Source organism: Eriocheir sinensis, chromosome 15 (assembly GCF_024679095.1).
Source record: "Eriocheir sinensis breed Jianghai 21 chromosome 15, ASM2467909v1, whole genome shotgun sequence".
NCBI classification, from domain to species: Eukaryota; Metazoa; Arthropoda; class Malacostraca; order Decapoda; family Varunidae; genus Eriocheir; species Eriocheir sinensis.
The window spans coordinates 14170362-14231685 of record NC_066523.1 but is presented as its reverse complement, the minus strand read 5'-3'; the positions used below and the strand labels follow the sequence as shown (position 1 = coordinate 14231685).

Below are 61324 nucleotides of genomic sequence, written 5' to 3'. Positions count from 1 at the left end.
ACCTGTGCAGAACAAAAATCCAGATTTTTAAGTTGCTTGTGCTCCTTGTCTACTCTATAGCTGTGAGGCATAACATTGAACACTGACTTGAAGAAGCAGATTGATGCCTTTGATAAAAAGTGCTCATGCAAAATCATGGGATACTGCTAGAATAGCTTTGTGTCAATCCAACGATTACTCCATGAGACTTGTGGAGGCGGTAGCTGAGTGGTTAGTGTGCCGGTTCCGCATTCGCCTCGCCCTGGATGATGCAGGTTTAAAAAAAAAAAAAAAAAAAAAATCTGTAAGACTGATTCAGGGCCTGTTACTACCTAGTCAATGACAACTCCAGCTATGCAAGGATGTGGAGTGCTTCTCAGAAGTCAACCCTGATCACTGTAAGAGATAATCCTGAGTGGAGGAGACCAAGGGGACACCCACAGAGCTTGTAGCTTGAATAAGTCGATAGTTCCTGCCATTAGGTACTTATAATGGGAAGGGGGCCTATACGGAGACTTGCTAAGAGGAACCTGCAGGGTTGGCATCATATTGTGGGTGAGAGGATCCCTGGTGTATGCCCCATTTGATTGACTGATTGATTGATATCAAATCAGGCACAAATGAATGGATAGGACAGGTAGCAAATAGCACTCTGTAGTGCAGTGGTTGGCACATTCAGCAGCAACAGCTCAAAATCTAGATCCAAGGTCCAATCCTTGGGAGGAGTGGAAATGGTCTCCTTACAGTTGTGCTTCTCTCTACCCAGCAGTGAGTCGGTAAGTACTAGGTATCAGTCAGAGATGGTCCCGCCTCCTTGTGCAGTGAGTAACACAATAATACAAACCCAAGGTCACCAAATGAAGACCACATTGAAAATATACTTGAATACTTTTGTGTTAACTTCAGCAAATAACAAAATAGATATAGAGTATGGAATGTGAGAATGGTAATATAAGTGGTGGCTCATTTCATTAGTTAGTCTCACCTTGTTCAAGTGATTATTACAGTAATCCCTTAACTTTTGTTGATTTGAATATTCACAGATATATCTGCGAACAATTTGATTTTTCGCGGGTTGCCCGCAATTGACAATTTTGGGTGTTCATGTTTTTTCCTGAACCATTGCGTCATCAGTCAGTGCATTCCCACCATTCCACTTGCCTACTCTGCACCATCCCACCACCACTCTGCCTCAGGCCAGGAACACAGTGAAGCAATGCTTTATGGTTTGACACACACACACAGACACACACACACACACACACTCTCTCTCTCTCTCTCTCTCTCTCTCTCTCTCTCTCTCTCTCTCTCTCTCTCTCTCTCTCTCTCTCTCTCTCTCTCTCTCTCTCTCTCTCTCTCTCTCTCTCTCTCTCTCTCTCTCTCTCTCTCTCTCTCTCTCTCTCTCTCTCTCTCTCGAGAGAGAGAGAGAGAGAGAGAGAGAGAGAGAGAGAGAACAAAAACATAAATAGATTGACACAGGGGGAGAGAGAGAGATGGAACAAATACATAAATAGATTGACACAGAGAGAGAGAGAGAGAGAGAGAGAGAGAGAGAGAGAGAGAGAGAGAGAGAGAGAGAGAGAGAGAGATTTTACATAGAAATTCAGACCACACAGACCCTAGGGTTCATCACATGACACCAGAATTTTGTATTTCTACTTTAGTGAATATTAAGTTGAAGGAAGTGTAATTTAAAGGAGTCAATCGTGTTTCACTGGACCACTGAAGGTGGGAGCTTACTCCATTCTTGCATTACAGAATTGGTGAAGAAAAATTTGGTGCAGTCTGAATTTACTTGTTTAAACTTAGTTTTGTGCCATTATTTCTTGTTTGCAAAGTGTTGTCGATTATAAACAATTTCGATTTGTCCACATTCGTAAAGCCATTAAGTATTTTAAAACATTCAATAAGTTTTCCTTAGAGGTGACGTTTCTCAAGAAAATTATGAGCTGAGAGCCTTTTGTCATAAGGTTTGTTGCAAGAGATCGAGGATCATTTTGTTGCCCAACGTTGAACACCTTATAATTTAGCAATGTCCTTTGCACAGTGGGGAGACCAAAACTGTACCTCATATTCCAAGTGAGGTCTGACTAAACTTTTGTAAATTGGGAGTATTACATCTTTGTTTTGAAAAAAAAAAAAAAAAATCATAATGAAGCCCAGCACTCTGCTCATTTTATTTGCTGCGTCAATGCATTGCTGTGAGAATTTGAGGTTTGACGCGATTTTGACACTCAGCAGGTTCTTGATGCATTGAATGCTTTTGGGTTTAATGCCACGCATTTAGTAATCAAACATCTTTTTTCTTGTTCCAACTTGACGAACCTAGCGCTTATATATATTAAATGGCATCTCCCATCTTAGAGAGAGAGAGAGAGAGAGAGAGAGAGAGAGAGAGAGAGAGAGAGAGAGAGAGAGAGAGAGAGAACAAATACATACATAGATTGACACAGGGGGAGAGAGAGAGATGGAACAAATACATAAATAGATTGACACACAGAGAGAGAGAGAGAGAGAGATAGAGAGAGAACAAATACATACATAGATTGACACAGGGAGAGAGAGAGATGGAACAAATACATAAATAGATTGACACACAGAGAGAGAGAGAGAGAGAGAGAGAAATATTATATAATAAATGATGATTACGTTGAGTGTATGGCTTAAAACTTGTTATATTCAGTAGCGACCTTTGAAATTTTGCACGCACGGCCAGACCAGATACAGGGCAGGGCACTGTTTTTGCCCGGCCACAGTGAAGGGGTTAAGTGGTGTGGAAGGGTCTGATTTAATCAATGATGGCCAGCAAAGTGAATTGCAGCAATTTGATTAAATCACAATAGCAACATTTAAGGGTAATCTCCGAGTGATAATACAGATGCAACACTCTCCAGTAAATATATCATGAAGATTGATGGGGAGGCATAGGGGAGCTTATGAGTGGATCCCGCTGGAAAGTGGGAGTTAAAAGGGGAGGAGTAGATAACTGACTACGATGACTATCACTTGAAGCTTCAGAAGGGTTTGGAGACACAGTTGGAGATGGAGTTCTAAATGTTACCTGTAAGGAAAATGGAAAGCAGTTACTATAATCAACATTGAAAAAATGGGATGAAATGTAAACTACAAAAAGTTGGAAAGATAAAACAGATCCACACTGAAAAGGACCATAATCTGATTCACATGACAGTGAATGATTACGTATCCATTTGGTTTTCTAGGAGTTGAAAGTATTAAATGTGCATCTCCACTGAACTGCTTTACTAGACAATAATTCATTTTACATCAAGTTTTTTGGACCACATCCTCACTGTATAAAGTTAGTCAATATATTTGTAAGAATAAAATCATAAGGACCATTCAACAAAATAATAATTTTGACAAGCTAAAATACACGTCTGATTGAAAAATATCTTAGCATTTTTTACAAAATTTGTTCTTCTGCAAAAGAATTGTCTGTATCATCCCTCTAAAAATAACAGGAATAGCCTTTACCTGTTTAGCTTCTTGCATTGCTGAATTTCTCTTCATGATGGCCTGCAATGCCACATTGGTACGTGTTCGAGGTGCACGAGGTTGTCCTGCACCTGTGCCCTGCTGCTGTTGCTGCTCCTGTTGTTGCAGCTGCTGATCCTGAGGTTGTTGTTGCTGTTGTGGCTGTGACTGTTGTTGTGCTTGTGTCGGCAGTTGTAACTGCTGATAGTGCTGCCCTGTGAGTGAATCTCCATGAGAAAATGCCTTATAATCTCACTTATTTGTTTTGTTTACACCAGAGTAGGCAAGCAAGTCTCAGAAAAAAAAATTACACTGATTTCATGTTACTTTTATATTCCAAAGTAACCCTTAAATGACAGGCATTGTTTTCATAGAATGTCCTTGAAACAACGTAAAAAAGAGCTGCTAGCTTTTGATGCTGTTTATTCATATTGTATGAAGTTCCTAAACTCACTGAACACAGAGGTGAAATTCAATTTGCAATATGTGCAATAGTCCAACTAGCAAACGTGAAATATATCTAGGGAATGAGCTGCCAGCACAAAACGGGCATTGAGGCAGTCTGGATAGGGCCTCAGCCAAGGATGCACTGCAGCTAATGCAGGCTGGCAAGAGGGTGGCAGCAAATTGCCACATACTTCAGAGTTTCTCTTTCTTCCCTCTCATGATTGTATATCAATAATATAAATTGTTCTTTACACTGAACTAATTTAGACGACATATACTCTACTCACTTACTGTTACTCCTCCTTAGAGTTGGACAAGGATGGTGGAAGGTCTTGAATGAATTGTGAGATGGAGGTCAGGCAATGGTAATGGTGATGAGGATGAATGATGGGGGGATAAAGGCAGGATGTGCGAGTGGGAGAGATAAATCAGGACATGGGGAAACAGATTAGAGCAGGAAGGATCAGGTGAAAAGGTAGGAAAAGCTGGTGCAGGATGATTGTGGGAAGATGAGGAAGGGTGATGTCGTGAGGAATTAGGTGAAGAAGGGTGCTGTGGTGAGGAAAGGTGTTGTGGTAATAAACTAGGGGAATAAGGGTGTTGTGGTCAGGAATGAGAATGCGAACAGTGTGACCACACGTTTCACCTCCTACACACATGTGACGTGTGCCCATTTTACTTGCACCTGCAATAGAAACCTTTGCTGGGGTAACAGAGTGCAGTGTAGATGGTGAAGTGACATTATCACTCTCTACATCACTCACACTATCACTGTCATTGCTCACACATGTATCATCACTGCTGTCATTATACTAAGAATAATCTTCACTCTTTGTCCCATCCTTTCCTCCTAACTTGTCACTGTGGTTTCCTATATTTTCTCAAGGTGCTTGATGTGGTTTCCATGGTGGCTCAGTTAGGACTAAAGACATTATTTTGAATCCATGAGGGTCAGATATATTGCCATGAAGCGGCTAATTATTTTGGGGGGGTTGTTTGTTTGTTTGTTTATTTGTATTGTATAAAGCCTTATATCAATGAACAAAGTGATGAAATCCAAACTGCATTACATTGCATAATAGTAATGCTACAGGGTGTTAAATGTAGCTAGGGTGTGAATTGCCAGCAAGAAAGGGTCCCTGAGCAGATGAACGCACTGATGGCAAGGGTGGTGGCAAACTGCCATTTTTTTCACACTTTCACTTTCTTCCTTTATTGATTGAGAATTAAAAATATGATTTGTTGTTTAAACTGAAATAGTTTAGACAACATATACTTAACCCATTTACTTTTACTCCTACTCAGAGCTTGATGGGGATGGTGAAAGCTTTTGAATGAAGTGTGAGATGAAGACCCAAGCAATGGTGATAAGGATGAATGATGAGGGGATGAAGGCACGATGGGCAAGAGTAAGAGAGGTTAATTAGTCAGGACACGGGGAAAAAGCTTGGGAACAGTAGGGTCAGGTGAAGAGGTAGAAAAAGCTGGTGCAGGATGATTGTGAGAAGGTGAGGAAGGGTGATGTGGTATAAAACAATGCAATACAGATGGCGAAGTGACATCATCACTCTCTACATCACTCTCACTAATGCTGTCACAAGTCACAAAGCATTGTTACTGCTGTCACTTTACTTAGAATACTTTTCACTTTGTCTTGTCCTTTCCTCCTAGGACATTTCTTTTCCTGTGAGGACATCTACAAGGGCCAGATATGCTGTCATGCTGCAGGGTAAGTCATGCAAACCCATGAAATTTGAGCAGAACATTCAAATTAACCCCTTCAACACGAGGATGCATATACTGCATCCTTGCGTGCCCCATACAATACCCGAGGACGCGCATACTGCGTCCTGGCTTGCTTTAGCCAGCATATGAGTTATTTCTTCCCGGATATTGTACGATTGTATTTAGGATGTAAGTCGTATATGATACTGTGTCTTATTTGACTTTCAATGTAATTATTGAGTAAGAACGTGTGTCTTGTGTGCAATTGTACTTCACAGTAACAATCAATTCTAACAGAAAATAACAAAAATAATGAGAAAGAATTGATATATGTGTATGTGTGTGGAGTTCCACTTCCCTTGGGGGGGGGGGGGGGGGAGAGAGAGAGAGAGAGAGAGAGAGAGAGAGAGAGAGAGAGAGAGAGAGATTTTACATAGAAATTCAGACCACACAGACCCTAGGGTTCATCACATGACACCAGAATTTTGTATTTCTACTTTAGTGAATATTAAGTTGAAGGAAGTGTAATTTAAAGGAGTCAATCGTGTTTCACTGGACCACTGAAGGTGGGAGCTTACTCCATTCTTGCATTACAGAATTGGTGAAGAAAAATTTGGTGCAGTCTGAATTTACTTGTTTAAACTTAGTTTTGTGCCATTATTTCTTGTTTGCAAAGTGTTGTCGATTATAAACAATTTCGATTTGTCCACATTCGTAAAGCCATTAAGTATTTTAAAACATTCAATAAGTTTTCCTTAGAGGTGACGTTTCTCAAGAAAATTATGAGCTGAGAGCCTTTTGTCATAAGGTTTGTTGCGCAAGAGATCGAGGGATCATTTTTGTTGCCCAACGTTGAACACCTTATAATTTAGCAATGTCCTTTGCACAGTGGGGAGACCAAAACTGTACCTCATATTCCAAGTGAGGTCTGACTAAACTTTTGTAAATTGGGAGTATTACATCTTTGTTTTGAAAAAAAAAAAAAAAATCATAATGAAGCCCAGCACTCTGCTCATTTTATTTGCTGCGTCAATGCATTGCTGTGAGAATTTGAGGTTTGACGCGATTTTGACACTCAGCAGGTTCTTGATGCATTGAATGCTTTTGTGTTTAATGCCACGCATTTAGTAATCAAACATCTTTTTTCTTGTTCCAACTTGACGAACCTAGCGCTTATCTATATTAAATGGCATCTCCCATCTTAGAGAGAGAGAGAGAGAGAGAGAGAGAGAGAGAGAGAGAGAGAGAGAGAGAGAGAGAGAGAGAGAGGCAGGCTTCTTACCTTTTTCCTTTGTGTGTGTATTTACCTTTGTATTTGTAGTCTACTGGGCCTGAGCTAAGCTCTAATAGTTCCGTCTCCATATCTACATTTATCCAGCCTTTCCTTCATTTGTTAGACACTGTTCGCCTCCACCATCTCTTCCCGCAAGCTGTTCCATGTGTTAACATTTCTATGGGAAAAACTATACTTTTTTAGTCACTCAAACAGGTTCCTTTATTAAGTTTCTTCCCGTGTCCTCTCACCCCCTGCATTCTTGCAGTTAAGAAGAGATCGTCCTTATCCACCTCATCAAACTTATTTAACCACCAGCTTATACAGCATTATCAGATCTCCTCTCTCCCTTCTTTGTTCCAGTGTCGTCAAGTCCATCTCCTTCAATCTGTCTTCATATGTCATATTCGAGAGTTCTGGGATCGTTTTAGTTGCACTTCTCTGTATCCTTTCCAGCTTTCTGATATCCTTCTTTTTGTGAGGCGACCACACAACTGCAGCATATTCAAACTTTGGTCTTATCTTTGTTGTTATTATTGTCTTCATCATTTCTTTTTCCATAAAATGGAATGATTCCCTTATATTTTGCATCATCTTGTAGGTTTCTCCAAACAGCTCGTTTATGTGCTTTTCTGGGGATAGTGTGTGTGTGTGTGTGTGTAATTCACCATGGCCTGAGCATGAGCTGGACTCATCATCGCCAGCAAGTACCCTCCCGATTAGAGCAAGGGTCATTATAGTTGATCTCTGGGGTCTACTGGGACCCACACCCTATCCCCCTTGCTCAAGGGGGAACAGTAACTGCTGCTTGTCAGCAGAAAAATCACAGCCTGTGCAGGGCTCAAACCTTTGCCTGCCTGTGCAAGACCTGGCAGCACAGAGCTTAAACTACTGAGCTATTGGAGCTGCATGTGTGTCTATTTACTTAGTTGTGGCATATGGGAGAGGAGCTATGCTCGTCCTGTCCTATCTCTATATCCAACTTGGCCTTAAATTCCTGAATCGTCTTTGCATGGGCCACACCTTTATCTAGGCCGTTCTAGGCTTCCACCACTCTTTGTGAAAAGCTGTTCTTATTTATGTCTCTTTTTCCCTTTTCATCTTCCTGCCATGACCTCTTGATTCTCTTGTATCCAATAATATTAGATCTTTGTCCTTTTTTTTAGCATCCCACTCAGCACCCTATATACCGCAATCAGGTCTCCTCTCTCCTTCCTCTGTTCCAGTGTCGGTAGATTCAACAGCTTCAATCTCTCTTTTTATGTTAATTAAGTCTCTTAGTCCTTGAACCAGCTTTGTTGCTGCCCTCTGAATCCTTTCTACTTTCCTTATACAGCAATACATCAGTTTATGAGTGCCTTAGTATATGAATGTTTTGGTTTATGAGCAAAAATATCACAAAATGCCTTGGTTTACGAGCGGTGACTTGGTGTACGAGCATCCTGTTTGTACAAGTCGAAAACGCAAGCGTGGGTTCCCTTTTTTCGTCGCAAGTCCCACAGAGCGCTCAGAGCGGAAAACAATGGGACTGGGGTCTCGACTCTCAAGCTGGTGTCACAGTGGGACTACTCCAACCTCGTTGGTGGTAGGCGCAACCGGCAACTCCTACTGTAATGCCCGGGGTTTTAAGGGGGGTACTTTACTCTTTTATACTGTATTTAGAATTAAATTAAGTGAACACTGAAAAAAATGGACTTATTAAACTCACTCCCGCATGACTGAGCGTGACACAGTACGCTGCCACCACCCCAAAGATCTGTTGATCGAACAACATCTCGATGGGGAGAAAAAGAAGGAAGTAAACTTGACTTTGAGAATAACCTACACTCAATCACGTTGGGTGAGTGATTGAAGAAACGGGTAGTGTGGATACTTCTTATGACAGGGGGAGGGCGTGAAGTTGGTCTCCCAAGTACCGTTCCGGCCATGGAGGTATTAAGGGTGGAGTTGCTGTGAGGCGCGCGGTTAGTAGCTACTGTCTTGGGTGAGCCCACCGCTCTCCCCCGTCCGCCATATTGTTGTAGGGGCTGTCACTTCAGTAGCACTTTTTTTTCCCCCATTTTACACTGTTTATACTTCCTTATAATAATCAGGCTTGTCAAATGAAACTACAGTGTTACTGCTACCCATACATTGCATGCCAACAGGTCCTTCTGACAAGATATTATATATTAAACACAGAATCACATTCCACTAAATAGTACTAATTTATTCATCCTGGCTCTACTTCTGGCGCCTTTAAGGGATATTAGTCGTGCAGTAAACGGTCTGGCTGCATATCTGTACTCATGGCTGGGCACGGTAACATAAAACCTTATTCCCGATAACCGATAACTGATAATGAAAAACCTTAACGGCGATAACCGATATTCGTTAACTAGAGACAAATATAGGCGATAACCGATAACCGATACCCGATATAAATCCACAATTCCGATACTAGCTAGCGATAAGTCCGATAGGCGAAAACGATACTATATTGATATTTCAGATAGAACAGCATTGATGAATTCAAATTTTCATTATCTGTATTTTAGGAAACTTACAAAACCTTAAAACCACACGTTGACACGTACCTATGGACGGTAATACTAGAAATGCCTGAACCGGTGTTGTGTTATTTGGCGTCCCCACCGTCAAAAACTGTTTACAAACACTGGTCTCTCGTGAACGGTGCATGCTCAGACCAGCAAGCGTAGACCTGTACAGTCTCACAAAGCTTTTAAACCGTAATTAAGAGTTGCTGGAAGGCTGAATCAGACATATAGTACCACTACCACCATCCTCGCTGTTTCTAGAACGACACTCTGTACGAGTTGTATTTATATTGTTGTGCTGGAAGCTTCCCCCGGCGTCCATGGGGCTCTAGAAGGCTCCGGGAAGAGCGAGCAAGGGGGCGGGGAGCAAAGCCTCGTCCGCGCCCCGCGGGGCGCGACCAGGCGCCAGGCGGGAAGTGTTGCCAACTCGCACATACTTTTGCTACATGTTCTTGTATGATCGAAAATATACTGTAACATTCTAGACTGTACTGTTCTGGATATATATAGGAGAAGAGGGCGAGAGGAGGGCAGTCCCAGTCATAGTAAGCTAGTGGTAAGTGAAGAGTCAAAGTGAAGTGTACTACTAAGGAAGGATATTAAACTACAGAAGCTGTGCAAAGTGTTTACATATCTCCCTCCCACGGAGTCTCCTGACGGCGACACGGAACCCAAGTAACACGTCCGGCATAACAATATGTACAGAGTGCACGTCGTTCTAGAAACAGCGAGGATGGTGGTACTGTATGTTTGATTCAGCTTTCCAGCAACTCTTAATGTGTTAAAAAAGCATTGTGAGACTGTACAGGTCTACACTTAATGGTCTGAGCATGCGCAGTTCACGAGAGACCAGTGTTTATAAACAAAAGCGCCAGCTTTTGACGATGGGACACCAAATAACACAACACCGGGTGCCTTCAGTATCATGGCATGGTCACAAACGAATATGGAATATCAAATTTGAAGCAGTGGATAATCATTTTTGGGGCAAAGTTAAATGATTTTTCTCTATGATATATATTGATTTTTGAGTAGCATAAAAAAATAACCTACTAGTAGTGTTTTAATTTTCATGATCTAAGTATGAAATCTCATCACCGAAGACATTTCATACCCTGAAGTTTTTTCATACAACACCGGGCCACGCATGCGCAGTAAGGAGACAACGTTTTTTTTTTTTTCTGAGAGGCGGAAAAAGTAGCGATTATCGCTAGTTTGGTAACAAAAGTAACGAAGATACCGATATATATTTAAATAAGTAGCGGATGGCCGATAACCCGATTTTGTTATCAGCGATAAAGTATCGCGATAACGCGATAACCGAGACCTGCAGATAGGTCTCGGTTACAGCCTTGATCAGTCCCCCCTGTTTAAATTTTAGATGTAGAATATGGATAATTCTTTTAATGGGTAACCAAAAGAAATATATGAAAAGAACCTACATTTTTCTGTTTTATTTCAAAATGACAGGTAACGAGTGTTTTTTTTTCTCCATAAACCAATAAAAAGCTAGTAGCTAGAGGATAGAAAAATTCAATAAATTAATAACTTCGTAATGAAGTGTTTTACCACGTGCTACTGCCACTCAGCGAGGATTGATGCCGATTTTTTTACATATATGCCTCGGCCCTAGGGAATCTTAAGATGGCGGCTGCGGGCGGATTCTAACCTAGTACAGAGAAAACCAATTCAGTTATAACAGAGATCAGTGTATATCACCGACTACGTAGGTTGCTGAGTGCCCTGAGACAGTGTCTGATCCTAAGGCTAATAATAATCTCCTGTCACCTTCTTAGGGGACATTCCAACGGCTGGTGACCAAATTATGGTGAAGTATGAGGGAGTAATGGTAGGTTGGCGACACTTGTTGGTGTAGACACAAACTGTCTCTTATTTAATTAAACAGAGCTCACTGGCTGCTGGTTCCCAGCTGGCTGTTAGGGGAAGGTGTGCAGGTCTGACACAAGTGTGTTCAGTTTCAGTGGACGACCCGTATGGCTGTGGAAAGAGAGAGCGTGCGCCGTGCGAGTATTTGAAAAGCGCGGCGCCAATAATGGCATCCAAATCTTTAGGTTGTCGGTATCTACTCTCTATCAAGGGACTCTACTACTACTTCCTCTTATTCACAGCTATGGGTAAGTAAAAAAAAATTGCTAGGGGCCATAAGTAGAAAAGTAGTACCAAAATAAAGGTCACAAGAAGAAAAACAACAAATCACAGGCCAGAGGAACCCAACCCTTAAAACCCGAAGAAAAAGAAGCGGAAGGTAAACAAACAAATCCCTCGGCCGCCAATAGAATGGCCCGCACTTAACTTCATCAGCAGGAGAGACCTAGAGGCACCGGTAAACCCACTTAATAAGCCACGTTCAAATGGGGGCACTGGGCTAAGAAGGACCAAACAACTATAACAAGCAATGATTGAGTCCACCTGGGCGGCGATTAACTCCTTTCTCGACCTTTGTATGATATCAACACTGCTGCCCTATAAGGCTCCCGTTTTTTCAACACACTATGGCTCTATGCCCTGTGAATATTCGGTACTGATGCGTTATTAAGTGCTGCCCTACTATGCCATTAGCTAATCCCAGTTTTCCACCATTTTCCTCATTTCTCCCAAAGTAATAGTTACATTTTATTTCCTTTTCATACTTTTACCAGTGCCAATGTTTGCAGTACAGTGGCTACTATGCTTGTGCCCACTGCAAAGGGATTTGCTTAAATAAAGGGGGAGGTGGAATGCACCCTGCATGGCTCAGTATGTTACTAATTTAATGAATTAATGGGGTATGATGGTAATGCTGCAGCTGTAGGTTGAATTTCCTAAGGTTACATAAGGCAGTTAGGGTTGGCTAGCTCAGAAATGAGATTGTATTACCTTAAGTAGTAGTGAGTAGTTAAACTTAGTTTGTAACCATTTATCCCTTCATAATACAGTTTGTTGGCTCATAAATCAGTTAGCATGAGGTTAGGTTTACCTTGTAACCATTTGTCCCTTCATAGTATAATTTAGTTAGCTCAGAAATGGGTCAACATGGAGTTACACTTAGTTTTCAACCATTTTTCCATTATTTAAGCTGAGCGACATGCATTTTTATTTTTAAATGTAGTATGGAGACAAACTTTTCCAGACACATGGAGGGATTTTATACTCGTTAATTCTTTACAAGAAGTCCGCCTCCCCCTCCGCCACTCAAGCCCCCCCTACCCCCCAACACAAGCCTGGGGACCTGTGGGGAACTGTGGTTTGGGGGGGAAGTCAAAATCACTGAAAAGATTGGCTTCCAAAATTTCCCTAGAAAAATCTCTAAAATAAAGAGAATTCCCTTGTCTCGAAAGTAAGGAAAGTCCCTAACTTTATAACCTAACAGCTAACAGGGGGTTTCGCCCCCCTGGACCCCCCCCTTAAAGTACCTGGGTTAATCTAGCTAACAATTGCTTCTAATATACCAAAAAAATAGCATGCGGGGTGTATAGGATACTTCATTTGCTTCACATTTGTCATGGTTTTACTTACTGGTCATACCAATTTACTGCATAAACAGCTTAATCATGTAGGGATGCCTTGAAAATTTCCAAGTCCAGTGTTGTTGTTTGACACGAGGGCTTCCTGGCCAGACTGAGACTCATTGCTGCCTCACACTAGTGACACTACACCACAGAAACTAGTTCCTAAGTCAGTAATATCAAGAACGCGCATGGATCGTTATGATTTTGGACATAAAACGGTCCTACGTTATTTTCTCTATATTAAAGCAAATAATGGCGCAACTATTTGTATTTATATTAAAGCAAATAATGGCGCAACTATTTGTATTTTATCATTTTCAAGGACTATACATTCAGAAAGTATTCATACGCCTGGGTATACCGTGCTCTGCCACTGCCACGTCAGTCTTCCACCTGGCGCCATGATGCTTGGACCGAGACTCTCACTCCCTCAAAATGTCATTCTACTTCACCTCTCGGTAAGTGTTAACTGAGTATTTAACCTCTTTATTGGTATGCATGTAGTTTGACAAGAGGACCGATTACTATCCCATAACCGAGTCGAATAGTGACACGGGCGTGTGACATCTGTGCCTTGTGAATAGCTGTCGCACGAAGCTTGTCACGTGTCAGAAACCAACCAGATATTGTTCAACGCACTCTACTCATAGTTTAAGTAAAATGGAGGCCAGGGTGACACTGTACGTAGCAATCGGTAGGTCACTTGACTGGGTCAGATGACAGCAGGACGCCAGTGCTGGATGACAGCTGTCACAAATCAGTTTTATTTTGTACCCCAAACTACTCGGTAACACTGATCTACCATCAACTTACAAGAAGTGGATGGGTTAACCATCAGTATAGTACCATATGTTTTTATTGTTGAAAATAGGAGATAATATTCATGAAAGCAGTCTCATCTGGCGGCGGCCATGACGGCGGTGCAGCCGGTGTTGCGAGAAACACCTCGCAGAAATAAGTCGCATATACGTGTGGGGGTCCAGGGGGGGGGCAAAGCTCCCCCGTTAGCAGGTCGTAAAGTTCGGTTGGAGTAGTTTAAATATATTTGACATGTGGTGTGGCCCGTCAGAAATTACGTGACATGGGACGGATTGGGATGGGGGTGGGGGGGTCACTATGCCCACCATCCAATGACACGCCTGACACTCGTCAACAGACCGAATGCTAGGTCATATTAGAATAGACTACAAGAATATGTGTTAAGGACTTACCTTACTTTCGAGACTAGGGAATTTTGCCTAATTTAGGGATTTTTCTAGGGAAATTATGGAAGCCCATTTTTCAGTGATTTTGCCTTCCCCCACTAAAACCCCGGTTCCCCACAAGTCCCCAGGCTTGTGTTGGGGGGTAGGGGGGGGGCTGGAGTGTTGGAAGGGGAGGCGGATTTCTTGTAAAGAATTACCGTCGTGGTCGTGATCAGATGTGTTGTGTCTTGCTCCATGCGGAAAGTGCTTTGTCGACATGGCTGTCAAGGCCAAGGGCATGAGGGATTTGTGTTACGTTTGGGAGGATTTCATAGGCGAGAAGTGGATTGGATGCTGTTTGTGTCCTAAGTGGTGTAATGTGAAGTGTGTTCATTTGTCTGGAATTAAGCAGGATAATTTACCTAAAATGAATTGGATTTGCACCCCATGCCTCCATAAAGCATCTCTGGCTACCAATATCGTGGAGAAATTGGATGAATTCAAGCAAGAATTATCTAAAGAAATATCTGTGGTTAAAGATGAGCTTGAATCAAGGGTTGAGAAGGTGCAGGAGGAGCTGGGATCAGTTGCTGACATGCTTCATGCAGACAAAGCAAATCTTAGTTGGGCTGCAGTGGCAAAGAGAGACAGGAAAGTGAAGAAGAATCTCCTAGTTGTGAAAGCTTTTACTCAGGAAAAGAAGGCAACAGATATGAAGGATGAAGTCTCCCAGGCATTGAATGGCATTCAAATAACTGATTCAAGATTCACAAATGGAGGTAACATTCATAGCTGGGCACGATAACAGAAAACCTTATTCCCGATAACCGATAACTGATAATGGAAAACCTTATCGGTGATAATCGATATTCGTTAACTGGAGAGACAAATATAGGCAATAACCGATACCCGATATAAATCCACAATTCCGATACTTGCTAGCGATAAGTCCGATAGGCGAAAACGATACTATATTGATATTTCAAATAAAAAACACAGATGAATTCAATTTTTCATTATCTGTATTTTAGAAAACTTACATATCATACCATCCATATGTACATTGACACATACATATGGATGGTAATACTAGAAACGCCTGAACCGGTGTTGTGTTATTTGGCGTCCCAACCGTCAAAAGCTGGCGCCTTTATTTACAAACACTGGTCTCTCGTGAACTGCGCATGCTCAGACCAGCAAGCGTAGACCAGTACAGTCTCACAAAGCTTTTTAACTGTAATTAAGAGTTGCTGGAAGGCTGAATCAGACATACAGTACCACTACCACCATCCCCGCTGTTTCTACCTAGAACGACACTCTGTACTTGTTGTATTTATATGTACAGAGTGTCGTTCTAGAAACAGTGAGGATGGTGGTACTGTATGTCTGATTCAGCCTTCCAGCAACTCTTAATGTGTTAAAAAGCTTTGTGAGACTGTACAGGGCTACGCTTACTGGTCTAAACATGCGCAGTTCACGAGAGACCAGTGTTTGTAAACAAAAGCGCCAGCTTTGACGATGGGACACCAAATAATACAACACCGGGTGCCTTCAATACCATGGCATGCTCACAAACAAATATAGAATATCAAATTTGAGGCAGTGAATAATCTTTTTTGGGGCAAAGTTAAATGATTTTTCTCTTTGATTTTTTAGTCTAACATAAAAAAATAACCTAGTGTTTTAATGTTGATGATCTAAGTATGAAATCTCTTCATCGAAAATATTTCATACCCCGAAGTTTTTTCATACAACACCGGGTGCCTGGGCCACGCATGCGCAGTAGGGAGGAGACAACGTTTGTTTTCTGAGAGGCGGAAAAAAGTAGCGATTATCGCTAGTTTGGTTACAAAAGTAATGAAGATACCGATATATATTTTAATATGTAGCGGATGGCCGATAACCCGAATTTGTTATCAGCGATAAAGTATCTCAATAACTTATCGCGATAATGCCCAGCTATGGTAATATTGTCATGATGGTAGTAGAAAAAATAATAGCAAAAGGAAAGAAACTATATGCTGCCTTCATGGATTTGGAAAAAGCTTATGACAGAGTCGATTGGATTGCATTGTGGGATGTTTCAAAGATTTATGGTGTGGGAGGAAAAATGCTAAGTGCAATAAAGTCTTTCTATGAGGATGCATCTGCATGTGTCAAAATTACTGGAGAAACAAGTGAACATTTTGAGATAAAAGTGGGCTTAAGACAAGGGTGCATCATGTCACCATGGTTATTCAATATTTATATGGATGGTGTTATTAGAGAAATTAAGGGCGAAGTTGGAGAAGTTGGAGTAAGACTGTTTGATGAGGGAAGGAAGTGGGTACTGAATTCGATACCGTTTTGCTGATGACATGGTGCTCATTGCAGAAAATGAAAGTGACATACAAAATTTGGTCAGTGTTTTTGATAGTGTCTGTAATAGCAGAAAGCTGAAAGTAAATGTCAACAAAAGTAAAGTGATGGTTTGTGAGCGAAGTAGAAGTGAGGCTGTAGATTTTGTATGCCCATATAGAGTGGGAATTGAATGTGAAAAAGAATGCAAAATAATTTTGAATGGTGAAGAAATGGAGGAGGTCAATGAGTTTAAGTACCTTGGATCAGTTATGTGTAAGCATGGTGGTATGGAGGGAGAGGTAAGAGAAAGGGCATTGCAAGGAAGAAGGGTGGTAGGGTCTTTGGGACGAATCATGAATGGCAGAAGTGTGAGCATGGAGGTAAAGAGGGATTTGAGAAATACAATAATAGTACCAACCCTCACATATGCAAGTGAAACGTGGGCCTGGAATGAAAGTCAGAGGTCTAGAGTGCAGGCAGTGGAAATGAGTTATTTGAGGAGTGCTTGTGGCGTGAGTAGAAAGGATGGAATGAGTAATGAAAGTGTGTACGAGCATTTTGGAATGTGTCACAGGGGTGAAGGGAAGAAGTGTGGAGTGGTGGAAGAAGTGAAGCAACAGACTTTAAAGTGGTTTGGCCACATGAAGCGAATGGAGGAGAGTAAGATGACCAGAAGGGTGTATGTGAGTGAGATAGAGGGAGGGAATGCTAGAGGACGACCTCCAGTGAAATGGAGGGATAGGGTGCAAGAGTACGTTAGGGAGAGGGGGGAAAGATCTTTGAGAAACTTTGAGCAGGCAAGGAGGGAGTGTCTGGATAGAGAAAGTTGGAAGCTCTTCTGCCGTGGCCATCCCCTGGTGGTAGCTCCTAGGAGCAGGCGTCGATGAAATGAAACTTTGATAATGCGAACACAAGGGTTGAGGCTGCTCAAAAATTGGAATCTGTTGTGCAAATCAGTACCAAGAGTGTTGGAAAGATGAAACCAAAGATCACGATATGCAGTGTGCATAAAGAGGTGACCAAGGAAAAAGTAAAGGAGACCATCTTGAACCACAATGAGTTCTTACACACAATTCAGGGTGTTGAGAATAAAATTGAGCTGATTTTTAGTAAGCCTGCAGCTGGTGGTACAATGCATTACATTTTGAGGTGCAACTCAGCTGTGAGAGAGCTGATTTACAAGAATCATGACAAGTTAAAATTAGAATGGGGAATATACACAGTGAGACAAATACTATGCAATCATATGTTATCATTGTCAAAGATATGGCCATCTTGAGGCCAACTGTACTGCCAAGAACAATGGAGAGGCCCCAAAATGTATCAGATGCACTGGTGATCATAAATCAAAGGAGTGCACCATGGCTGAGAAGAAATGCGTAAATTGAATGAGGTACAAGAAGCCTGAAATCTACCACTCAGCAAATGACCAATGTTGTGTAGTTCTTCAGACTGAAATTGAGAGAATTTGTAACATAACCGATCATGGCTATTAATTAGTGTTTGTACTCAAAGACAAAGTGTGTGTTAAATATTCAGTGAGTTGGAAATAATCGTTGGATATTTAATTGTGATACTATAAAGAAAATATCAGACATATGAAAACTGAACCAATGGATATTTGTGAATCTATAAAAAGGAATGATATTGTGTTTAGTACAAACCCAAACACGGCCAAGTGACTATGATGATGCCAATTTATTAAAAGGACATCAGTAGGCTATTCATGAAAGCAATCAAGACTCACTCACTCACTCACTATGATGTTTTGAAGAAGTGTATCGAGGTTTATTATCGAGGCTAACATCGTAATTGTTGATGACCCTTGCAGAGCGCTGCACTAGCAGTGGAGTGGGGCCTGAAACCTCATGAACGGTAAATGGTAAAACGGTATAAAGACTCCAAAAGGTCGTAAGCCATGGGGTATCTTTTGGCTTAACTCTGGCAGAATGTAGGGAAGAATTATTTTTCTGAACAGATCAATTTGTCATGAGCTTAAAGAAGTGGAAATACCCCTCATGACAGATAAACTACTTAAGGGGATGTACCAGTATAAAAACTGTTGAAAATAGAGTTTCAGATAAAAAATAGCTATGCCCAGAATGTCTTCTTCCAACATTCCCTGATATGTCAGTAAAATATTATTGCCAAAAAAAATATAGAAATTGTAAGTCTGTCAAAGGTTGAATAACTTAGTTTAAAGAATGATTCCTGATTAAAATAAGAATAGGTTGATTATATCTGCATTCAGCATTTATTTTGTTTTCTTTACAGACTGGTTGGCTCACCTCAGCCAGACCTTTGCTGACAGAATACCCCCCATCTCTGCATCACTTCAAATTATGAGGGTTTAATTAAAAAACTGTAATTCCATCCAAAATGTATAATGAAAAGATGCACAGTTTTATTAGAGAAATTTGGAGTGTGGGTAATGAGCTAGGTCTTACAAATGCCGACATACACAAGGTATTTACTTCTGTTATTGACAAAGAAGAAGATAAAGATCAACAGTTGTGCTGCTCTAGATCAAAAAGACAAAAAATATCTTGCCAGAGAAAGGCATTTGTTAGTTTGTGGCAGATGACAGTCATTATTTTAACAGTAGTGAAAGTGTGTGCCATTGCTTCAGCATTAGGCATTTTCTGCTTTGCAGCCATATACCTACACAGTCCATCTCAGAAGTTTGTCATGCGTAACATCCAGGATATGATTTACCCATTCATGACCTCTTTAAGATATATTAGCTTACCCATACTTAAGAGGTATCCATACCTTAGTCAGTGGTATTCAGAAGAGTGTCTAATCAAAAATGGTTTCTTTGACCAGTCAAATATAGACTGTAGGCCTTGTGAAAAAGAGGTTACACCAGTGTATGCAGTAGGTTTAAGTTTTTTTTCAGAAACATATTATAACAGTGGAAAGCTATTAGTTATTTCAGATGCCATGCACAAAAATGTAACTGCAAATAGTATCTTAGATGGAATAGACATTAATGAAGAAATTGACCTTGGGACATTAAAATGTTACTCTAAGAGTAAAGAAGTTAGCATTGAGTCTCAAGTAAGGAGATTACTTTCAGTTGTAAATGATGTTCACATTGAATGGAAAATAAATAGATTGGAGACTTTACACCTAATTCGTAAACTCTTTCCAAGGGTATATGTGATTCCATTAGAAACAGAAGTCTCTCTTCATAGATACTTGTTTGTTGATGGGCCAATGTCTGGTCCATATTCTCTACCTTTAACAGAGTTTGCAAATGTTGTCCTCATTCAGGGTGAAGGGAAGAGTCTAATAACGATGTTTCCATCTAATCACTGTAAAACTATATGTCAGCCTGTTGATGTATATTTAGATCCCTCTCAGGTACTATTTTTTAACTGGATATACTGGAGGCCATTGAGGCATGGAGGAAATCATACATCAACCCTTCTTATGAGTTCTTTCTATTAAGAGATAATTAATATAGGTTGAAGAGAGGTGATAGGTAAGTCATGTGCCATAAATTTATATATATATATATATATATATATATATATATATATATATATATATATATATATATATATATATATATATATATATATATATATATATATATATATATATATATATATATATATATATATATATATATATATATATATATATATATATATATATATATATATATATATATATATATATATATATATATATATATATATATATATATGATATACTATGGTATAATATGTTTTTATTTTGGTGTATAGAATGAATTTTTATCAACTTATGTTTGGAAATATCACTTGAGAATCTCCTGTCATAAAGACTTCAACTGTAAGAAGAAAGCTCCTACATTTCTGTAAACACTGAACAGTACATGGGCAAACTGAGGTTGGAGTCTTGCTCAAGCTGAAAGTTTTTTTCTGTTAACAAAGAGCAGTTACTGTTCCCCTTTGAGTGACTGTTTGGTGTGTGAGGTCCCAGCTATGCCCATAGATCAGCTGAATGAACTCCAAAGCTCTATCTGGGAGTGTACTGGCTGGCAATCACCAGTTCAGCACATGATGAGATTGTGAGTATGGATTACAATTGCACACACACACACACACACACACACACACACACACACACACACACACACACACACACCGCCCTGATAGTTCAGTCGTAAAGCTCTTTGCTGCCAGGCTTTGTGGCCTGGCAGACAGAGGTTTGAGCCCCACTCAAGCTGGGAATTTTCCCGTAACAAGGAGCGGTTACTCCCTCTGTGGCCATGGCAGAAGTGTCTACATCTCTCCCTCTTCTGGCACTCCCTCTCAGCACACTCAATCCTGCTACTTCCAACTCTCTCACTCCAATACTCGCTCACCCTATTGATCCACTTCACAGATGGTCTTCCCATGACACCCCCTCCTTCAGTCCTTCCTTAATACACTCTTCACAAATTCATTCCCCCTCATTCTCATCCCGTGTCCAATCCATCTCAGCTTACCATGCTTCACCCATTTGACCACTACACAATCCACTCCATTTGCTGTCACACCCATACCAAACCTCTCATACATGCTTTCATTGCTTTCTCCATCCCATCCTGAAACACCACATGCACCTCGTTAATAATTAATTTCCACCACGTATGCTGCACCCCATGTCCACGTCTCTGATGCATATGACAAAGTTGGCAGGATAATACTGTTCCTTATGCCTCTCTTTTTCCCCATGCTCACACTTCTCCCTTTCATACTCTCTCCACCCACACCTACTATCTGTGCCCTTCACTGCTCTTTCCCTAACCTCACCTTTTATATTTCCATCCTTACATAAAACTGTCCCCAAATATTTAAACTCACTCACCTCCATTCTCTCTTCCCTCAGCCTTATCTTACACTTTGCTGTGCTCTCTGCTCCAACTCTGTATCTATCTATCTATCTATCTATGGCTTTGCAAAATCAGTGGTCTGCTCTCTTGGCTTCTAAATACCATAACCTTGCTCTTTTCAGCATTCACTTTCAGCTTTCTCCCCTTACACACCCTGTCAATCTCATCCACTGTCCTCTGCAGTGTCCCCACATTTTCTGCCAGCAGTACTGTATCATCTGCAAACAGACCTGCCACCAATGGCTCTTCCGTACCTCTCACTTTCAGCCTTGGAACTAGCTCCCCTACTCTGGCTCTCATTTCTCTCATGCAACTGTTCAAGTACACATTAAAAAGCAATGGTGACATCACACACCCCTGTCTTATACCCACACCAACACCAAAATTCTCACTCAACTCACCATTCACTTGCACAGAGGCACAGAGGCTGTACAGGTGCCCTGTGCATAATTTATCAAGATCTGATCCCCTCAAGCAAATGCCCTCTCACACCACATAGGTATATACCCTTCGAACATCCCATAAACCCTTCCTGTCAACCTTGTCATATGCCTTCTTTAGGTCCATGAAAGCTGCAATCAGTTTCCTATCCCTCATTAGGTACTTTTCAACTTGCATTTTCAGTGCAAATGTTTGACCTACACAACCCCTATCTTTCCTAAAAAACCCTTGTTCATAGCCTGCACTTTCAGTTATTTTCTCCATCCTCATTTTATTTAAAACCCTTCCATACACTTTTATTGCCACACTGATTAGAATTATACTCCTGTAACTATTACAATCACCTCTGCTTCCTTTCCCTTTGTACAGTGGCACAATAACAGCCCAGGCCTCTGGCACCTCACCCTGTTCCTATGCTAGGTTACACTTACATATCCATAACATCTATTCTACACCAACATCTCCATACTTCATCATTCCTGCTGTTATGCCATCCTATGCCTTTCCTATTTTTAACTTGTTCATTGCCTCCTCTATCACCCCTCTCCACCTCCCCCAGTGGATCTGGCTTTAGAGAAATTTAAAAAATGTATAACAAACACCAATATTATTAAGCAGAGTTAGACAACACCCACTAATTGGGTCAAACCTGAATTTGGTTGATCTTATTAACATGGAAAATAATCCCCACAATAAGCCATTCTATATGGATGATCTATGTGGATGGAAGGGGGATGTAGTAATTTTGAATAAAAACATTTGAGCCATAATGATCATAAATATCCCTGAGTAACCTGAAAGGAAACACTAGATAAAAAAAATGATACATAAGTGACTTAGGATTTATCAAATACACGGGATGTAGAGGCAAAAAATAAATTTCACCCATATAAACTTTGAAAAAAGCAACATCGAATGAACAAACTTCATAATAACCTGATAACCTAAAACTCAGAAACTTTGAAATGAGAATTATTGATGAATAATAATTGCTTAATTTACACCTGCAGTAGTCAGTGGCCTTCATAAAAAAAAAAAAAAAGCACTGGTGCAAGCTGGTGGCTCGGTGTTGTAGGAATCAGCTCGCAGCCGCTAAATAACTCGCAGAGGGGTTGAACTTTCTTACTTTATTCGACCACACACCACTATCTTTTACTTGGCTCCAATTCATGGCACAAATATCAGAGCAACACTTTTAATCAAGAGAAGGCTTTATAACATACGAATAGGGCAAATTTTAGAAGGAATTGCCCCACGTTGAAGCTCACTTATTATAGTTCCTGCTTGTTTGATCTGTTGATTTGGTGTGCTGTTTTCTTGCGGGCAATATCAACCATCACAAAGATCACAAGTGGACAAAATTAGGAGGAGAGCAGGAAATCAGGGAAAAAAAAAAAAAAAAAAAAGCAGTAGAAAATGGCATATGATGGATGTAGAGATAATGAAATAGGAGGGAGAGGGAAGGGGGAGATTTACCCTATCTTAAAATCTCTACTCCTATGCCTAACTATCACTCCATTCGAGGCAGGTTAATAATTTTCTTGATGTGGATCCTCAGTGCGCATGCGTACTGGACAGCAGAGCGACCTATTTCTGCGAGGAGATATTTCTCGCTAGGCCTGTGCAAGTAACATGTAAACACGGCAGACGAGCCCCGCACCATGCACTGAGCAACGCCTCGCCCGTGCCTCGCCTCTTACATGAGATGAAAACTGCTAGTCAGCTCCTAAGGTACGTGTTACAGAGGCACGGTGTAGTGTTTTTTCCCATGGCGCTGAAGATAACTCGAAGAGGAAACGTGGCAGGGAAGTGAACTGAGCCCCTGTCAGGCAGCCAGCCATCCTCTGAACAGCCAGAGGAAGGTGGTGACTGGTGACACTGCTTTGAGTATTAGGCTGTGGCTGTTCATGGGGCCTGGCTCGTCCTGCAGTAAATCTCTCGTCTATTGAACAGGCCAGCTTGTTCTCCCATTCACTTTGTAAAACAGTAGGCACTCAAATATACTGCAAGACAAATGATCCTTCTTAGCTGAGATGGGCTCTCTTAACTTACTGAGAAGGGGACTGTTGAGGAAAGGGTAGCCCACTAATTTCAAGACACTGACTTTATTTTTTAGCAAAATATGATGCTTTATATTATGGAGATAGTTTTATTTTGCAGAAATCACTAAATGATTGACTTTTCAATGTCTGAGGTGCACCCGCTGCTACTCCGCTCCCACCTTTTATTAGCGGCCAGCTTAGTGGACCCACCCCAATTGCTGCCACGTCCCGTCCTGCGCTTCGTATTTCCGCCGGCCAACACTGCATACCTAACAAATATAAATTAACAACCTAATGTATCTAACCTACCTAATGGGGGCTGCCCCCCCTCGTCCCCCCTTCTATTTTCCGGAAGTCATTCATTACTGCACTATTCAGGGACCAAAAACAGAATTCATACTGTAAGTATTAACTTTGCAAGAGGTGGCTACCCCTTCTTCAACAATAGCTCTTGCTCTTGCTCTTGCTGTACTTACATTAATCACTGGTGGAAGTATGTGAGCACTTTTACCATTGTGAAAGAGTGGGAGGAGGATGGGAGGGTGGCGGGGGCAATGTCGGTGGCCTTAGCACAAGCAACCTCCTGCCATCCTGCTTTAGGCAGGTAAAGGCGGGCTGCTTGAAGCAATCTATTGTGGTTCCGAGAGCTGCCTGATGGGCGAGCCTCCCATAACTCATTCAGCGAGGGGGGGTACCTCCTTGGCTGACTGGTTAAGGAGTGCCTTTCCTGTCTCGCTGGTCGCGGGTTCGATCCCCAGCGCTGGCAAAACCTTTCCTTGTGTGGATTAATTTCTTGTGTGTTTCATTACACGCTGTTTTTGTGAGGGAGTTTAGTAAAGAGGAAATTCAGGCATTTCACCATCACCAATGAGACAGAGTGACTTTTTCTCACTAGATTAGTTCAGTATTTTACGGCTTACAAGACGCAGCACCTTGGAAGACGCACCATAATATTGGAGAGAAATTTTGAGAAAAAAAAAATTGTCATTCTCACACAAGAACAGCTTCACCATATCCATGAATTTATGTAATCTTTTCTTAAAACTATCTATTGTCTCAGCACTCACCACAAGTTTGCTGGAGCACTCACCACAAATGTACAACTAGGCAATTTCAACTACCGTTGGTAAATACACACACACTGAAACAGTGGGTCCCCGACATAAACATGGCGGCATGTAGGCTATTGGTTTGTTTACATTCATCACTCATCCGATTTTGTCCGTATGGCGATGACATACTAGTTGGTGGTTAATAAATATACTATACATCTTTCATTGCCCAAGGGTGGTTTTATTTCCATAAAAGTGAATTAAAAAAAGCCGATCCAAAGGCTTGTTGGTCTATGGAAATAAGCCACCTGTACCATCAAGACCAAGAGCGGAATGGCTCCCGCCACTACCAGCCGCACAATAAACAACAGACGTTTGGGTCATGTTTTTATTTATTTTTTATTTTTTTTATTTATTTTTTACAACAAAGGAGGCAGCTCAAGGGCACACAAAAAAGGAAACAATAAAAAAAAGCCCGCTATTTGCTGCTCCTAAAAAAGAATCAAAAGAGGTGACCGAAAGAGAGGTCAATTTCGGGAGGAGAGGTGTCCTGATACCCTTCTCTTGAAAGAGTTCAAGTCGTAGACAGGAGGAAATACAGATGAAGGAAGATTGTTCCAGAGTTTACCAGCGTGAGGGATGAAAGAGTGAAGATGCTGGTTAACTCTTGCATAAGGGGTTTGGACAGTATAGGGATGAGCATGAGTAGAAATTTGGGTCATGTTTGGGCTTGTGGCTTGGCTTCAGGAAGGTTTATGGTATTGGAAATACTTGTAACAAGTAAGTACTGAGGTTATATCATATAAAAGGCTGAATTAAATAGTTACTTAAGTTAACCTCATAATGTAATGACAACATACAAAACCACGTCCCTATCGGTCGAGCCAATACGGTGACTGTCCAAGCTCACTTGAGCCTGGACGTTGCTGCCACAATACAACATTCGTCTTGGAAGACGCACAGGTATTTTTCATGGTATTTTTTAGGAAAAAAAGTGCGTCTTGTAAGCCGAAAAATACGGTAACCTGTCGCAGCTTAATTTGATATGGAACCATACCTATATATAAACTAATCTAACTGAAGGTAACTGTATGTACCCAGCCTAAAATATTAACTTTTTGCTGCCAAAACAGTACTAATTTGACCATACTTAACCCCATAATGACGATGATGCCGCTGGCATCATATAGTTCTATCAGACGTGGGCAATGAGCATGATGCCAGCGCTGGAGAGCGAGAAGCTATCCGGAATTTGAAGGCCGCGCGTAACTAGGTCTCTGTCGATGCTAAGTGACTAAATGGCACCTCTTTTGTCCCTTACCACCACTCCGTGCTAAAAATAGTCTACAGTTCCTGCCTACGCATCATGGCGTCTGCAGAGTGATTATTTTCCCTCAGCTGTCCTGTTTTGGCGGTCTTCCTTTAGTTTCTGCTTGTTGTGTGCGTGCTGAGCGTAGTCTTGACACCTCCACTGATATACGTGATGTTCTAGATGAACCAATATTTTGTTCACAGGAGTGTTCAGAGGAGTGGGAAGTGGAAGTTGGATTTTTTGGGGAATCATGGAATTCCAGCTAAACGATCTGTCCAAATCTTAATCTGATTTCACAGTTGAGTTATACGGATGATTTTCAACAACTTTTATTCAAGGAAATTCATTCCATAATGAAAAAACTACAAAAATTTATAAAAAATTAGTTTTTGAGTTTCACTGCAACTTTGGCTCTCTGTAGGCAATAAATTTCTGGTAAAAGATTATAAACTATATTTTTCACGCTCCATCGTGATAAAATGAGCAACTTTTCTTCAATAAATTTTCCTGTATGTGCACCAGTAAAAAGTTGGAATTTTTGGGAATCGTGGAATTTCAGCCAAACGGTCAATGCTAATCATAATCTGATTTCACTCTTGAGTTATACAGATGATTTTCTACAACTTTTATTCAATGAGATTCATTCCAGAATGAAAAAACTACAAAAATTTACAAGAAATATTTTTAGAGTCTCACTGCAACTTTGGCTCTGTAGGCAGTAAATTTCCAGGTCAAAGATTATAAAGTATATTTTACAGGATTAAATGAGCAACTTTTCTTCAATAATTTTTTCTGTATGTCGCACCAGTAAGAAGTTGTAATTTTTTGGGAATCTTGGAATTCCAGCCAAATGTGACAACCTAGAAGAAACGGATTCCACAGCAGGGTGCACCAGAAAATTTTCTATAAAACACCTTTTATAACGTTTTCTCAGTTTCAAAGTTCTTTTTCTGCTGACTTTTGCGTTCAGGGGGATCTCCCGAGAAAAACTTTTGCGGTCAAAGGGGGTTAACCTACCTAAATTGATAACCTATCACTGTTAAAATAGTAACGTTTCCACTAAGATAATAACCTTTCACCTCTGCATTCATTAGAAAATTACAGTCTAGTGTTTTTCTAACTAGCAATTTCAATTCAAGTCTATCAATAGGACAGAAACAGTCCGAGTTTCAAAACTAACGATCAAAACCTTGGAACTAACGAAAATATTCCCTTTGCTTGGGAGGATGGAGTGGGCACTCTGTGTCAAGAGGCTCAAAGATATGCTGTGTGGGGAGTTGCATGGGAAGGGTGGGTACTTGCTCCGTGAGCTCAGTTGACCCACTGGTCATGCAACATTGTGCAGTATTATACAATAGAGCTAACAAGTCTTGCCAAGATGGCTCTGAACATCCTGCCGAGTCAGCTGAGTTGGGTGGGGCAGTGAATGTAAACAAAACAGGCTTCATTGTTAAAAGTGTGGCCAGTGTCACCTCTTCTCCATCATCTTCCCTTCTTTAAATGTTTCGTTCACCTATGATTGCTGTTTCCGGTGGAGGGTTGTCTTTAAGAGCTGCTGAGGGAATATTGGAAGGGAGCTGTTGTGTGGGCACTAATGGGCTGGGGCTGATGAGCAGGCCTCAGAGTAGCTAAGTGTATGTTCAGAGTAGCTAAGTAGATGAGAAAAGACAAAGAGGATGTACAAGGAGCAAAGTATGTAAATAATGAAAATGGGGTAAGCAAGATGGTGGAGAGCAAGTGAGTGAAAGAATATTTTGAAATACTGCTGGATGTAGAAAATAGTCATGAACTGGAGGAGGTTGAAATGGTGGAAAGTCCAATTCAAAATGTATAGGAGAAAAAGGTAGAAAGAGTGTTGTTGAGGATGGAAGATAGAAGTGCACCAGGTCCACTTGGTTTAAGTAGTGCCATGTTGAAGCTAGCAGACAGGTATCAGGAAACTAACTGGAGTTTTTGTAAAGATGATGAGGGAGAAGAAAATTCCAGAAGAATGGAAAGATAGTTTTACCTGTTAAAAGGTAAAGTAGATACACTGTTGTATAGTGGGTACAGAGGTTTGATGTTCTTAGAACATGGGAGGAAGATTTGGGAGAAGGATTTGTGTGAACAGCTTAATTGAGAGGAGCATCAAGATTGATGACCTCCAATATGGCTTAATGGCTGGAAAATCAACTACTGATGCAATCTTCATCATGGACATCTGCATGAGACATCTGCAGGAGAAATATAAGGTGAAGAAGAAGAGGCTGTATCATGTGTTTTAAATCTGGAAAAGGTATTTGACAGGATTCCATGAAGATTATTTATCTGGGTACTATGAAGACAGAAGGTACCAGAGAGGCTTGTCAGGATAATAATGGCACTGTACGGAGGTTCAAAATCAAAGGTGAAAGTAGCTGGAGGAACCTCAGATACTTATGAGATAGGTGGGAGGTGTCATTAGGGCTCAGCCCTCAGTCCTCTTTTGTTTATTGTAGTAATGGAGGAAGTCTCAGAGGAGTGTAGAACAAGGGATTCGTGGGAGGAGCTGCTGTATGCAGATGATTTAACATGCCTCCATTGTCTTTTCTATCCCTTGTTTCCTCTTGACCTTCGCTATTGTTCTTCATCTGAAATATACTAATTGACAACCTTAGGCCTAAATACATGCAGCTGTCTCATTCACACTGCTAGTTTTGATGGTTAAAGGACACTTTCTTGGATATATCTAGTGAGTTTGCCATGTCCAGTGACAGTGAATGGGATGCGGATGACCCACAGCTTTCATCGTCAGATTCTGACCTTTCTGACGATGGTACTCTGCCTCCAGGATTCACTTCAACCCAGGGGTGAAAGTAAGATTAGACTCTTGCTGGTACTGTCTTCAAAAACGTACCCTGTTGCATATATATACACTACAACAACCCCTGCGTACCGGCTGTAGACGGCTGTATATCTCTTCACGGTACGGCGTACCTCGGTGCACGCAACACTGGCCGCCACTCGTCTCGTCCAGAACCCATGAGAAACTGAGAAAGCGAGCCACTCAGGCAGTGCTGTCAATTCTGACGGACGAAAATGTGTGAGATTGGGTATCCAAATCCGTTAGAAATCTGCCAAATATAATGAGCTACTTTGCAATATGAGCATTTCATGTTTACAAACAAATCCTATCGCCTGGTAGATAGCAAGGGGTGAAAGTTGTGTCTTCAAAAGCGTACCCCTGTGTACCGGCTGTAGACGGCTGTATATCTCTTACCGGTACGGCGTACCACTGTGTACTGGCTTACTTTCACCCCTGTTTCAACCCCCATCAAGCCACAAGTCCCTTGTCCAGTTGCCCTGCCCATTCATAAATTGTCTGACTCAGATGATGACGACAACTCGGTATGTAGGACTCATTGCACTCGTTCTCTTTTCTGTTACTTCAAATTCCACAACTGTATGGTCATTCTTTGCTATTGGACGATCTACTTTAAGATTTTCTATTATTTCCGGCTCCTTGCTAAATACCAGGTCTAGTCTTGATGCCTCACCTTCTTGGTACAGGTAACTCGATTTACGCGAGTATTGTGTCCTTGGAGAGGTCGCGTAAATCAAAAACAATGTAAATCAAACAAGAGGTAGGCTTCTATCGAAAAATAAATATTCACTTCATTTAGTGGAGAGAGAGAGAGAGAGAGAGAGAGAGAGAGAGAGAGAGAGAGAGAGAGAGAGAGAGAGAGAGAGAGAGAGAGAGAGAGAGAGAATATCCATATCACCGAGATATCCACTCAGTCTCAGCCTCACTCGTATGAGAAAGAAATGAGGGACACCATGAGTGACTGGCTAGTATTGGTACTGGTACCATTAGTATCAGTACTGGTACCGGTACCTGCCCACCCCTATTGTTGAGTAGCGTGGGTACTGTATTGTTGTTCAAGTGGCGCGCGGTAAGAACTGAGCTCAGCTGTGTGGCTGCGGCGCCGTGTGAGTCCAGTTGCGTGAGACATCTGGCGGCCACTCCATAAAATATTGCGTATGAAAAAAACGTGTAAATTAAATATTTATGTGGATTTTGGACCCCGCGTTATTTAAAAAACGCGTAAACCAAACACGCGTAAATCAAGAGTTACCTGTATGTTCCTTTATCCACTGAGTCAGCGCATGTTCCATTGCCAGTTGCTGGAGTCTTCCTCCCCACAACTCTTCTGCTCCCTGCGTCTGCCAATCCTCCCATTCTACCTCCTTGCAGTTGAAATCACTCATTATAATTATTCTCTCACACTCTCTCAACATTCCATCCAGGCAACTCACCGTGTCTTGTATCATTTGTTCATATTCTCGGACCTTCCATGGACTCGTTCTTGGTGGCACATACCCTACTACATACTGCCTCCTTCTTTCAGCACTCACAATTTTCACTTCAGTGTGTGTGTGTGTGTGTGTGTGTGTGTGTGTGTACACATTCATAAACACGTGTCTAATATAGTTTTCTCTTTCCTTAATGCAGGGAGGCTGAGGGTCTAAAGAGTCGTTTGAGCAGTTGCAGTCCTTTAGTTGGCAACAATGAAGCCTGGGCTGTTCAGCATCAGCTGCAGGTTTGTTATTTGAAGTCATTTTGTGTGTGATTTGACTCTAGGATTAGCTCTAGCTCATCATGATCAGTTATTCTTAGATTGATTTAGTTAATGAAATGTAGTTATTTTCCAGATAATACCATCATTGTTTGCTATATCATTTCAGGTGGTGTGTGGGCAGCTTTTGGTCCACTGGATTGAGGCTGCCCTGGACCAAGGGGTGGAGCGTGACTTGTGGAACTTAGGTTTTAGGAACACAATAGCGCAACTTCAAGCTCAGGCAAAAGATAAACAGGTAAGATATTTAATTTAGCCATGTATTTATTGATATAATAATTAATGACCCTTAGCTGTTAGTGAAAAATGCAGTGAAGCCCTCGTCAGACTCAGTAAATTTATTTATCATTCTTGTTTCTATTTCCTTTATATATTTTTTCTGCCCTGATGACTGTGAAATGTAAACAAGGTATGAAACCACAGTTGTTTTCAAACTTCTTATTTTCTCTCTTATAGGGAGGCTCAAATGAAGCACGAGATTTATTAGGTTGGTTTCTCAATTCAGCCAGTGGATTCTACCTGCAACTCCTCAATCAAATATGCTCAGAGTATGGCCTTGACTTACCATTTCGGAGGTAAGCACTTTTCTAAGTTTTATGTTTGTACATGTTCAAAATGTTGTGTCTGTAGACTCTTTTAACCTGCACAGGAAACCGTTAGCTTGACCCCCTCCTGGTGTTAGCAAATTTTTTCAGAAAGTGTTATAACAACATATAGGGATGGTAGGACATAATGGTAATACTTACTGTTCCATGCATTTTGTAGGTTTGATGCTTCAACAGTTGTGGCAGATTATGTTAAAAATAGGATTTTAACCCTAGAGTTTTTCACATGACTTTTTTTTTTTATTTTTTTTATAACAAAGGAGACAACTCAAGGGCACAAAAAAAGGAAACAGTAATAAAAAAGCCCGCTACTCACTGCTCCTACAAAAAAGAATCAAAAGAGGTGGCCGAAAGAGAGGTCAATTTCGGGAGGAGAGGTGTCCTGCTACCCTCCTTTTGAAAGAGTTCAAGTTGTAGGCAGAAGGAAATACAGATGAAGGAAGAATGTTTCAGAGTTTACCAGTGTGAGGGATGAAAGAGTGAAGATGCTGATTAACTCTTGCATAAGGGGTTTGGACAGTATAGGGATGAGCATGATTAGAAAGTCGTGTGCAGCGGGGCTGCGGGAGGGGGGAAGGCATGCAGTTAGCAAGTTCAGAAGAGCAGTCAGCGTGAAAATAGCGATAGAAGATAGAAAGAGAGGCAACATCGCAACGAAATTTAAGAGGTAGAAAACTATCATAGGAGGAGGAGAGCTGATGAGACGAAGAGCCTTAGACTCCACTCTGTCCAAAAGAGCTGTGTGAGTGGAGCCCCCCCACACATGAGATGCATACTCCATATGAAGGCGGACAAGGCCCCTGTATATGGATAGCAGCTGTGCGGGGGAGAAGAACTGGCGGAGACGATACAGAACGCCCAACCTCGAGAAAGCTGATTTAGCGAGAGAGGAGATGTGAAGTTTCCAGTTTAGATTTTGAGTTAAGGATAGACCGAGGATATTTAGTGTTGAAGAAGGTGACAGCTGAGTGTTGTCGAAGATTAGGGGATAGGTGTTTGGAAGATTGTGTTGAGTTGATAGGTGGAGAAATTGAGTTTTTGAGGCATTGAAGGACACAAGGTTCCTTCTACCCCAATCGGAAATGATAGCAAGGTCTGAGGTTAAGCATTCTGCAGCCTCCAGTCTGGAGTCGTGTACTTCCTGTTGGGATGGGATTTGGATGGGAAGCAATTTTGGGGTGTGTTCTGTTGCCTGGCTACTTTTCATAATGTTTTATATTGGTAATATTGGTAATGTAGGTTATATTGGTTACAGGATTCATGTTTTTTTGTTTTATAATTTTATTTGTAGCTCTTTTTTATATTGACTTGTAGTGAATGATAATTATTTTTCTGATCTGTCAGTTATACATATATATTGCTTGTTATTGCCTGTGTTTGAGTCTCTGAGTGTGGACTTACCTACACAAAATGAATGAATAATATCGTTGTGTACATGACTAAATTTTGTGTATCATTTACACTTATATAATGTTTTATATTTTTTCTTCTGCGTATTTTTATTTCCAGTTTCACTACTTGTGCACGTTTACTTATTATTTATGAGCATCTGTTTCACATTCTTGTCATTGTCCAAAATAATGCTTTTTATCATTCACACTGTCTCTTGCACTACAGTATTAGTTTTGTAGGGTGTGGTATTTAATGAAACACTCAGACAAGTGACTGTATTTCAGTAGTGAGTGAAAATGCATGTGAAACAGTCAAGTCAGTCACCCTGTGATAAAAAAAAAAAAAAAAAAAGTGGTTTGTAAGTCAATGACGTAGCAGTATTTGCTTAAAACATGGTTGCCAGTGCTGCCCGAAGGACTGGGCAGTATTCCCTAACTTGTCCACATGTATGGGAACCTAGCAGTTCACCTAGCAGCAGTTGTTGCTATGGTAAATCGGGCAATATAACTGTTATGCTGATAATGGTGGGGACGCTATGGGTGAAAGGGTAGTAGTTAATTTCTTCGTATTGGAAATTCTTTTGTAATTCTAGACCATGACCAATACTCAGACACTCAGAGCTAGGTGTCAATACACTGTTGTATCACAAGAGAAGATAGAAATAATGAGTAGTAATAGTGTCAAACGTTGACATTGGCAGCATGATGAATGTTCTTGGTTCTGATCTGGAGTCTCCTTATCTCTTATCCACAGCTGGATAAGAAGGTTCAGCTTTTACTTAAATATTCTGATATTGTTATCACTTGTATGCAAAGTGATTGGATGATGAAATTGGGGTGGCGAAAACTCATTGTCCTAGGCATCTTTAATTCTACTAGTGACACTGACAGAGTTGGCTATGAGTTATGTGTTGGTCCCTCAGGTTCTGGTACCAGGAACACCAACAGCTTTCTCCTCCTGAATTTTGCAAGATCCAGGGGGTTGAGAATTGAAGATTTTTGTTACCAGAGACTAGAGCTGCACTACTGGACTTGTACAGCAATGCTGGAGGGGTAGCTGAGATCAAACACATCCTTGTACTTGATGGAGCATCCTTCAGAACTGCAAGGTTTTCTGGGATGCTGAGTTCTTTGCAGCTGGTCCTAGGCTTGTTGTAACAACACTCAAGCTTCATGTTAGGTCAGGAAAAGTCCTGAGATAAAACAATACTGTGTTCCATCTCAAGAGACTGAGAGACCTGGCATGTGCTCATGAGTATGCAGTGAACTGGGATACCTTCAAATGTGAAACTCTTTAAGCTGGAATAGAGTGCATTGGAGAGCGCCCTAGATCTAGGAGTGGTTTTGCCTTAGGGTAGACACTGAAAAATATTGAGAAGAGTTTCTTTCAGCATTTTCCAGATAAAGCATTAGTCTCTTTGGATATTAGGGAAAAGTTAGCTCAAAGTAATTATGTAGGAGGAGACTTGCAATAAATTTGATAATTCTATCAGACCAGATGCAAGTGTAAAGCTTGTAATGTTTTGTCATGTATAGCTCAGTAAACCACAGGTAGGCAATTAGTATAACATTTTAGGACTAATGTATTGTAGAATTTAGGTCAGTGCAATAATATGTATTGTGAGAAGGATTTTATTAGCCCTTAAATGACAGTCATTGTTGATTTAATCAAAGCTGCTGCTCAGCTGGCCATTGTTGATTTAATCAGATTCTTGTGTGCCTCTAATTTGAATGTCTGACTCAAAATTTTTGGGTTCCTGAACTTCCCCTGTAGCATGGCAGCATGACTCTTGGATGTGAGATAATGTCATTAGTTCTCGCTGGGGCTCCACAGAAGCCACAGCAATCACTTGAGAAAATACAGGAAAACACAGTGCTGAGCCAGGAGAAAAGCACGGGACAGAAACTGAAGATTATTCTGATTAAAGTGATAGCAGTGATAATACATTGTGAGCAATGACAGCAGTAGTAAGAGTGATATAGAGAGTGATGATGTCACTTCATCTGTACTTCACTGATTTACACCACCTCACCCTTCCTCACCTTCCCACAATCACGACAAATAATGGAGAACACCAGTTATTATTGCAGTTTGATGACTATTATCATGCACTTTTACACTGATATTGTTTTGCAGGAAAGACAGCATATATGGTGTAGTTGACCTGAATATATCTACTCAAGGCAAGTCCAAAGCAAGCAGTCAGAAGAATGCCTTGTATCTGTGCCAGTATTGTCTGGTTCACCTGGGAGACTTGGCGAGGTATCGCCATCAAGCCAAGCAAGCAGAGACATATTACAGGTGATATACTTTTTTTTGTGTTGCAAAGATTTTTTCAATCTAATACATTTGAGGTTTTATTGAAAGTTATTCATAAAACCTAGGAAATATCAAACTTGTAAATTTGGCCTGCTGAAGTTTCAGCTGACTTATTTATTAAGTTTCAGAATACCTATTCAATGGTTTGTTATGCACTTTTCACTATTCATGATACCTCTCATGTTGTAAGTCATTCTAAGGATGCTTTGATTGATAGCATATTGGTGATCATGGTAAAACATGGCACAAGAGATGTTGAGGACAGTGATGAGAATGAAGGAGGATTATGGAAAGAGAGTGCATGAGGAAGAGGATGTCAGAGGGAGACCACTGGAGATATGGATCAATAGAGTGGACAGTTATAGGAGAAAAAGATTTGGCAGGTGAAGGACAGAATGAACTGAAAGGGAGTTCCATGGTCAGTGGTCACCCCCATGGGAGAACAGGGCATCAAATGAATAAATCAATCAATAGATAGTTTAATGGGACTCAGAAGCAGGATCCTGTGTTCACCACATATGTTCACTAACCCCCCCATCCACCGCCAAAACATGGTATAAGTTATTAACAGTATCATCCATACAACTATAAGGCACTCATGATAATGATAATGATGGCGATGATAAAAATGGAGATTTGAATTTTTCAGACATGCGGTAACGGTTGCACCTACAAGTGGTCACCCTTATAATCAGCTTGCGCTCCTTGAGGCTGGACGGGGGAACCGTTTAGCAGCTGTGGCACTTTATGTTCGAGCCATGTGTGTGCCTTGTCCTTTCCCAGGTGCTCCTGCAAATTTAACACAAACACTTACAAAAGTGTTGGCTTCCTGGTAAGTATCATGGAAAGTTGTTGATATCCCAATTTGTTTTTTTTTCCTTTCTGGTTGATACGGTTTATTTCATCTGTATTTAGGCTACCAAAGAAATTGAGTATTACAAGATTTTATTATCTCTCCCTGTTTTGAGATAGTTTTTTGTCATGTTTCTTTGGCTGTTCGTCATCTTCGATAAAGACAAAGGAGACTGACTCAAATGGATACCAACAACACAGTTACATCTATTTATCCAATGTGACTACTGATCCTCAGAGCTCCTTTAAGGGGTGGCTGTGCTGATGTTTATTGTCTAAGTTATACCCTCTGCAGAATGGCATTGGACAATAGTGTGATACTGCTATGGAAAAGCAATCTTCATTTCCCTGTATATGGATAGCATCTGGGAGGGGGAAAAGAACTGGCAGACAATACAGAATGCCCAACCTCACGGAAGCTGATTTAGTAAGAGAGGAGATATGAGGTTCCAGTTGAGATTTAGAGTTAAGGACAGACCAAGGATGTTCATTGTAGGAAAAAGTGACAGTTGAGTGTTGTCAAAGAATAGAGGATAGGTGTTTGGCAGATTGTGTCGAGTTGACAGGTGGTGAAACTGAGTTTTTGAGGCATTGAAGGACACCAACCTTTTGCGCCAGTTGGAAATGATAGAAAGGTTTGAGGTTAAGCGTTCTTTGACCTCCAGCTTGGAATCATGTAGTTCCTGTTGGGAGGGCCTTCTATCAAAAGATGTTGAGTTTTGTGCCAGATTCTGTCAAGAGTTTTCAAGATGTCTAAGGCAACAGCAAAAGTTTCACCAAAATGGCTAAGAGAGGAAGACCAGTAGTCATTGGCTTAAGAATGGATAGGAGAGTTTGTTTTGGAAAGGAGATCATCAATGAACAACAGAAAGAAAGTGAGAGATAGGACAGAGCTGGAGATGAAAGTACAGAAAGAGGGATGGAATCTGTAGGAGGGAAGTTTAGAAAGCTAAGTTTTGTGCCAGATTCTGTCAAAAGTTTTCAAGATGTCTAAGGCATCAGCAAAAGTTTCACCAAAATGGCTAAGAAAGGATGACCAGTAGTTAGTTAGGAAGGCAAGAAGATCACCAGTAGAACGCCCCTTGTGAAACCCGTACTGGCGATCAGATAAAAGGTCAGAAATTGATAAATGCTTAAGAATCTTTTGATTAAGGATTGATTCAAAAGCTTTAGTAAGACAGGAATGTGAAGCTATAGGATGGTAGTTTGAGGGAATGGAATGGTCACCCTTCTTAGGCACAGGCTGAAAGTAGGTGTACTTCCAGCATGAAGGAAAGGTAGACATTGATAGGCTTAGACGAAAGAGTTTGAACAGGCAGGGTGTCAGCATGGAAGCACAGTTCTTAAGGATGCTAGGAGGCACTCTGTCAGGTTCATAAGTCTTCTGAGGATTGAGGCCAGAGAGAGGATAGAAAACATCATTCTCAAAGAATCTTAAATACAGGCATAATGGAGTCAGGGGGGATGAGTTGGAGGAATATACCCTGAATCATCCAGAGTGGAGTTTTTAGAGAAAGTCTGAGCGAAGAGTTCAGCCTTAGAAATAGATATGATGGCGTTGCTGCTGTCAGGATTAAGGAGAGGTGGGAAAGATGAAGAAGTGAAATTGTTTGAAATATTTTTGGCTAGATGCCAGAAATCCCTGGAAGAATTAGAAAAAGCAAAGTATTGCCATCTACTAATGATGAGAGAGTTTTTTGAAAGTTGAAAAATAGATTTGGCATGATTCCAGGCAGCAATGTAGAGGTCATGATTAGCAAAAGTGCAAAGGCCCTGATACTTTTTGTGAGTTATAAGAGTACATATAATTATTAGAGATTATGTGAATGAAGAGCAAGGAGTATCCTTTCCATTTAGAGGCTGTTAACCATATTTTCAATCTTCAGTTGACAGTAGAAAATTACTCCCACAATGGGGGAAGTGATCATTGGATTAATGGAATTTGAGAAGTTTAATTTATACCACTTAGATTTTGATAAAAGGATATCTTAATTATTGATAGAAAGCACAATGCATTCCTTTATGTATCATTAATATTAGCTGCTTCTGATTTCTTATATGATAGCATGGACTGCAGTTGGCTGCAGTTACTTGTAAGGATACTGATATACTGGTTTGTCTCTAATTCTTTCACCATTTTTCATGCAGCAGTAATCGTGATCTAAGTGGTTCTTCACGGGTCACAGGAGAGGAATATACAAACTTGTTTCTACAGTGCCATGCACAGCTTTATTTACATGGGGATGCTATTAATGCTCAAGAGGCCCTTCCAACCCTCTGTTCAGCTCTATCTACTTTGGTAGCTACCAATGCATTTACCAGGACCAGCCTTATTCAGGTTTGTATTGCAACATTAAAGTGTTTTCTTATATAATATTTCATAGCATCATAATAATTGTTATCTAATCATTTGTAGAAAAATAGCATAAAGAAATGACATAGGAAAATTTGTGTATGACTCTTACATAGGCAAGTTGCCAAGTAATACTGCCTTATACACTTATATAGTAAACCCTCTATAAATCAGGCTAATTGTGGGGAGACCTCTTTTGGAACAGCCAAAACTCTGAAGTATCCAAAGTTTAAAAACTGTGAGTACCCAAGCAATGCTATTCCAGACTTTACCAGTGATTCTGATTAATTCTTGCATAAAAGATCAAGACCACATGGGAGCTGGAGTAGAGTAGAACCATATTGATATAAATTTATATGGCTCTGGAGTACAGTTTTGAGTGTGTGAAGTTGTAAACAAAATGTATGTGGTGCACATAAACCTAATCTATTGTTGAATTTGAAAATTAATTTAACTGTTCCCATTGTGTCTATGATCAAAAAAGAAAATCAACCAATGAGTGGCAATGTTCCTCTTACCCTACACCATTAAGGGTTCAGGAGGCACATGGAACAAGCTGCCTTTGTTTTGAAATGATGCAGTCTGGACTCATTCTGAAGTCCTATCTATAAATCAGATCTTTGGCTGATTTACAACAACGTCTGACACTGTCTGGACAGGCTCTTGTGTATCCCAGATTTTGGTCCAATTTACAAATAGGTCCAGAACACTGAAAGAGTCTGATTTATCCAATATTTGAATTATCGAGGTCTGGTTTATAGAGGGTTTACTGTATATATATATATATATATATATATATATATATATATATATATATATATATATATATATATATAGATATATATATATATATATATATATATATATATATTATTATTATTTTTTCATCACTGATAGGTATGTGCTCTGGCTTTTATGATATAATAGTGTAAAATCTAATGTTTGAAAGAAAAACTTGTTTATCAGGTTTATTCTTAATTTTATGCTTTTATCTGTACAATATAATTTCATAGACAAAGAAAATATGATTAATGCAGTACCTTTGTAAAAATCATATATTATTTAGTAACTGATACAAAAACCATTTTTCAGATGGTTGTTGTAAACCTTTTTGCTCTGAGCTATTTTTTGGGAAAAATCAACATTAAGACTGGTGAAGAAGCTGGTGGAAATAAAGATGAGGAGAAAAGGGAAAATATAAAGGGGTAAGTATGTAATTTATTATCTAGTCTAAGGATGATTTATCATTAACTTTATGATTATCTCATCTAAGTAATGCATTAAGTCTAGGAAAGATTAATTCATCTCATTCATCATCATTATCATCATCATTTACCCTGTGTCAAGTAGCCAGGGCAACCATTTATGCAAGGCAATAAGTAAATTGGCTTCTAATTAAAGAAGTTACAAATATAGCAATGAAAAGAGGAGAAAAGACTTAGATCAGAGAAGTACAACACCCATTTAAAATAAATCCCACTTTTCTCCAGAACCCTACAAATGACCATGAGTACATCTTCACTCACACCAAATGATGTCTCACTGTTCATCAATGTCTGAGGCAAACAGTGGTTTTCAGGCTAAATTGGGTGAGCTTCCCTGATTCATTCATTCTGCCATTCATTCTCTCTTACCAACCTCTTCCATCCCAGCCTTTGTCTCCTTTTTTTCTAAACTCGTCCGCTTTGGAATGGCCACCATTTTCCAAATGTGGGTAGTGACTGGTTCGGTAAGGTGAATAGTGTCCATGACCTAAGATCCCAAGTTGGAGTAAATTGTAGCCCATGGTGACATGTGGCAATCCAATATACATGACCCAGGTCTAAAAACTGGTCATTACTTTATCCTTGCTTGCTCTTTCCCCTAGTGTGTGTGATGGTGAAGATGGCTATTAATGTAATGTAGGGCAGATTTGGCTGTTCAGTTCTTTTCCATTCTTAGGGAGCATCAGGGCTGGAAGTCAGCTGGCACAAGCTGGTTTATTTTGTAACCAAAACTACCTAGGAACAACGATATTTGAGTGGAGATAAAAAATATTAATTGCTGCATGGCTATGAGAGGAGCACCCTAACGTACATTCCATGCTGTTTTGCTAGTCTCATATTTGGTCTTTATTTAGCCATTCCTCAGCAGCTCATAGCTTCAAGTTAGCAGAAGCGGACGGGTTATTATCCTTTTCTCTGATCCACGCTTGTAGACACAATCTTTCACCATCTCTAGCCACCCATTGTGTTGATCCTGCCTGCCTAAACATTTAGCTTCACTGCTGTAAAATCTTTTCATCACTCCAGCACCCTCCATCCTGTCAGTATGATCATACCACCTCAGCACATTTCCTTTTCTCATTTTGCTCTTCACATGACTTCTCTATTCCACACCTACGTTTCTTCATGTCTTAAGTTGGTGACTTCATCTCACACGTGTCTCTTAGAATGTTAATTTTTCTCCCCTCATCCTTTGTTTCTCTTGATGAAGCCAAATAAGTATTTTAGTTTCATATAGCAGGGTAAGTAAAAAGACTCCTCCTCTATGGATTCTTCTTCAGAAAATCTTACTTTTGTGAATCGTGTCTCCCAGCCTCGCAATGGTTTCACTGTGTTTGTTTTATAGTTTGTATTTACTATCTATTCCACAACTTTCAGCACATCAGTTCTTACGCCTATGCATTCACTAACCTCAAACAGTTTTTTGACATGCTTATTAGGTTCTTCAATTTTACTAGATAAGTTGCATTATTTGCTTTTATTATATTTAGATATACGTCAACAGTTTAAATTTTATACCATCTTTAAATAATTTTTAACATTCTAGACTTTACCTTCCACATCACTGTATGTATAGTGATGAGCCATGGGTTCATTACATACTCAAAATTTGAATTGAATCTTTAAGATCCATTTGCTTTTATATGCCATGGTATCTCTTTTTAAACCTCATTACTTTCAAACTTTCTCTCCTCTCTAAACGTATATAATACTGTCCCTGAAAGCTTATCATTTAACTATCATACACCCTCTTGAGAGCCATAAATGGCAGGAACATTATTTTTTCCCTACATCTATCCCTCATGTATCATGCCTAATTGGGGTTGTGAAACCCCCGTGATATAGAAAATTGCAGTAGCCAAATAAGAGAATTAATGGCATTTATTTTAATTGGCTCCTAGACCTCAACTTACTGTATCTTTCCCATTCTTCCCCCTTTTCTCTCACATTTAGAGGCAGTAGTGACATACAAGCAGCTAATCATTTGAATAATAAAACAGCATACAGTAAAAGCTCAACTATCTGGCCCCAGGGTATCCATAAACCCCAAGTATCTGGCAAAAATATTACTGGTCAAAGATGGAAAATATTCCAAGAAAAATCATTGAAAAATTACGAATATCTAACTGCAGCCGTGGGATTGGCGCTGACTCATCTATCTCTAAGGCTGAACTCTTCTCAAACTTTCTGTAGAAACTCCACTTTGGACGATTCTGGGCATATTCCTCTGACTCCTTTATGCCTGATATTAAGATTCTTAAGAATGATGTTTTCTATGCCCTCTCTGCCCTCAAATCTTAGGAAGCTTATGGACCTGATGGAGTGCCTCCTATTGTCCTCAAAAACTGTGCTTCTGTGCTGACACCCTGCCTGGTCAAACTCTTTCGCCTCTGCCTGTCAACATCTACCTTTCCTTCCTGCTGGAAATATGCCTTCATACAGCCTGTGCCTAAGAAGGGTGACCATTTCAATCCCTCATACTACCGCCCTATAGCTTTACTTTCCTATCTATCTAAAGCTCTAGAATTAATCCTTAACTGGAAGATTCAAAAGCACCTTTCCACTTCTGACCTTCTATCTGAGCACCAGTATGGGTTCTGCAAGGGACGTTCTACTGGCGATCTTCTTGCTATCCTAACTGACTCCTGGTCATCCTCTCTTAGCCGTTTCAGTGAAACTTTCTCAGTTGCGCTAGACATATAGAAAGTTTTCGATAGTCTGGCACAACTCTGCTTTCTAAACTGCCCTCTTTCGGATTCTATCCTTCTCTCTGTTTCTTTATATCCAGTTTCCTTTCCAGCCGTTCTATTTCCGCTGTGGTAGACGGTCACTGTTCCTCCCCTAAACCTATCAACAGTGGTGTTCCACAGGGCTCTGTTCTATCACCCACTCTCTTCCTGTTATTCATCAATGATCTTTCCATAACAAACTGTCCTATCCCCTCATATGCTGACGACTACACTCTGCATTACTCAACTTCTTTCAACAGAAGACCCTCTCAACAGGAATTACAAGACTCCAGACTGGAGGCTGCAAAACGCTTAACCTCAGACCATGCTATCATTTCTGATGGGGTAAAAGGAACCTTGTGTCCTTCAATGTCTCAAAAACCCAATTTCTCCACCTATCAACTCAACACAATCTTCCAAACACCTATCCCCTATTCTTCGACAACACTCAGCTGTCACCTTCTTCAACACTAAATATCCTCGGTCTATCCTTAGCTCAAAATCTTAACTGGAAACTTCACATCGCCTTTCTTACTAAATCAGCTTCCTCGAGGTTGGGCGTTCTGTATTGTCTCCACCAGTTCTCGCCCGCACAGATGCTTTCCATATATAAGGGCCTTGTCCGCCCTCGTTTGGAATATGCATCTCACGTGGTGGGGGGGCTTCACTCACACAGCTCTCCTGGACAGAGTGGAGTCTAAGGCTCTTCGTCTCATCAGCTCTCCTCCTCTTACTGACAGCCTTCTACCTCATAAATTCCACCGCCATGTTGCATCTCTTTCTATCTTCTATCGATATTTTCATGCTGACTGCTCTTCTGAACTTGGTAACTGCATGCCTCCCCCCATCCTGTGGCCCTGCTGCACACGACTTTCTACTTATGCTCATCCCTATACTGTCTGAACCCCTTATTCAAAAGTGAACCAGCATCTCCATTCTTTCATCCCCTTCACTTGTAAACTCTGGAACAGCCTTCCTTCGTCTGTATTTCCTCCTGCCTATGACTTGATCTCTTTCAAGAAGAGTGTATCAAGACACCTCTCCATCCGAAATTGACCTCTCTTTTGGCCATTCTGTACTTATCGCTATATGAGAGCAACAGTAAGTGGGCTTTTTTTTTGCACCTTCTTTTTGTTGCCCTTGAGTTGCTCTCTGTGCTGTAAAAAAGAAAAGAAAAATGGCAGTAGCAACAGAGCTCAGCTTACAAGTTCTGTCAAGATGGTAGCTTGAACCAAGACCAAGACCAAGCTGTGTGTGTGTGGGGGTGGGGGTAATGTACAGTTAGGTGGACAATGTAAACAAAGGGGCCATCATAGTTAATGAGTGTGGCCTGTGTCACTTCTGCCGCATCTTAGTACTTTTTGTGAATGTTTTCTTCAGCTATGATTGCTGTTTCCAGTGAAGGGTCACCTGTAAGAGCAGCTGAGGCAATATTGTGAAGGAGCTGTTTGTGGGGCACCATCTTTGTTGTATTCAGCTGATCCACTGTTCTGTTGACTCACCAGCCCACCTGTGGGGCATGTGTGGCTAATGGGTTAACTGTATGCAGGAAAGCATATACAGGGCATTTCTGCTTACATTTGCAACAGAGGTGACACGGCCACACTCATTAACTACAATGTTTCCTTTATTTACAAACTGTTTCCCTCTTGGTCTTGGTCTTGGAGTGGAAAATTCCAATAGGCCGCCACCAATCAAAACGCATGCCTGTGATACATGAGTAATGTCCTTGATGCCCCCAAAGTGTATTTTTTTATATTGCCCCGATATGAAATTAGCAATAGCCAACCCCGCAGTAGATGAGGGATACCTGTAGACACTTTCTTAATTTGTCTGCACAGAAAATTCTGATTTTATGTGTGTCACTGGTTTTCTGTAGAAACTTATTTTCTCACCTTGCTGTCTGCTATCGTCTGCACTCTTTGGATGATTCACCCATATATATTTCCAAACATACAAAACATGCTGATTTCTCTGTATTTCTTATAATCATTATGGTCTATGTTTGTATTAACTGGAGCCATCAATGCTCCATTCCATTCTAAAGAAGGGTTACTGCTTATGTATGCCTTATCTACAAGGATTTCCAGATTGTCACCCAACATGATAATTTCTGCATGTATATCATCTACCCATTTGCCTGTTGACTTTTTTTTTGTGAGGTTGGCACCAATTTTTAATGTAAATAAATAACATGACACTTGTAAGAAGCTGACATAGGTATTGAAGAAGAGAACATATAATTTCAACATGGAATTTGTAACTTGAAAAGTGTAAGTTAATTAAAAACCAGAAACTGCTGTAAATATGAAGATGTTATTTAAAAGCAGCAAAATAATCAGTGTCTTGGTATGCAAGTATTGTTAAGTGGATAACTCACAAAACAGAAGCAGGAAAGGTTAAGATGAAAATGTCATCAACCAAGCAGGAAGATGAACATGCAGCGGGTCACTGTAAAGATATGTACGATTGACTAGATTGATAATGAGGTATGGGAGAGGTGTGGATTTCAAAAGTTGATTTGAGGTTAATATGGTGAGGTAGTAGGAATGAAGGAGCCCTAAGTGGTGAATAGTAACTGTGCATGGTAAGTTACCAGTGAAAGTAGGTAGGGACAACCCTTGATAAACTGTCTTGATTTAGTGAAAGCCTGGCTGTGCAGGGATGGCTTGGAAGTGAATACTGCAAGACAGATGACAGTTTATGAAATGGAATGGAAGAAGTCAGTATAATTATTATTATTATTATTATGATAAGCTACCAAAGCCTCCCTTCAGGGTGCAGATACAACAAGTTGAACCACACAAAATACCAAAAGGTACTGGAGAAAAGCAGTGGCAATGAATAATTAAGAAACTGGCCAGTCTTAGCCAAAAGGAGGAAAATTAAAATTAATGTTTCAAAAGACATTTACACGAGACTTAAATGTAGAAATGTTTGCAGAAAGGACAATCTCATTGGGTAACTGATTCCATAAACTTGTCAACAACGGAAGAAAACATTGTGAGAATTGTGTCGCACAAAAATTCATAGGATTAAAAGCAAGATCGTTTTGACTCAAAGCAAACCTCGTGACCCGGGCAGGAGTAAAAGGATCAGGCAAAACATTGTGTAAGGGATGCCAATTTTTCTTAAAAACTTTAAATAAATTGCTAAGGGCACCAACTTGACGCTGGTGATCAAGATCAAGAACAAGTGCCGGAGAAATAAATTGAATTGAATTGGTAGCACTGTCAAGTAACTTTAAATGGCAATTGGTAGCAGACATCCAAACAGGAGCACAATACTCAAAGTGATGCAAAATGAATGCATAAAAAGATATGATTACAGTTGAGTCACAAGCAAATATTTTGAAGCACTTACAAATTAAGCCTGTCTTCTGTGCAATAGTGGAAGACATGGAACGGATGGGCTTCTCAAATGTCAGTTTAGAATCAAGAGTGACTCCCAACAAACGAATACTAGAAACATCCTTAATCTATTCACCAAAAATATGCAAACAAGGAAGGATGTGGTGGAGTCAAGGTACGGGATCTACTGATGGTGATGGAATGCGTTTTATTAGCATTAAGCTTTATGCCCCAGAGTTGACACCAAGCAGTGATCATTGCCAAGTCCCTATTCAGAAATGCAGCAACTTTACCTCTGTTGCTAGGAGAATGAAAAGAGGAGTATAGAGTTGTATCATCAGCATATGAAATAAGCTTATTTTCGAGGTTAATGCCCAAGTCAGAAATAAAAACGTTAAAAAATAAAGGTCCAGGGACACTGCCCTGAGGAACACAAGAAACAACAGGCAGAGAAGCAGAGCAGGCACCATCAACAACCACACACTGTAATCGATTAGTTGAAAATTCTTTAAAAATTTTGAGAAGACTTCCACCAATACCAAGAAGTTGTAGTTTATAAATTAGAGCCCTATGATTCACAACATCAAAAGCAGAACTAAAATCAATAGCAACAACTCGAGACTCATGCCCACGATCCAAAGAAGACTGTAGGTCATGAGACAGAGTCAAGAGATTGTCACATGTTCCCAAACCCTTATGGAATCCGAACTGAGAATCAGGTAACTGATTGAATTTATCACAGTATATGGCAAGCCATTTAGCCAAAAGCCCCTCAAAGATCTTAGAGAGGATAGGAATAATATAAATTGGGTGGTACTCAGTAGGAAAAGTTGAAGCTGAGGTTCACTTCGGGATGGGGGTGATGTTGGCCTTGCGCCAACAAGAAGGAAAACTACATTGAACCATCAGACTCGAATAATGGAGGCATGCTAGAATTGACACCAAACAAGGAGGATTTAAGAGAAACTTATCATTTGTGTGGTTGAGTAGTTCCTGCAAGAAACTCCTGTATATGAGCATTATAAGCAGCAGCTTCTGCATTTATAACATGCATAAATAACTGAAAAAAAAAAAAGGTAACATCTGTTTATCTTGAAACCCATTGTCATCGTCAAACTTTCTTGGGCTGTGAGACATCATTTGGAGTCAATGATGATGTCAGTAATCTTTGTCAGTCTGAGGACTTGGAAAATAAGGTGTGGAAATGTTCATTGTGATCCATTTTGCAGGTCATTATTTCTTTATGACAAATTTGTTTTCCATGGTAGAGCGGCAAATCACACTGTCATTTCTTGATGTATAAATAAAAAACCCACACTGGCAGACGATAGTTATATTTTTAACCAAACAGTTTCGGTGGACACTGCCACCATCTTCAGTGGTGGCAGTGTCCACCGAAACTGTTTGGTTTAAAATATAACTCTATCATCTGCCACTGTGAGTTTTTTATTTATAAATTTGTTTTCCTCTTCTGTATAAAGGCTTATTTGACTCCCTTATTTGCCTCTGGAAAATATACTCACTAATGCTGCTGCTGCTGATGATGATGATAGAACAGACTAAATATTCAGCTCTTAGGATAAGTTTATGTTGTATCTAAATAACCTATATAATCTGTGGTAATAATATTGAACTGTTCTTCAGTAAATGAGTATTAATTAAAGTTCAGCTCATAGATAAGGTATGGCAAAGTCTTAGGTATCACTTTTAAGTTTCGTGTTTACTTATTACATAAAATTATTTAGGAATTGCATTACAATAATAATGAATACAACTATCATTTACCTCAAAATAGACATGATGAGTGTCTGAAAGTTGTAGAAGAACTGGCCGTGGGGGTCCTGGCTGCCTTGCTCTTGCCCGTCCATACAATTCGTGATCCTGACCAACTTATGACATATCCTGCCCTTCCAGCTGGTAAGCCTTAAGGTTCTGTTAGAACTTGTGTATATTTCTCTAAGTAGTCATCAATAGTTGATGCCCTGTTCCCTTGAGAAATTCTTTCAATAAAGTGACCAGTGGCATGTGTGTGTTTTCTTGTGAAAGCACACAGTGCTTAGTCCATTTTTTTTTCCCCTTGACATTCAGATCATATCATCTAAGCTTCCTCACAGGCATTGTCACTCTCTTATGTAATCCATGCAGTTTTCTCTCATTAGTTGTTCAAAAGCTCCATATCTTCAGATTCCCCTGTTGACTTATTATGTAAAATTGTAAGTGGGGTTTACAATTTGAATTTTCTTGAGGCAATAAAAAATTTTCCTCTACTAGGTTTTGTGGCATCTAAAATGCTTTTTTTTTTAATCTAAAATAGCACTTTAACCCGCCGTCTGCCGGCTATTTGATTTGACTAACCCCAACCCAGCAGTTTTGACTTTTTTTTTTTTTTCAAAAATTCAAAAATTACCTAGATAGAAACAGGGAAAACAAAACATGGAAAACATCAAAATAAGTAAAGCGGAAAGTTGAATCCGTTATGTCTCGTCGTGGGGCCGTAAAGGCAGCCAGCAAAATCCGTAGTTACACAGAACACTAACGAATTTTTTCGTTGTTTTATTTGTTACTCTATGTACTCGCCCTTGTAAATTGTTCTGAGTTTTTTATTTGATGATGAACCACCATGACATGGGCACAGCGCTGAGCACAGCATGCGGGCAGCACACATATGATGTGACGCGCGCGAGGATGTATCTTAAACTAGCGTTTTTTTTTTAATACTTTTTTTTATATTTTTTTTTTCTGTGGTTGCTGTCATGTTGCACTACATAATAATAACACGCCCATATAACAGCTCCCCCAGTTATATAATCCCCAATGTCTTCATTAATGTATGATGTTTCCAGGGTCAAGAGTTACATTGCAAATCAGTGCATTGTATGGTCTTGTTAAATGAGTGTCAAAATTAAGAAAACTGGCATGGTGTGCCCAGTCTGACCACAGATTTGTCCAATTTGAATGTAGAGATATAACAGGATTTCACTAGCATTTGAATCGTTTATATAAGAAACAAAACAAATGTACACTGTATAGCATAATGCATGTGTTGAAAACTAAGTGTGTACCTAATGTAAAATATGATTGGCTGTTAAAGAACTAACAACTTAGGCTCTTTGACACAGGAAAGCACAGTTTTATTATTTTTCTTAACTTTCAACACAAAGCAAATTTTAGATTAGTACTTTGTATATACTTTATCACAAAACTTTGAATTTTTATATGCTTTTTCAGTTCACCTGCTGTTTGAATGGGTTAAATGTGAACAAGGCATGCTTCGTTCAGATGCGATGAAGAAAAAACAGCAAATCTGGCCTGGACTCTGCACATTAGTCAACAACTTGCAACAGCTCTTGAAATCTTTTAGTGCAACCAAATGTAAGTAGGGTAATGAATATTTAGATTTCATATTGTATGAGTGACAGGTCAGGTAAATGTGATACCAAACAAATATTTTGCTAATATATGATGACTAAGAATGCACAATATATTAATACTTTATTTACTTTGTAGATGCAGATGTGCCACTTACAGAAGACTGGGATTTGCAGGGATTTGAACCACTGCAGAGGATGCTGAATAAATACAAGTCAGTATATATATATATATATATATATATATATATATATATATATATATATATATATATATATATATATATATATATATATATATATATATATATATATATATATATATATATATATATATATATATATATATATATATATATATATATATATATATATATATATATATATATATATATATATATATATACATATATATATATATATATATATATATATATATATATATATATATATATATATATATAAATAGATAGATAGATAGATAGATAGATAGATAGATAGATATAGATATATTTAATCAAAATTTATTTACTTATTGATTTACCCAATTTTTTAATTTATTGATTTATATACTTATATACATTGTTTTAATTTGACAACAAGAATGGATAAGAGTAACACCTATTTTAGCCTGAAATGGTTTTCTTCAGACGTTTATAGGTTGTGAAACTGCCTTTGCTACATTGATAGTGCATGCAGTCATTTGTAAAGGTTAAGACGGCAGTGGGACCCATTTCATGGACAGTTTTTCACCTTTACTCATGCTTTTCTTTCTTCTTGTTTCCATGTTTTGAATTGATTTACAAAGGCCCAACCTTTCCATTGAAAATAGGATAGATAATAATGGTTTTGATGCCCTTTCAGGTATCGTGAAGGTCTGTCCAGACTCAGCCCTGAGGAATATAACTGTCTTCGTGCTTCTCGGCTCACAGATGTAGCCATGTGGTTTACTGAGCAGATAATTGATGGAAATTCTGTAATTAGGGTGAGTTTCAATGGGTTATTAGAAATTTAAAGCTGACATATTTTATATACATTATGATTAGTCTTCTATTTTCATACAATTATATTCTGTGAACAGGTATGTGAAAAAAGTGAAGGAGGAGTGACCTTTGAAGCCATGCAGAATTCAAATCCTCCAGTGGATGAAGTTCGTGCCCTTGAGCAGCTCTCTTTGCATCCCAAGTGTGAGGTACAAATTCCCCAACAAATTATTTGCTTAGACACTAATAACATAAGGTTATACGTACTTTCTTGAGTAAATTCAAATCTGGGTGTAATTAATTAATTTTATCTTAAATTTTATAGTATTTATTCTCTTCATCCCTCTATTTATATAGATACCAAACAGCTAAGAAGGATTTATATACTTTTGCCTCAACTCTGAATTTAAAATTAATCTTTAACATCTATTGATTTCCCGTTTCTGTTGAGTTACTCTATTGTTCCATTCTCCAAGTAGCTCTTTCCACACCATACATACACAGTAATTCACACAATCCACCAAGTTTATCATATAATTCCTCCAGATCCAAGAATGTCAGCAACAATTTACCCATTTCTCTATGCCCTTTTTAGTGAAATGTTGACACCAGAGGAACATCTCATTATTGGGATCCTCAGCCACTAACCACATTTACATCTGTATTGGGACATTGTTATACTATCTTGCAGTCATCAGTTAAACCCCATGCTCAGTGTCCTTTTATCATGTCCTAGGAGTCAAACCATTTTTTGTTACAAATAGCTTTTTCTCTTATCTATCCTCCGGTATTTTTTATATTGGTATACAATCAAAATGAAGTGCTCAAAATGCAATCATCTCTTTATTATTAGATCATTCAAATGAATCTGCTTTTTCATTCAACTTTGTAATAGTTTTGTCATTATTATTGCTATTGTTAATATATTGTTCAGCAGATATTTGATAAATAATATCTCCCTGTGTTTCACTCTGTTATACTATAATTTGTTTATAGTATACTAGTGAACTTTAAACAAACACACAAAAAAAGAGTAAAATAGTATCACACGTTTATAGGAAAAGCCATCATCGAGACGAGGAAAAGTGGGAATCCTGAAACCACAAGGATCTCTGGAGCGTGCAAGAGAAACAAGGGACCAGCAAGACTCCACAGAGGGCTCAGAAAAGTTACCAAAAGGGGTTGGAGAAAATGAAGATTTAAGAGAAAAAGGTAAAAAAATAATTTACATTTTAAGTAATGTTCATCTTTATCATGAAACATATCACAATGGGAAACAATTTAATAACCTGTATTTACTTTTTATTGGAAAATGTAACACTAAAAGTCACATAAAAACTTTTATGATATATATATGATTATAGCTATGAGGAAGGTGATCATTTAGGTTTTAATGCTGCAATCTTCATGATATATTTACTGGAGAGTGTTGCATCTGTATTATCACTCGGAGATTACCCTTAAATGTTGCTATTGTGATTTAATCAAATTGCTGCAATTCACTTTGCTGGCCATCATTGATTAAATCAGACCCTTCCACACCACTTAACCCCTTCACTGCGGCCGGGCAAAAACAGTGCCCTGCCCTGTATCTGGTCTGGCCGTGCGTGCAAAATTTCAAAGGTCGCTACTGAATATAACAAGTTTTAAGCCATACACTCAACGTAATCATTCTCTCTCTCTCTCTCTCTCTCTCTCTCTCTCTCTCTCTCTCTGTCTCCGTCTCCGTCTCCGTCTCCGTCTCCGTCTCCGTCTCTCTCTCTCTCTCTCTCTCTCTCTCTCTCTCTCTCTCCCCAAGGGAAGTGGAACTCCACACACATACACATATATCAATTCTTTCTCATTAGTTTTGTTATTTTCTGTTAGAATTGATTGTTACTGTGAAGTACAATTGCACACAAGTCACACGGTCTTACTCAATAATTACATTGTAAGTCAAATAAGACCCAGTATCATATCGACTTACATCCTAAATACAATCGTACAATATCCGGAAGAAATAACTCATATGCTGGCTAAAGCAAGCCAGGACGCAGTATGCGCGTCCTCGGTATTGTATAGAACGCATAAGGATGCAGTATATGCATCCTCGTGTTGAAGGGGTTAATTTGAATGTTCTGCTCAAATTTCATGGGTTTGCATGACTTACCCTGCAGCATGACAGCATATCTGGCCCTTGTAGATGTCCTCACAGGAAAAGAAATGTCCTAGGAGGAAAGGACAAGACAAAGTGAAAAGTATTCTAAGTAAAGTGACAGCAGTAACAATGCTTTGTGACTTGTGACAGCATTAGTGAGAGTGATGTAGAGAGTGATGATGTCACTTCGCCATCTGTATTGCATTGTTTTATACCACATCACCCTTCCTCACCTTCTCACAATCATCCTGCACCAGCTTTTTCTACCTCTTCACCTGACCCTACTGTTCCCAAGCTTTTTCCCCGTGTCCTGACTAATTAACCTCTCTTACTCTTGCCCATCGTGCCTTCATCCCCTCATCATTCATCCTTATCACCATTGCTTGGGTCTTCATCTCACACTTCATTCAAAAGCTTTCACCATCCCCATCAAGCTCTGAGTAGGAGTAAAAGTAAATCGGTTAAGTATATGTTGTCTAAACTATTTCAGTGTAAACAACAAATCATATTTTTAATTCTCAATCAATAAAGGAAGAAAGTGAAAGTGTGAAAAAAATGGCAGTTTGCCACCACCCTTGCCATCAGTGCGTTCATCTGCTCAGGGACCCTTTCTTGCTGGCAATTCACACCCTAGCTACATTTAACACCCTGTAGCATTACTATTATGCAATGTAATACAGTTTGGATTTCATCACTTTGTTCATTGATATAAGGCTTTATACAATACAAATAAACAAACAAACAAACAACCCCCCCAAAATAATTAGCCGCTTCATGGCAATATATCTGACCCTCATGGATTCAAAATAATGTCTTTCGTCCTAACTGAGCCACCATGGAAACCACATCAAGCACCTTGAGAAAATATAGGAAACCACAGTGACAAGTTAGGAGGAAAGGATGGGACAAAGAGTGAAGATTATTCTTAGTATAATGACAGCAGTGATGATACATGTGTGAGCAATGACAGTGGTAGTGTGAGTGATGTAGAGAGTGATAATGTCACTTCACCATCTACACTGCACTCTGTTACCCCAGCAAAGGTTTCTATTGCAGGTGCAAGTAAAATGGGCACGCGTCACATGTGTGTAGGAGGTGAAACGTGTGGTCACACTGTTCGCATTCTCATTCCTGACCACAACACCCTTATTCCCCTAGTTTATTACCACAACACCTTTCCTCACCACAGCACCCTTCTTCACCTAATTCCTCACGACATCACCCTTCCTCATCTTCCCACAATCATCCTGCACTAGCTTTTCCTACCTTTTCACCTGATCCTTCCTGCTCTAATCTGTTTCCCCATGTCCTGATTTATCTCTCCCACTCGCACATCCTGCCTTTATCCCCCCATCATTCATCCTCATCACCATTACCATTGCCTGACCTCCATCTCACAATTCATTCAAGACCTTCCACCATCCTTGTCCAACTCTAAGGAGGAGTAACAGTAAGTGAGTAGAGTATATGTCGTCTAAATTAGTTCAGTGTAAAGAACAATTTATATTATTGATATACAATCATGAGAGGGAAGAAAGAGAAACTCTGAAGTATGTGGCAATTTGCTGCCACCCTCTTGCCAGCCTGCATTAGCTGCAGTGCATCCTTGGCTGAGGCCCTATCCAGACTGCCTCAATACCCGTTTTGTGCTGGCAGCTCATTCCCTAGATATATTTCACGTTTGCTAGTTGGACTATTGCACATATTGCAAATTGAATTTCACCTCTGTGTTCAGTGAGTTTAGGAACTTCATACAATATGAATAAACAGCATCAAAAGTTAGCAGCTCTTTTTTACGTTGTTTCAAGGACATTCTATGAAAACAATGCCTGTCATTTAAGGGTTACTTTGGAATATAAAAGTAACATGAAATCAGTGTAATTTTTTTTTCTGAGACTTGCTTGCCTACTCTGGTGTAAACAAAACAAATAAGTGAGATTATAAGGCATTTTCTCATGGAGATTCACTCACAGGGCAGCACTATCAGCAGTTACAACTGCCGACACAAGCACAACAACAGTCACAGCCACAACAGCAACAACAACCTCAGGATCAGCAGCTGCAACAACAGGAGCAGCAACAGCAGCAGGGCACAGGTGCAGGACAACCTCGTGCACCTCGAACACGTACCAATGTGGCATTGCAGGCCATCATGAAGAGAAATTCAGCAATGCAAGAAGCTAAACAGGTAAAGGCTATTCCTGTTATTTTTAGAGGGATGATACAGACAATTCTTTTGCAGAAGAACAAATTTTGTAAAAAATGCTAAGATATTTTTCAATCAGACGTGTATTTTAGCTTGTCAAAATTATTATTTTGTTGAATGGTCCTTTTGATTTTATTCTTACAAATATATTGACTAACTTTATACAGTGAGGATGTGGTCCAAAAAACTTGATGTAAAATGAATTATTGTCTAGTAAAGCAGTTCAGTGGAGATGCACATTTAATACTTTCAACTCCTAGAAAACCAAATGGATATGTAATCATTCACTGTCATGTGAATCAGATTATGGTCCTTTTCAGTGTGGATCTGTTTTATCTTTCCAACTTTTTGTAGTTTACATTTCATCCCATTTTTTCAATGTTGATTATAGTAACTGCTTTCCATTTTCCTTACAGGTAACATTTAGAACTCCATCTCCAACTGTGTCTCCAAACCCTTCTGAAGCTTCAAGTGATAGTCATCGTAGTCAGTTATCTACTCCTCCCCTTTTAACTCCCACTTTCCAGCGGGATCCACTCATAAGCTCCCCTATGCCTCCCCATCATGGGCAAATATTCCAGATGGGTTTACCTCAGGGACATGGAAATTCCTTGGGAAGACAGAACCAAGGGAATGACAACAACTTTTCAAATCAGCAACATTTTGGGGGCCCGCCTCCATGGGGAGGAGTTGGTGTCCTAAGTGCAAATCTTTCCTCCCAGTCTAATATACAAAGGCCTTTACTTCAACCGAATCCATTGATAAATACTAATGTTAATTTCAAAGGTCAGAGCAGTGTTAGTGGAAATTCTCAAAATATTCTTCAGCAGTTACAGTCATCCAAAGGTCTGTCAGACATGTCAGCTGGAATTTTTAGTCGACCATCAATGGAAGGATTCCATCAACTAGGTGGTCCAGTTCCACCCAGACCAACCCTGGACATCACTAATAGAATGAGAGAACCAGGACCAAGAATGATGGAAATGATGGGGATGACCCATTCACTACCTTCCTTTGGACATGCTGAGGGCTTGTCAAATACTTGTAGAATTAGACCCCCTGGTACTGAAGCAATGGGATTAGATAGTTCTCACATGAATCAGGTACCTTTCAGGGGTCAGCAAGAACAGCAGGATATAGATAAGAATGGTTCCCAGGGTAAAATGAACCCTGTCACTCACTCAGTGTTTACATCCAGTGCCATGAATTCTCATCCTTATGGTATGGAGTGTAGGCAGAATATAAGTGGAACGAATGGATCGGGCATGTCTGGTCCAGGGAGGAGTGGATTTGGAGATGATGTAGGACCATCAAGAGGTCCAGGTCTTGGCTGGGGAGCAGGGCAGAGTGAAGGTAAAAACTACCCTGTGATTCATCCTCCTCCACCTCCTCCTCCCCCTCCTACTTTGGCTAATCTCCTGCAGCAGCAGGCTCATGTTGATATGAGGCTTGGCCTTCCTGGGGATCATGGGACAGAGCAACTTAACCCTGGGCTTGCAAGACTTTCTGCAGGCCACTCTGTCCACACCTCTACCATGAGTTCTCACAGCTCTCCAAGTATTGGCTCACTTGGTGCTGTTCATCTGGGTATGCTGCCCATGCCTTCCTCTCAGCCTCCACGTCCTGCACCTCACAGCCAGCTGCCAAGGGGGCAACATTTCTTGCAGGAGGTAAGGACTTAAAATTGCCTGTGATTATTGATGTGATTATGTCAGAATTTATATATTTTTTTTCTGACTCAGGAAACAAATAGGTATTTAAAAAAAAAAAATTCATGTTGACTTTATAACCCTGCTTGTTTTCTTTAGTGTCACTATTCATGTGGGAAAACACACACACACACACACACACACACACACACACACACACGCACGCATGCACGCACGCACGCACATGCACGCACCCTTTTTTGACCTGGGGTTGACCTGGGTCAACCCCAGGTCAACCCCAGACCCCCTATACCCCTTTCACATTGTACTTTTTTTCTATTTTATTTCAGTATTGTATTTTTAACATGTATATTTTCAGCTTTACAGCTGCAATCACTTAATAAACTGTTTATTATTATTATTATTATTATTATTATTATTATTATTATTATTATTATTATTATTATTATTATTATTATTATTATTATGCATGCACACACACACACACACACACACACACACACACACACACACACAGAGGTAAACTAGGTAAATTTTTTTAGAAACATTTATTGAATGATAAGGGAAAGAAAGGCATGAGTGAGATGAGGAGATTCTGGGAGGACTTAGGACAGTGTTTAAAAAACTTTGGAAGTGAAAGAAGAATTCTTGTGTTAGGAGATATGAATGCAAACGTTGGAAACAGGGAGATTGGTGGTGTGCAGTGGCGTTCCTGAGGGGGGGGGCGAGGGGGGGCTGTTTGAAATCGCCCCCCGGGCCCCAAAGTGAGGGGGGCCCCAAAATGCGAAATTTAACCATTGCTGCTATGGCAGGAGGACAAGCTAAATTCAGTGGCCCCAAAATGTGCTCGCCTCTCACCCCATAAGAGGGGCCCCAAATGGGAATGAGCCCCCCGGGCCCCAAAATGTCTAGGAACGCCCCTGGTGGTGTGGTTGGGAAATTGGGTGTGGATGGAGTGAACGAGAATGGATTATACCTTGTGGATGTTTGTGCTCAGAGAGGTTTGTTCTTGGCAAACACTTTCTTCCAGCACAATCTAATTCACAGGTATACATGGGCAAGGGGAGACATGAGGAGTGTTATAGATTATATAGCTGTGGATATGAGGTTGCGACATAAAGTAATAGATGCAAAAGTTGTGAGTGGGATGTATGGTGGATCTGATCACTTCATGGTAGTAGCCAAAATAAGAATGAAAGAGAAATGGGAATTCAGAGGGAATGGGAAGAGGGAAAAGGGTAGGAAGGACCTAGCAAGTGAGAAATTGCCATTTTTTTTTTTTTTTTTTTTTTTTTTTTTTTAATGTTTAGCCTGTAGTACTGGTAGACTTTCTTGACAGGGCCTTCTGGCTGGTCCCAGCCCAGTATGGTGCAGGCGAGTGTTTGATAGTGGTGCCATCTTGTTCATCTCATGCTTCACCTTGGAGCTCATTTTTGATCCACTTAAGAGAGTTTATTTAGAATCTGGGTTGATAGGCGGTCTTCAGGACAGCATGTGGGTAGTCTTAAGCCACTCAGCAGTGACTGAAAATTGTCAGCTTGTAGCAGTAGGCGGGGCTTGAACCTGGGTCCTCCAGGACGTTGCACCAGCATGCTGACCTCTCAGCCACCGTCTCCCCCATAAAATGACATCAGTTTTGTAAAAATGAACTTGGCACATGCTGGCTAAGTTACATTAGCTGAGGTATATTCCAGTCATCTCTATTCCCTTCTTCCTTTTCTTTATTTGAACTTGTGTATGAGATATTAAGTATATTACAAACTCTGTTTTGCTTCTAGTTTTTCCGTCTTTCCCAACAGCAGTCAGTTGACCTGACTCCCACTACATTGCCAGTCAGAAAAAGTGTTATTACATGGAATTCCAATGACATTTCTGTAAACACATGATCTTTTGTTAGCCAGAAGTAGATGATTGAGGTAAATGCTATGATGGGATCCTAGTATTTCTCTTCTTGCTCTGAAAGTGTAGCTTGGAAAATCATGGTCTGTCAAGGTGCACCTCATGATCTATAGTAAATGGGTTCTCAGACACAGAAATTGAAGTGTAATTAGTATGGGAAACTGCAAATTATCATATTATTTTATGCCACTTTTCTGTTACACTAAACATTTCATTCCATTTAGTATTTATGAACCTTTCATATATATTTTTTTTATATATTTAAGAATTTGAAATAAGAAAAATTGTGACTATGAAACATTATAAATTTGTCAAGTACAATTTTTATTAATTTTACAGTACTTACACTTGTTTCAGGGTGGTGAAGGTGAAGGCCCATCAGGCAATACCTACTCTTTATTTAGTCCCATGAGTGGAAGCAGCATGGGTATGGGGACAGGCCCCAGTCGTACAGTTCCTCACCCACTCTACCCCAGTGCTTCTCAGCCGAGTGGACAGCAGGTAATTTTTTTTATGTAGCTTTGATGTTTAGTGATGATGAGTGAAAGGTTAGGCATGCACATAATGACCCCTCACTCGACAATTTTGCTTTTGGTACAAGGTTCATGCATCTCATATGGGCAACAGTTATATGTAATTGGCAAGGTCTCAAGTTTGATGACTTAGATACAGTCCTAATGGATAGCCTAAAGTATGACACCATAGATTGGCCATGAAGCTGCTCCTGGCAGAATAATTGCTGATATTAGTAGCTAATTTGGATATTATTATTAATATAGTCATCACTGATAAGCTATCAGTATAACCCTCCCCTGGCAAGTTTCTTTGGGATGTAAATAATATTTTTTAACAGTGGCTATTTTATTTAGTATCTTTAGCTTCTGTTTTGTTATTAGATTTGCTGGAGGTAATTGTATTTCACTTATTCCATCTATTATTATTATTATTATTATTATCATTATCATTAAAAGGATTATATTTCTTTTATACAATGAATATTATGTTGATTTTACAGTCACTTTGGTCTGGTCCGGGCCCTTCTCCACTAGAGCGTCTCCTTGAACAAAAGAAATACAGCAGTGTTCCTAAGTGAAGCCAGAAGAGATGGTGATGTGGAATTGAATAAATGCTATATCTGAAATGGCCCAGCGTGGTACATGGCTATACTGCTGTCGCTATGGAGGAGACAAATGAAGAGCTGCTGCCAAGGTGAGTTTCCCACAAAAGGAGCTCATGGTACTTCTTCAGTCACTACTGCTGGACAGGACTTAATTGGTTAGGTCATACAATTGACAGTCAACTAGTCATGGTTGCTGGAGTAACCATGTAGTGCTCTTTGTTGTAGTTGTGAGGAGACTGGCAAGAAATGACCCTGGAAGGCAATTATTGAACCTGAGATATACAAATGTGAAATGTATGTTGCATTTGAAAAGTCAGTATAGATTTTTATGTGTAGCTGATATGTTATATTCAGTGCACGGATGTGGCTTTTTCTCACTCTGGAACTCCTGTGGCTAAGGTTGTTTCTTAATGTGTGGATGTGGAGAGTATACCATGAATTGCATTGTAATTGCTTGTACATTACTCATACAAGTAAGGCTATGCATCATTTTGCCAATATTTACATAGAGTATGTAAAGCAATGCTGATAGCCACAGATTATAGAGGTCTTTGTTCTCTTTGGCCATGTGTCATTAGTCAAAAATATATTTGTGATGTTTAATCTTTTATAACAAATTTTGTTGAGCTGTAATCTATGTAATAGCACTTCCACATTTATTACAGGCATTTAACTCTTTATTATGAAACTCAACTCAGCAAGAGTACTTAAACATAATTTCCATTGGTTCATTGTTTTGGTAGCTATTCCATATACAGACATTGTTACATTATGTTTTGTGATATACATCTAATGAGTGAAATAAATTTTCCACAAGTATGAAATTGATTTTAGAAATACACTTTTCATTATAGATTTTCACAAACCATTCAGTAAAACATACGAGAATATTTATTGCCACAGTATATATATATATATATATATATATATATATATATATATATATATATATATATATATATATATATATACACACACACACACACACACACACACACACACACAGCAAATCCTCGATATGATGGACTAATTGGGGGGGAACTCAGTCCATTAATGGTGAAAGTCCATTGTAAGCGGCGTAAATTTAAAAATACGTATAACAATACGGATGAACCTAATAAACGTAGGTATATAGTTTTTATTATTGTGTGTGTTGTCTGCACATTGTCTGTATAGCAGCACAGCACATTTGGCAATGGACTGGAGGCACTGAGGCTGCCAGGTTGGCTGTGGGGCCCTGCAGGGTGGCCATATTGTTATGGGTATGGATAAAATTTTACAAGTGCACCAGTTTCGCACTGGCAGACAAAATGGTTTGTTTTTAGTAGTTTTCGGTGTGCTATGAAATAATCTGCTAACTGTTTCTGTCACAAATCATAAAATGATTGACTTTATGATGTCTGTTGTACAACCACCACTGCTGCCCGCCACTGGAGCCGCAAAATAGCTCGCAGAGAGAGGTTCAACTTGCTTACTGTTTCTATAATTCACTCACCTGTCACAAAGATCACAAATGGACAAACTAGAACAAAATCAGGCAAATTAATGTTTTTTCCTGCTGTGTATTCCCCAGGTGTGCATGCCTGGTGGACAGCAGAGCGACTTATTTCAGTGAGGAGGTATTTCTCGTAACACCGGCCGGCATGGTAAACCACCCCCGCCGCCGCCATGTCCTGTCCTGCGCTGCTTATTTCCGCCACCCCAATGCTTGTGCCGAGTAAATTTTAACAAACCAAATGTAACTTAACCTAACCTACCTAATGGGGGGGGCTTGGCCCCCCTTGACCCCCTTAAGCTGTGTCAGTACCAACACTCACAAACACTTCGCTATTTTCCATTACAGTTGCATCCTGGATTGATGCATAAGATTTTCTCGTGGTAAAAATACGTTCTTCATTTGAATGGGAATCACATGGGGGAAAATATTCCATCAGGTGTGCTAATAAAGACTACAGTAACCGAAGGATGGGACAGCAGATGAAGTGAGGAGTGTGAGGTGGCTGGCAGACGCTGTTTTAGTTACCGGGAGTGGTTCGTTCAAAAACTATTCTTGGTCGGTCCCCGTGAATTTCTGACCCTCTGACCTTGTCTGTTATATCCGAAATCCATTTTAAGCGGGTCCGTTATATCGAAGGTTTACTATATATATATATATATATATATATATATATATATATATATATATATATATATATATATATATATATATATATATATATATATATATATATATATATTATTTACTTTATTTTCTTATCAAATTACTTATTTTCTTTAT

General features: G+C 39.8%; 2 protein-coding genes across 10 annotated transcripts; both read left to right on the top strand.

Annotated features, from left to right (window-relative positions):
• The first annotated feature begins 11434 nt into the window (after positions 1-11434).
• LOC126998933 (uncharacterized) lies at positions 11435-20013 on the top strand. Of its 7 annotated transcripts, none has more exons than XM_050861197.1 (3): positions 11435-11591; positions 13288-13423; positions 18764-20013. In XM_050861197.1, exon 3 carries the CDS (start codon positions 18869-18871, stop codon positions 19940-19942), a length of 1074 nt encoding a protein of 357 aa, XP_050717154.1. In that variant the 5' UTR covers positions 11435-11591; positions 13288-13423; positions 18764-18868; the 3' UTR covers positions 19943-20013. The 7 variants fall into 7 exon arrangements, with proteins under 7 accessions (XP_050717154.1, XP_050717157.1, XP_050717153.1 ...); XM_050861196.1 differs by having other exon boundaries at positions 11590-11722; XM_050861195.1 differs by lacking the exon at positions 11435-11591 and adding an exon at positions 11662-11800.
• A 3368-nt stretch (positions 20014-23381) lies between these two features.
• Positions 23382-59870, top strand: LOC126998932 (nonsense-mediated mRNA decay factor SMG7-like). Of its 3 annotated transcripts, none has more exons than XM_050861192.1 (18): positions 23382-23528; positions 30675-30762; positions 30908-31036; positions 31255-31373; positions 34932-35096; positions 35764-35946; positions 38118-38304; positions 39412-39524; positions 47459-47580; positions 48892-49035; positions 49171-49246; positions 49896-50016; positions 50113-50223; positions 51073-51226; positions 54125-54339; positions 54774-56027; positions 58266-58427; positions 58942-59870. In XM_050861192.1, the coding sequence occupies exons 1-18, from the start codon at positions 23503-23505 to the stop codon at positions 59017-59019; spliced, it is 3447 nt and encodes a 1148-aa protein (XP_050717149.1). In that variant the 5' UTR covers positions 23382-23502; the 3' UTR covers positions 59020-59870. The 3 variants fall into 3 exon arrangements, with proteins under 3 accessions (XP_050717149.1, XP_050717150.1, XP_050717148.1); XM_050861193.1 differs by having other exon boundaries at positions 38115-38304; positions 58284-58427; XM_050861191.1 differs by having other exon boundaries at positions 38115-38304.
• The last annotated feature ends 1454 nt before the right edge of the window (positions 59871-61324 follow it).

Coding starts and splice junctions, on each gene's coding strand:
- LOC126998933 (XM_050861197.1), top strand. CDS start 18,869: ATGTATAATGAAAAGATGCACAGTTTTATTAGAGAAATTTGGAGTGTG.
- LOC126998932 (XM_050861191.1), top strand. CDS start 23,503: ATGAAAACTGCTAGTCAGCTCCTAAG. Junction 50,017..50,112: donor ATGGAAATTCTGTAATTAGG/GTGAGTTTCAAT, acceptor TTCTGTGAACAG/GTATGTGAAAAAAGTGAAGG. Junction 54,340..54,773: donor CAATGCAAGAAGCTAAACAG/GTAAAGGCTATT, acceptor TTTTCCTTACAG/GTAACATTTAGAACTCCATC.